The sequence below is a fragment of the Vicia villosa genome, linkage group LG4 (assembly GCF_029867415.1).
Source record: "Vicia villosa cultivar HV-30 ecotype Madison, WI linkage group LG4, Vvil1.0, whole genome shotgun sequence".
Lineage (NCBI taxonomy): Eukaryota > Viridiplantae > Streptophyta > Magnoliopsida > Fabales > Fabaceae > Vicia > Vicia villosa.
In genome coordinates, this window is record NC_081183.1 from 143543976 (window position 1) to 143616064 (window position 72089).

The window sequence follows — 72089 nt, forward strand, 5'->3', positions numbered from 1 at the left end:
TTAATTTTCTATATTTCAAGACAACTTGGCACATCACCAACATGAGTGATACATGGTATTGTGCATACATACATTAAAAAGGCAATTATGTATGCATAAGAAACTTATTTTCATATATTATTTGTCTTCTTCACCTGTAAAACATTGTTTAAAAGTCAACCTTATGTTATTTTCATTTATTATTTGTCTTCTTATTTTCATATATTATTTGTCTTCATCACTTGTTAAACATTATTTAAAAGTCAACATTATTTTATTTTCATTTATTATTTGTCTTCTTATTTTCATATATTATTTGTCTTCTTCACTTGTAAAACATTATTTAAAAGTCAGCATTATTAATTTGTCTTTTTTTCACTTGTAAGACATTATTTAAAAGTCAACATTATTTAAAGGTCAATTTGAAATGAGTAGTAAGTGAAGTATTCTTAGATTTTGAATAGCTCATGTTAAACATCTACAACACCTTCTCCATGTGACTGTTGAAACAACCACACTTCACATTTTTTTATCTTGTGGTTCTATGTGTTGTGTATATTAAAGCCTTATGTTGTTTTTTTTATTATGACAAAAGAACAAGACAAATAATTCATAAACATCATCAAACAGAAGCTAGGGAAATTGATCAAGTTCCTTTGTTGAAAGCAAAACAAGTCAAATCAAATTCAAAAATCAACATGGAAAGGAATTGAAAATGTAAGAACTTGCTTGATCCCACAATTGAGTGTTTTATTCTTTTTTATGTTTTATTATTTTTTATCATGATATAAAATAAACAAGAATAAATCTTGATGTACTAAGGCCGATACACAGACTGAAATGTATTCAAACTCTTCATATATATTTCAAAATTCTTCTTAAAATCAATCCTAGCAAATATTTAATTGATTAAAAAGCAATTATGATCAATTAAAAAAAAGCTAAACTCCATAGTTTTAGGGTTAAGTGAGGACAAAGACAAATATTACTAAAACAAAATTAGAAAACATATTCATATTTAAAAATGATAAATATAAGGTGACAATGGCCAATGATAATACATGGTCAGACTCATAGCCTTATATTGTTATATTTAAATTTAAAAAATTGATTCAATCAAACTTTAGAGCTAGGTAAACACAAATATTGTATAACAAAGATTTTATCCAAACATTAAGTCATATATTCCAAAACAAAACAAAAAAATAACATTAAAGAATAAAGATCCACTCATGCAAAAGCAAAGGCACAAAGGTTGGTCTCACAAATTTTGCTTTAATAAGACCCCACATATTTATGCTCTTTTTTATTTATGATTATGCCTCCAGTCCTTCACATGTTATAGAAATTGCACATGAAAAAAAAAAAAAAAACATCCATTTTTTAAAGAGTAAATAGTTATTTTGACCTAAATGAATAACTAAAAAGACACCTGGTGACATTTTGCAATTTTAATACATTCAAGGACTGTAATGACAGCATCTCTCACATTCAAAAATCAAAATGATTGTTATGAAAAACTCTATTTTTAGCATTGATGTCCCTTTACCTCATAACACGACCAGGTGACCTAAAAAAACTCGTGAGAAATTTAAAGTAATGAGACAGTATTCAACAGCAAAATGGAAGATATATCATTCCTTAAAGTCACCAAGTTTCTCCTCTGTTGCCATATATAAGATCCATTAAACCAATGTACATCCTAATTGCATGAGACTAAAAAGGAGAATGCATTATATTGTCTCAATTAAGCGTTCTGAATGAGCTACATTTGCCAGAGCAGTTACTTCTAGCTCTACGAGACAGTAAAACTGCAATCACATACATGTAAACGCCAATCAGTATTAAAGCCATACACAGGGAAGGTGCTGAGTCAAAGCTTAAACAAAAGAAAACTCACCAGTGAACCTTTTCATTATGAGGTTTTAGTTACATAGTCTGTTTAAACTTAGCAAGCTCACTCAACGATTCTTCGATAGGTAGGCTGTTAATGCCTCTCTTACCCTGAAATAGATAGATACTGTGAGATGGTAAGATCCTATTAGCATATTATTTTCTTTTTTATTAGGGTGTCTTCTTGACAAGAAGGATTTAAAAACCTCAGAAGATGTTTAAGCAAATAGAAAATCCAATAGGTCCTGTAATGACATTAAAATGGACACCGATCCAACTAAAGGATATAATTCAAGCTTTAATAATGAATCTAACTCATTCTTAGGAAACTGACCAATAAGGTGATAAAGATAAATGTCTCCACATTCTTAAAAGTCCTAACAACCCCACTTAACCCACAACTGAACATCTAGGGTGTGACAAGAGTGGTCTGACAATAGGTGGCCCTTCAGATATTACTCCATTTTGATACCATTTTAAAATGAGCTAGGCTTAACTCAACCTTACAAAATCGGCTTGTAAGGTGAGGAATTTCTCCCACTTAAGAACACATTTTCTTATCATATCTCATCAAATGTGAGTCTCTTAATAGATGCAATAGGCAACAAACTAGTTGGAGAAATTGTAATTTATTTGCCAATAAGGCCTTCAGTACCAAAAACCATGCAGCCACCGTTAATGATTTAAATGAAAGTAACACAAAATGCCTCGTGTCATCATACCTTAAGTGATGGGAGGAGAGCAAAAACTTCATCAGCGGTTTCTGGGTATGCATTAGAAATCACACATATCTGCAGGGGATAATGATATCAAGAAAGCAACATAATATGGTAAAAACAAAGGAAGTTAGAATAAGACTGATACCTCGCTCTCAGTGAGACCATGATTCAGTAGAGGCCTAATATTTGAGTCAAGAGAAGAACTTTATGGGGATTTAGAGAGAAGGGATATAAAAAACATAACAATATTGTAACTTATCCATGCAAACAAACCCACGCACCGACAGCACACGGATGTATAAAGTATAAACATTCAGCAAACAAAAAAATAAAGGATACTCAAGAGTGAGTCTAGCAAACTCAGGGTTTGAATGCTTGTTGCTGCTTTTGGCATAGTGTAGTCCCTTGTCAAATGATCTACAACGGAAAATAAAGAAGAAAGTTGGGATCAGAGAAATGAATCTTCAATGCTAATAACAAACCTTAAAAAAAGCATGCATTCTTTTCAATAGGAAAGAATCTTAGCGTCTCTCTTACGCAGGCATTTTCATAGCTGGATCTCTAGATAACGAAACCATACGATCTTGAATTCCTTGTAACAAAACTGCAGCCTCGCAGTCCATCAGGCATTTGATATTGTCAGGAAGTTCTGCAAATGTCATTCAGGGAGAATTAATGCTGTTGATATCACTAAGAAAATTTCAGGTTTAATATGAGATAAATTTAGGTTTCATGCAGTGTTGTAGATGAGGGGAGGCAGAAGGCCAAAAATCCACCATATAAACATGCCATTGCGGCATATGGTGCTGTCATGGCAGACAGCATTCCTTCACAAATTTCCTGAGGTTATGAAAAAACGCCATTTAAACATGCCATTATGGCCTATAGTGCATTCATGGCACGGCCATTTAACAACATTGATTTCATATAATGATGTAATGCAACCTAAATGGCTAAATCACAATGTGAACAAAAAGCTACAAATTAATAATATATTATATTCCCTCCATCCTATATTGTCCAAATTTGATTGTGGTTTTCCATCTCCAATGAAGTATTAAATAACTTTGTTCACATATACCCTTATCCTTATAATACCGCACTATTTTTTCTCTTAAGAGATAGCACCACTACCTTAAACATCATACAATATGGGATGGAGGGAGAACGATTTACATAAATTCATAGTAAAAGCAAACAAGAGATAATGTATGCAAGCACCAACCTTGATCAACTCTATGTTCAAATTGATGTGGGTCTTTTGCTGCAGAACTCTTTCCACCATTTGCAAACTTATCTCCTTTTCCTCTACCAAAATCAGCTAGAAAATAGGAAGAAAAAAAAAAAAGAAGAAGAAAAATCAGGAAAAAAGAATCATGATTCAGAAAGCTAGGGTAAAAAATGATCAATCAATTGAAAGACTAACGAATATGTGCCACATTACGGAGTCACTAAAATAATCAAGATAACAATAACTTCAGAAATTACAATCATACCTTTTCCACCAGATTTTTGACCGTTTAGTACAGATTCAAATGGACCTATATACAACCAAGCAATACTTTCAGGAAGAGATCACACAACTAGTTGTAAACACGATCAGTAACTCAAATCATCATTCTAAGCAGCTTGTATACTCCAGTTAGAAGAAGTACAAAGATAATAGAATAATAATGCTAACCTTCTTTGGCAAACTGAACCTTCCTTGCCTTTGCTGATTTTGTTGCACTATCGTCTTTCCCCTTTAGGGATCCTACCAAGAAAAAAACAACCAAATGCTCATTCTCCAAGATAGCTTATAGCTTATGAAAACAGCTGATAACTTATACAAAAACAATTTAACCCTAATAGAACAACCTAACAGAAAATTAAACCCTAACAAAGCAAATTGGAAAAAATACCCAAAACTCAAAAAGTGAAATGAATGTCCAATTTTGAGTACCTTTGCTTAAGAGAGAACCAGCCTTTCCTCCTTTGTCAGACATTGCGAAAACTTGCTTAGGACTGCAAAATTTCAAAGAGAGTGCAATGCAGGTAAAATCAAACAACACAAGTGATCTAAAAGGACTAGTAGTGTTGTTTGAGGGTTGAATATGGGAGTGGAAATTAATTTCGAATTCAGATTATGATTATTTGTTTCCCTTTTTGAAATTGAAATGGTTTTTGTTAGACATGCATGGATTTTGGGGAGAATTGGAAGATGAGTTACTCACCGAAGCGAAGTGAAGGTTGAGTTGGAGCAGAGGAAGTAAACGAGAGAGTCGATTCGACTGAGATGAAATGGCTCATTAGAATTTAGAACACCGGAATTATTCTTCGAGAATAGGGGTATTTTCGTCCTCTTCCATCTTGCTTTTTTTAATTATTAAATTAATTTTTATTTAATAAAATTAAACATAATTCTACTTTAGTCAACTAACTAATTAAAATTGGAAGATGTTTAAGCTAACCCAAATTTATCCTTTCATACAAATTAAATTATTAAAAATGTTCTTAGGTGTAGTTTACTACTTCATTCAAAATTGTCCAATCAACTAATATCTTTTAGACGTGTGCCAGAATTTTTTCATTTTTTCAATTGGAATTCATGTTTTACTCGGGTATTCTCCCTCTCTCTCTCTCTCTTCAAACCATCATCTTTCCCTTTCGTCACTTCTTTTCCTATCCTTTTTCAAACCAATCCTCACCCTTCTCTCTCGTCACATTTTTCAATGTGCTCGTCCGGGTCCGATGTGCCATCGTATGTACCCAGAGGAAGAGGCTTTTTTAATCCAACGGGAAGGGGTATGTCCAGCACTACTCGGGATAGAGGCCCTCGACGTTCTTCTTCCTCGTCGCCTGCGATGGGAGATGGGGAAGGGCTATAGCTCTGCCTTTGATGTCGATGATGATCCGTGGGGCGAGGGGAAGGTTGTAACAGCCCGATTTTATTAGATATTTTATTTATTAGCTTATTTGTGTGTTTTATTAATTATTTGTTTATTTAATTATTATGTGGTATTACTAATTAATTGAAATATCTAATTATATGCATATTTGTGTTTTATGGTTTAATTAGGTTATTAGTAGTATACTATGTATTGGGCCTAATTAATAATTGGAAGGGTGGGTAATAACATAACTAAGCCCATTAAGAAAAAAGATAGTAAGAAGAGGAAAAGTAGGGTTTTAGAGATAACACAATTTGGGGGAAAGGAAGAGAAAGAAGAGAATAGAGGAGAAAGAACATAGAAGAGAAGAAGAAGGAAATTGTAGATTTCTTGAAGAGGGTGGATTTAAGAGTTAGAGGTAAGGGTTTGAATACAAGTTCTTATAGACTATATGATTGGGTAATGTGTTTTGTTGTGATTATCTCTTCATCTTTGCAATTTCATGGAAACATAGAAAAGTTAGGGTTTATGAACAAATGTATGAATTGATGATTTGGAATGTGTTTTAATTGATGTTTGATGATATTATGATGTTAGAAGACCCACAATAGGTGTTATAATTGAGTCTATAACATGTATTCTACTGATATTTGTGATGCTTGGTGTTTTCCAACTTGATTGGGTTGAGTTTAGGGGTTTTGGGATGGGTTTCGTATGCTGTTTTCTGTGTTTTGGGGGGTTCCTGAAATCGCCAGTTCGCGCCGCGAACCTCTGTTGGCGCCGCGAACTGCTTGGCAGAAAGTTTGGAATTTTTGGATTCGCTCAGTTCGCGCCGCGAACCCTGTTGGCGCCGCGAACCCTGTTTTACAGAACTTTTTCCAAACTTTGAAAGGCCATAACTTTTGATCCGTAGCTCCGTTTTATGCGCCGTTCGAAGCGTTAGAAAGCTATCGTGATATTCTATATGATAGTATAGGATTTAATTGAACTTGATTGATTAATTGTGACGTTATTATATGGAATGTCATGTGATTGTCTTATGTGTGTTATGTTTGTATGTGATGTATAACAATTGTTGGAACACTTTGTGTAGATGTATTCATGATGTATGTGATTGGGTATATGATGGTTGTTATGCCTTGTTGCAATTGTTAATTGTGTGTGTGAATGTTGTGTACAATTGGCGGATAATTCATAGAGTTGGATTATGGTGATATGCGGTAAGTTAAGATTGATGAGATAATCTTAATTGCATAAATTGTTGGTATTTGTACATACATTCATAGCATGGTCGGCTTTATGGTGGAAGCGGTGAAACTTGGGTTCACATGGTAAGAGACGTTGATCCTTGAATGGAAATAGGCGTAGAAGACGTGATCCTTAATTGGAGATAGGCGTATTGGCTTTGATCTTGTCCGGATCGGAAGCGTGGCTTGGATTCTACACATTGAATCGGAAAGCGGTGAAACATTGGATTCACATTGGGTACCACATGCATTGAGTCACATTTGTTGCATTTCGAGTCACATTGTGTGTTATGTGATTGTCTTGTATACATATGATTTGTTTTGGAGTGATGATTGGTATATGATTTGTGAATTGCTTAATTGAGAAGTGTGATGAATAGTAAAATGTATGTTTGTTTATGTTTACATTTCCCATTATTATGTTTTCTATAAGAAGTTGAATTCTCACCCTTCTGTTTGAATGTTATCCTTCGTTGATAACGTGCAGGTTCCGACGAGTAGTAGCTTGTCCGAGGATTTAGCCGAGGAGCTCCTGAGTTTGTTATTGGATTAGGTAGCGAGTCATATGCTCTGATCATGTAACACTTGGGGGGAATTTTATGTAGACTTATGCTTATGTTTGGATATTGCTATTCTCTATGTTTTGTTGGATATTCGGATGTATTTGTTTGAGATCTCAGATATGTTGTTTAAGGCTATGTAGCCAAAATTGTGGATTTGATGTTAATTCGAATTTGGTAGATGAATATAGTATGGGATATATTCATTGAAATTTTAATAGCAATTAAATTGTTTTTCCGCAAGCGTTTATGCATATGTATGAAAGTATGAGATTTACATTGTGTTACAATTATGATCTTTGCATATTAAGAATGTTGGATGTTTTGTTTTAGGTTTCCATTGTGATGAAAATAACATGTGACGCCCTTTTCCTTTATGCATGCTTACTCTGTTTGATTGTATGATATATTTGGGGTTAGAAAAGGGGTGTTACAAAGGTGTTCTCACGCGTTTCTGTGTCTGAGGTGATGAAGTGCGCTGACGTGAACGGTACTCCTCTTTGCTTTTCTTGGCGATGAAGGAGTGGTGCTCGCGCCGGGGCGGAGAGTGGTGACGTTTCTTGGTTGCCAAGGTGTCCTGCTCGGGACGAGAATGTCTGCGAGGAGGAGTCCTAGCGCGGTGCTTCCGCTCCAATGCCCCAATCCGATCGTTCTACTGGCGGATCAAGGTATTAGCTTGGTTCAAGGCTGCGAATATGGCAGCCATGACGGTCAGTGTTGGATGGTGTTGTGATCAGATGAGTGTTCTCGGGGAGAGGAACTTGGTGATTATTGCTGATGGAATTCTCTTGGTGGAAAGTGGGAGTATTCCAGGCATCTTTCGAGGAGAGAGACACAGTGAGGCCATAACGGAGCTGAGAGACGTCATTGTTGGGGGGAGGCACAATTAGTGCAACATCGGCTTTACCCATTTGACTGAGTGCAGTGTCTGGGGCAGAAGGATTCTCGTTGTTGCCGGTCATGAAATATGAAAGGTGATTGCTTTTGTTTCTGGGTTCTTGGTCGTGCAAGAAAACGATCAAGAAGGTATAAAAAAGAGAAACGGGGAAGAAGAAATTCCCACAGACGGCGCCACTGTTTGGGATGAATCAGAACAAGTGGCTAGCAACGACGACTTGATCTCCGGTGATGGTTGAGGAAAAAAAGGTTGTACATGCAAGATACTCCGATGACAAAGTAAGAGAGAGAACAAAGGTACAACAGAAAGTATGAAGTTTTGGGCAAAGTTTGGATTATATTTCCCTCTCGGTGTAGAGGGCTATTTATTTTATTCTTATTGGTGTTGGACTAGGTCAACCTATATTCGTGGGCCTGGACATAATTCCAGGGCCTATAATATAGGAAACCGTTGAACAGATCTTGGTTATCCGAGCAAGAGGAACTAGCCGTTGGCGGGGACGGTGATCTAGCATGCTCGAATAACTCTATGTTGTGGGGGACCCACTGATTAGTCACACTTTGTTGAATGGGAGATTTGCCCCCTGCTTGCTCGATGGAGTGGGACTATGCTTATTGTGCCTCTTCACACTTATGAGTGGATTGGGCCAATTAAGATGATTAGGCTAGTCCATAACAGTAGCCCTAGAGAAAGCCTTTGTGTGTGCAAGTGAACTAACCACAAGATGGAGCAAGCATTTGACATGGGTCAAAATAAGCATTCCTTTCTCTTTGGAGTTTCGTCACAAGATAAGAAATAAGCCAGCAAGCAAAGCATATGATCAGATGAACCCTTAAGAAAGTAGATGAAAGCCAAGTATCAGATGAAGTTCAAGACCACAAGTGCATCAGATGAACATTAAGGTCACAAAACATCAGAGGAATCCTAAGTTCACAAATGAAGCCTCAAGTATCAAGATGAACCAAAGTCTTAGATGAATCTCCAAGCATAGGGAAAACATCCTAAGTTTAAGTCTAAAATTCAAACTCCATAAGCATGGGATAGTAACATCAACTCCACACAAAATTATTAAGATTTTTTTAGGGTTTTCTCATGTTTAAGTGTTTTGGTCTTTTGATGAAAAAGAAAATAAAAGTCTAAGGGCATAGAGAAAAAAGGCATAAAAGTAAAGAGCACGAAAGGTAAAATGCTATGAATGTAAATGACACAAAATAAATGATATTAAAGTAAAGGCATAAAAGTAAAGTTAGTACAATTAATGGTCAAGTTAGTGTTAATGATCAATTAACCAATTCGGGATAATCTAGCGCTACGTTAAGCAATCGTAAGTGTACTTATGTAGAAGTAACATCTATATGAGGTCGGTCAATAGCAATTTATGTGCCATAATTGTTAGAGAAATGATAGAAATCATTCTCCTAAAACAAGTAGCACAAGTGAAAACAAAATAAAAAAAAGAAGGAAATGAAGAAGAAGTGAAGAGAATAGACAATTGATCAAGCACTAAGGTAAAGAAGATGAGATTATTACTCCAATAAAACCTCTTCATGATACCCTAATACAAACTTATCCTCAATCCAAAGTACTAAAAATAATCAAATGATCATTTAATTGTATATTTGAAATGATGAATGTTCATCAAGCATCAATCCAAAGGCAATTGAACAAGACGACACTTCAATCAACCAAAATTGACCAAGTCAACCAAAAGTCAGAAGCAAACAACCAATTAAAATCAAAAGAAAAAGATTAAAAGATTTTTTTAAAAGATTTTTAAATGAATTAAAATAGAAATTAAAAGGATAATTCAAAACAAATATCAAATGGTCAAATAAATGACCAAGAAAATTATAAAAAATCAAGAAAATTAAACAAGATCTCAAAAGTTAGATTTCAAAATATTTAAAAATGATATAGAAATAATTTGTTGAAAATGAATTAAAGAGAAAATGATAGAAAAATAATAATAAAAATATTAAAAATCATTTATAAAATCTGAAGAAAAAAATATAAGGTACAAAATAATTTTTGTCAATTTAAAAAAAAAGGAATTAAAAAGGTTAAGATAGCTATTTTTAATCATTTTTTAAAATAAATAAAATAAAAGGAATTAAAATAGAAAAAGAAATAAAAATGCTACGGCTACTTGATGTTGCAGCGCGTGATTAGATAGATTTAAATTTTGGTACCAAAATGCATGCAGTGTTCATCTTCAACGTCTTGCCATTTGATTTTTGCAGAACATTGAACTAGTTGTTTTAAACTTAAAATCCACATGTTTTAGCTTCAACTAACATCATTTTTCATGTCTCTTCACTCATGAACAATTTATTTGTTATGAGTGAAGAGAATTTTGCAGAAAACGCAATAACCCTAAAAACTTCAAAGTAAAATTAAATGATGAACACAATGAGTAAAGTTTAGATAGGTTAGGGACTTTGATCAGTGGAACAAGACGAAAAGTGTGATATCTCGTTTGAATGAAATAGGAACTCGTATCTACCTTTCTCAAGTGAGCTTCAAGGTCTCAAAATTGTGGAATCGAGTTGAGCTTTACAAGAGGTTTCAAACTTTTGTAATGCTTCAGTTAGCTTCAGATGAAGATGATGAAGCTTTCTGAGCATAAATTTGAGGTTAAGATCAAGAGAAAATAGGAATACAAACTTCTGGTTTTTAAAGGTTTTATGAGCTATGGAGGCAGAGTTTTTATGACTTTCAAAGCTTGCTAATGAAGGGGAAATAATGCTCTATTTATAGAGAAATGAATGAGCTCATGTATGTGTGAATTCCAGAACCCAAACGTGTGAATCAAAGTTGAGAATTTTCTAGATCCAAGTGTGGGAAAAATGGAATGAAATGCGTGACTTGTTGCTCCTTTCAGGTCGTTTTGCTTTGTACCAAACACGTTTCATCATCACAACAAAGTTTTCACATATGCAAGTGGTCCCATTTGAGGTTTAGGTCATTTCCAATTACGGGTCATGTACAAAAATGCAGAGTTCAAATCACCACGTTCACCCTAGGTCCAAATAAAATCCACTCGTGCGCTTCTTGATTTTCTTTTGCCAAATGTTCCTTTCATGGAGTAGAACACAATGCAAAAAGAACCACTTCAACTAGATGCTTGATGTGAAAATGGAGAGCTTGTAAAGTTGATGTTTCACCACTGAAAAATAGGTCAGACATTAGGTCAAACATGTCATGACCTAGTTTTGTGCATAAATGGCCTTCAAGATTTGAGGTACCTAGAGCATGAATTGATGTTTGACCTTTGAATCAAAGTTGTAAAGGACATCAAGAGGGAAATTTGGCTCAAAAAAACACCCAAAAATATTAAGAATTGAAGAAGTTATGGTATTTGGACCAAAGGCATGCCACACTTGATTTTTAGGTTAAACCAATTTGTACCATCTTGTAACTTTTGACATTTTTCTTGCAATCCTAGGCATAATGATGATCATATGTACTTCAAATGAATGATCCTTGGTTGTTCTTTTATTAAACTTGACAAAATCTTGAGGAATTGATGAAGAAGGCATGGAAATAATCACATAAACCTATCTTGAAATGACTTAAAACCAAGCAACAAACTTGAACTATTTTTGATCAAATGATGCTTGACATGATTGTGACCTAATATTAGAGGCCATGCCTTGAAGTTAAAGCTCTTGAGAATCAATGGTTGACCATTCGTTGACTTGAGAGATCAAAACCCTAATTTAGAAACCACACTTGATATTTTGATTCAAAGCTCTACCTGGCAAAACAAGAAAAGGAAACCAAGCATATTTTTGTATTTTGAATAAGGGTTAATTATAATTGAAATAAAAATAAGTCTAAAAGAAAAATATACACAAAGGGTGCTAGGTGATCTCAAAGGCAGACCTAAAGACAAAGGGATAGGACGCTACCATACTTGTGACCTTATCTAAATATATGTGAATGATAGGTGGGATCTTAGGGATAAAAATTGGGATATGACAGGTGCGTCTAAGTTAGTAGATGGATCAACAAAGTAATTAGGTGGAAACGTTTCTAGAGGTAGAAGTTTGGACAAAGTGGTGGTGACAAGTTGAGCTAGAAGGATGTTGGATGGTTGTGATGTGGCAAAAACTATGATTGTGGTTATGGCGGGGTTGGTTTTTGAAAAGATATTGCATAAGGTTGAGGGAGAGAGATGGATAGTTGTTGAGAGTTAGGAATGATGAATTTATTTGGATTTTCTGAGTTGGGAGCTATCTTTGTTCCAAGTGTGGAAACAAGACGTGGTAAAGGTAAATGTGGAATAGAGATGTAAGTGGTGGATGAATTATCAAAAGCGAATTTGAGTAATGAGTTATCTAGAATAGACTTACTTGCAACAATGTTCTTGAGAGGAGAAATAGTCTCCACAACCTTATCAGAACCTTTAGGAGCAGAAGCTTTGACCTCAACTTCTTTTATTGGTTCTAGAGTCTTAATGGAAAACTAATATGCAATAAATAAAAATTTCATATAAAAATGACTCAGTGTAGACCGTATGCATTGTAACTAGGGGTGTGAATAGACTGAGTCGAGTTAGGCATTGCTAAGTCTAAGTCTGACCTGCTAAAAATTTCAAAGTCTAATCCTGGCATCTGTCCTATCATAAACTTATTTTTAAAACCTGAGTCTGGTCTTTTCAAACGCCTGGTTGACCTATTAACCTACATAAAAGCCTATTTATTTAAACATTTGTAAATTAGCAATTCAACTAATTAATGTTTAAATAGACTAACACACATTAAAAGATCAATGAGACTAAATACTTATTTGCATTGATTTATTCAAGTTTACCAAGTAACATAAGTTTTATTATACTATTTGTTTAAGAAAACTTATAAAAATAACTTATGACATTGTTCATAAGGTTTTTCAATTTATTTTCATAAGTTCTTCAAAATAAACAAACTTTATTTTTGTAGTTTAATTCAAAATACAAATATGATAATAACAATAAATTTATTCATATTTATTTAAATTGGTTGGTCTGATAGATTTAAAATGTTTATTTTATGGCCTTAAGCCTAATTTATTTAACTAAATAGACTTATAAATAAATAGATTTTTTCTATTAAAAAAGTATGGCCTGACCTTGTATAAGTTAAACTGTATGCCCCTTTAGTTGGTCTGACATATTCTCATCCTCGACTTGACATCAATCTATTGGCCAATTAAAATGACTTCTTTAAAATAGTTAGTTTTGTGACTTCTTCATGGAAGCTCAATTGAAAAAAAGTTTTATATTATAGGGAGCCTTATGCTTGAAAAAAAATATGGTAGAATATGAAAAACACATAAAAAAATCAATTGCTATTCTAATGACCAATTAAAATTACTTCTTCAAAATAGTCAATTTTGTGACTTCTTCATAGAAGCTTTAAAAAATGTCTTATATTATAGAATTCGAGTCTTATACTTGAAAAAAATATAATAGAATATAAAAAACACATTGAAAAAAAAGAAATTAGTCATCCATTCAAACTTTGATAGATGTTGTATTAACATCAAACAGTTTTGATTTAAAAATAGTAATTTTAAAACTATAAAATACAAATAAGTCTACTTTTACATAATCATGCGATCAAAATTTAACGACTAATAATATCGTGAATGCAGTTTTTTCAACAGGGAATTCAATTTCCATCAACAAAACCCACAACACTAATAATACGATTACCAAGAAAAGATGGCTTGAGTCATTCAAACCATAATGTCAAATAGATTTATATCCAAAAAAAAAACATGCATCCAATTCTGAAAAACCTGAATATTCTAGGTGGAAATTACTCAAATCCACTTGTTTAATTGACAAACCTTGCCTACCCATAAAAGGCAAAGAAAAATTCTGTCACATGACAATATAAACAAAGTTCATAACCATCTTAACCAAATCCTTTTTGCACAACTCAAACGCAGCCATGAAAATTCAATCTGGCATATATGATTCAGTTATTGCTTCAATTATCATCAACTGTAGAGTGAAATATGAAGCTCGGAAATGTAGTTGTGATTTCTCTGCAAGCAAAACAATTTGTAACATGTTAGATTCTAGAGCTTGACAACAAAATTCTAATCTATGTTCAACCAAACATGTTTCCATTTCCTTGAGATACATAATATAGATATATTCAAGATTCTAACTAGGACAAATTCAAAGTCATTGATAGTAAGTAAGTAACCATAATTCAAAATCTCTGGAGAGACACCTCTTAAAAAAGTGGACATGCCAGTGCCCGTATTCGAAATTTTTTAAAATTATTTCTAGTGTCGTGTTTCTGGTGTCTCTGCTTTGTTTCAAAATTAAAATGGAGTTAATAGAAATAAGAAGAAACTCACGTGAGATAGTGAAGAGTCATATTCTTGAGAAGGGATGGATGCTGCATCACAAGGCGGTGCCATTCTTCTTTGTCAATCTTCCCATCATCATTGGTGTCCACTTCATCAAATGTCTAAACATCATAGAAACTATTAGCAAAATAACTCTATAGAGAAGATTATGATAGTACAAACTAAAATGATTTTCACTTGCCATAATCATCAAGTTACCGAAGATTGACTGTTTAAATTTGTTTTGCTTAAGTATACGTGAAACTGATTGGAAGAGCTTATAGAAGTAGCTTATGACATGTATTGTTGTTTTCAACTTATTTTCATTAGATCTCCATGATAGCTTTTGTAAACAGCTTATAGTTTATATTAAAACAGTTTGAATTTATTTTATCTTTTGTTATGTAAATAGCTTATACACAAACACTTATATAATAGTGCTAATAACATAAACTCTGATAGAGGAAATGTTTGAATAAACAATTGATTTTGCAACTCGTAGCACATGTTTATCATATAAGTACTTACGAATAAACTATTTCTATAGAAATGAAATTCACTATAGTCAATTTTTGCCGCATTCACGCATTTGACAATTTTTTCGATCGTTAGATCAAGATCAAACACTTAAAATTTAAATATTATTTTTAATTTATATTAAATAAAAATATTTAATTTAAAATTTTAACCATCTGATTTTAATCCAACGATCAAAAAAATGTTAGTTGCGTGATTGCATCAAATTGACGATTGCAGGAATAGTAGTCCATTTCTATAACACAAGATAAACTAAAATCTATATGTTTTCGTGTAATCTATAAGTTCTTTTCATAAGCTATTCTAAAAAAAAAACTAATGGAAATAAGTTGAAAATAGTGTCACAAGTGTTTATGATAATAAGTCAATTCAAACACACTCATAATCATCAAGTAAACGTCTAATTTTCAAGGTGTGCATGCAATGCAATGAATAGAACTTGCATGCTTATTAAGGTTTACTTTACTTTTAATAGATTATCAAGAAGAGTGAAAAGGAAAATAGATTTTTTTAGATTAGGCTAACATAAAGAAACGCAACTCATTAATGAGAAAACAAATATACACCTATAGATTTGACATTAATACAATGTTATAAGATAAATAAATAAATCACCTTGTCAATGATACTATTAATCATAGCATCTGAAAGATTCATGCCAGATTCTGTTAAAGTAGCTACCACCATTTGTCTCAACTAAACCAAAAAAAAAAATCATCACTATCATATTATCTATTCCTTCAATATCATATAAAATGGAATTAAATTACCTCTTGCCTCTCAATGTGTCCTTGCTGTTTCAGATCATACAATCTGAATAAAACTGCAAGAAATGAAAATTAGAAATCCACAAACCCTAAGGGCTACGCGTTCACCCCTCTATGTGAATTAGTCGATCTGACTGGTTGGATACCAGATATATTAAAAAAAAATAAAAAATGCTAAAGTCTTTTTGTTACACTTACATTCAATCTTATCATCCATTGATGCAATTGGATGAAAAACAGACAAAGCAGATGCAAACTCTTTGAAATCAAGTACTCCATGATGGTTTGTGTCAAACAAGTCAAACACCTACATAGTTTCAAAATAATATAAAATTTATGAACACCAGCAAACACTCTTTTTTTTAACAAATGTTCATAATCAGAGTCCGTCTCAAATTTTTAGAGATCCTGTATGAATAAAATCTTCTACTTTACGTACCCTCTCTGCAAATAAACTCCGTTTGTTGCTTGTGTTGAACAAGGACAACTGAAATTCTTCCTTAGTAATGAGTCCATCATCATCAACTGCACTGCTAATCTTCTTAAATAGTTCATACAACGCTTCAATCTCACTTACACTAACTGCATTAACACTAAAACAAGTTAATGATAATCAAGGCCTAATTAACAAGAAGCTTATAGTTTGTAATTGAAATTGGAAATGATAACTTACACAGTGTTTCATTAGCAATTAGTTCTGGATTTTTTAAACCTTTAGGCTGCTGTTTCAAGAATGACAATTCAGTATTGCACCAATTTGCCACAGCAGTAAAGAATCCTTTCAATCCGTCTAAGCAATGAGCCATGACGAAATTCACACACTAACCCCAAAAATATTTATCAGAGCCTGAAACACCAGACACAAGAGACACAAGCAATGAATCATCAATAGTCGCTCACAAGACCAGATATCAAAATTAAAAAAAAAATTATTACTAGCATTGAAAAATTTAATATTCTACATACAATATTCATATAATATAGGACAAGTAATACATAATATTATAAAATAAGTTCATGAAAATTCTTGAGGGAAAATGCCCTAAATGTCGGCAACCTAGATAGATCTATGGACCTTGATTATGCCTATACAGTTTTTGAAGAAAAAAAAAGAATTAGAGGTAATCAAATTAATTATTGAGAAAAAAAATTATTTACAAAGTCCTATAATGATATTCACAGTTCCAATAGCACAAGAACAAATTCAAGCATCCAGACACAATGCCACAGAAAGATGTTATTTTTACATCAACTTTGTGACACTTAGTTGAATCTTAAAAGAAAAAAAAGGCAAGACCATATACAATATTAATCTGATTTATGTTCTTTGATGATTATCAATTAAGCACAGCAAAATATCACGGAAAAAAAAAGAATTTTCAAAGAACTTTGATTTGCTGCACTTTGATTGAAACCACGAAGTTGCTCAATTTACAATTAAATCTACAAATTAATAAAGAAGAAAAAAAAAAAAGAATTTGCAAAGAATTTTCATGGTAGCAGCGTATAAATGAATTATTTGAAAGTGGAGAGGAGTGAAGTTTACCATTCAGAAAAGCTGAGAAAAGCTGGAGTGGCCATTTTTTTTCTATAGGTAATTTAGCGAATAATGAAACAAATGAATGAAAATTTTGATTTATATATGCATATAGAATATATTTAATTAAATTATATATTTTGAAAAAATAGGTTTTTTGTGATGTCTTTTTTAAGTAATTGATTAATTGTAAACTTTGAATATCACAAAAAAGTAAATAAAAAAGATTTTTAAAAAATTGAAAAACGAGTGAAATGAAATAATGGAAAGAAGATAAAGATGGAATAATATTAAAATAATATACAAAAAGAAAAATAAATACCTTTAGAGAGAATTTGGGAAAGACTAAATTGAAATCGTGAAAAAATGTCAAAATAAGACAAAAAAATTATTTCACAATTTCCAAGTAACAGTGGGTCTCAGTTTTTTAAGGTGACTGACTGCACTCAAATTCTGTGTAATTAGAGATGATATCCATTCATGGAATGGAATTTTTTATTTTAATCTATCATTTAAAAAAAATTTATGAAAATTTTACCCCTGCGGTTCCAAAGTGTAGTTTTGAAACACACTTTATTTTTTTGAAAAAAATTTCGATTAATTCCAAAGATGTATTTATGAGAGGGAACTGAAAATATATATTTGAAATTTATGCAGACAGTAGTAGAAAATAATTTTCATTATTTCAAATGTTGGAAACTATAAAATGAATATAATACTATATGCATGACATGAATACAAAGACATATATATACATAAAGTAGTTAACACTACAAAATGTATCCAAAGTCAATAAAGTCGCTAACTAAAATATAATCCAAATATAATCCAAAGTCGATATCCAAAGTCAATAAAGTCGCTAACTAAAATATAATCCAAATATAATCCAAAGTCGATAAACAAAATATTACCAAACCAAAATACAATACAAGATATACAAATGTGAAGACTACTGTGTATGATGGACTCTGAGTCGGCCCGTCACCCTCACGACGTTCCTCCTCTGCCTCATGTACTGTAGAGCCTCCCGAGCCTCCGCCATGATGGCATCTAGAACACCTCTAACCTCTGAGCCATCAGGAAACAGTCCTCCATCAATACCTGCCTGTCTAATCTCCACGATACGACGACACCTAGGCAATACATCATGAGCAGGGGCGGACACATGTAAGGGCTTGGTGTGGCTAAAGCCCCACCAGAATTTTTAAATTTTTTTTTAATATATATTTATAGAGAATAAGAGGCATAAGAAGAAATAAAATTAAAACTAATACATCTCCCTCACAATAAACAATAAGCTACCTACCTACATTATAGGCTATATTATAGATGGTGGTGGAGTACACTTACTTTGCGTAACTTACACATTAAAATTAAAACCAGAATTTTTTCTTTCTTTTATATTATATATATAATATATATTATAGAGAGGAGAGAGATTAAAGTGTAAAAGTTTAAAAAAAATATATTAATTCTCTCTTACAGTCTAACATAAGAAGAAGTTACAAAGTTAAGCAACAATTTTATTCTCCATCTCAAATATGTTCCACTCTCCTTCTCATTGTAAATCTTTCATTTTCTCCTCTAATTTTTCTATTTGGCTTGGATAGATTTGTTTATGGGTGATTGAAAATCTAAGGTAAAGTGAGTATTTTAATTTTTCTCTTATTTTTTCTTCTTTATTGGTTGAACCCTAAAACCCCAATTTGTTAAAAAAATTGAATTTTCTCAATTTATCATAATAGTTTCTTTCATAATCAATTAGTTTTAATGTTATATTTATAATATTAGTATGAATAACTATTTTACATGGTTTCATTGATGTCTTTACAGGATGAAGAAATTTTTTCCGGTACTTTCTAGAGACAAAGCTACTTCTTCGGCTAACTTAGAAGCATCGGAAACTCAACATCCAAATGAGAGTATCAAAGTTGTTGATTATGAATTGTTGGAAACGGATCCAGGAATTAGACTTCCAATTTCAAGTTATCATCCTGACATCCAAAATGAGGTAAGAAAAGCTTATTTAAAAATAGGTCGTCATCAACCTCCTCACAATTTCGTGTACCCTTGGTCTGTTCAAGGTAAACAAAGACGTCGATTTTGCAAAAATTGGTTTGATTTGTATGACTGGATTGATTATAGTGAACCTAAGGATCTAGCATTTTGTTTGCCATGTTTTTTGTTTAAAAATGTCTCTAAATATGGGGGGGATCACTTCGTGGGAGACGGTTTTGGTGATTGGAAGCATGCTCAAAGATTGGAAGCATGCATGCTACTTCTTCTAATAGTCATGTTGATTGTGTGCATATGGGTTATGCTCTCATGAACCCAAACCAAAGTATTAAAGCCGCGTTTGTTAATCAAACTAAGCAAATGAATGTTGAATATCGTGTTCGTGTAAACACATCCCTTATAGCTACTAAGTTTCTCTTGAGATGTGGCATGCCATTTAGAGGGAGTGACGAGTCCCTTAACTCTTTATTTAAGGGGGCATTTCTTGAGTTGGTGGATACATTAAAGGAAATTAACCCAGAGATAGCTAGTGTAATAGATTGTGCTCCGGGAAATAACCTTATGACTGCCCCTAAGATTCAAAAGGATCTTGCTGCTGCTTGTGCATGTGAAATAACTCAACAAATTATATGTGATATTGCAGATGATGTGTTTTGTGTTTTAATTGATGAATCTGGTGATGTTGCTGGTAAAGAACAAATGGTTGTTGTTATTCGCTATGTTAGTAGTGAAGGTTTGGTAAAAGAAAGGTTTCTTGGCATTGTAAGTGTTAAAGAAACAAGTGCTAAGTCACTTAAGGAGGCACTTGAGAAGTTGTTGTCTATTAATGGCTTGAGTTTATCTAGCATTAGGGGGCAAGGGTATGACGGAGCTAGCAATATGAGAGGTAAGTTTGGTGGTTTGAGAACTTTAATCCAAAATGAGAATTCATCTGCTTATTATGTGCATTGTTTCGCCCATCAACTTCAATTGGCACTTGTTGCATGTGCTAAGACTCACAAAGATGTTAGTGGTTTTTTCGGTAAGGTCAATATGCTTGTTAATTTCATACGATCTTCTAACAAGAGACAGGAATTGCTACGGGACAAACAAGTAACTCAATTTGCTAAATTGATTGAAGAGGGTCAGATAGAGACAGGTAGTGGATTAAATCAAGAATCATCTATTGCTAGAGCAGGTGACACTCGTTGGGGTTCCCACTTTAGGACTCTCACTAGTTTGATGACTTTGTATGGTGCCATTATTGGGGTACTTGAAGAAGTTGGGAATGATACGTCATTTGAAAAATATGGTGAAACTATGCTTTTGTTAGATGTGCTTCAATCCTTTGATTTTATCTTCATGTTATATATGATGGTTGAGATTTTAGGATTTACAAATGATTTTAGTGTAGCGTTACAAAAGCGTGATCAAGATCTTTTGAATGCTTTGTCACTTGTCAATGCTACCAAACAAGAATTACAAGAAATGAGGAATGATGGATGGGAAGAACTTATATCTAAGGTTATGGAAATTTGCAATAAGCATGATATTGATGTACCTGATATGGATGCACCGTATGTGCAAGGGAAGAAACCTAGGCGACATGCTACAACTTCTAGTGTTTCTAATTTGCATCATTATAAGCATGATTGTCTGTTTAATGTTTTAGATTTGCAGTTGTATGAGCTCAATGCTAGGTTTGATGAAGAGAATACTGAACTTTTACAATGTGTTTCATGTTTGAGTCCTTCATCATCATTTGCAGCTTTTGATGTGAAAAAACTACTAAGGATGGTTGAACTTTATCCAAATGATTTTGTAGATGTGCCGGAAGTGGTGGTACGGCATCAACTTCAAAATTATGTTAGAAATGTTAGATGTGACCCAAATTTTGCAAAGTTAAAAGGACTTTCAGATCTTTGTGCAAAACTTGTGGAAACAAATAAGTGCAAAACATTTGATATGGTCTATAAGCTTTTGAAGTTAGCTTTAGTCTTGCCGGTAGCAACTGCAAGCGTGGAGCGTGTTTTTTCAGCTATGAAGTTTGTGAAGAGTCAATTATGTAACAAAATGAGTGATCAATGGTTAAATGACCGTCTTGTAACTTTTATAGAAAGAGATGTTCTTGGAACAATTAACAATGATGTTATTTTAGCTCATTTTCAAGAAATGGATAGTAGAAGATTTTCATTGTAATTTATTGTATTAAACAATATTACTTTTTATTTTTAATATGATTTAGTTTGTAGTTTCTTTTATGTTTAGCCCCACCAATATATATTGTCTGGATCCGCCCCTGATCATGAGCATGATCGATCATAGCCTGCTCCTCCTCTAGAATCTCCTGATGAACTGACCTAGGTGGGTTTCTTGGAGCATCCTGTACCAGATATGAATGTGACACCCTGAAGAATCATATGATATAACCGTCCACGTAGCTCCAATCGTCTGGTGCTAAGGTATTCTGGGCCTCATCTGGCATCAGATGATTAACATAATCATCCATCCAACAAGGCATTCATATCCTTGCATTTTACCAGGGGGAGCAGACACATTAGGATCCCGAGGAATATACTGCATGTACCCGAACTGACGTATGACGCGCTCAGGCAAATGAGAAGTCGTCTTGCACGACCCGCAAGGGAACCATCCCGAGTACAACACAACATCGTCAAATGGAATCATCACACGGTGGTCGACATATTCATGGAAGTGTATATCATCAAACACCAACCATTCAATATATACCCAGAACGACTCTGTCGCATGGTTCCCTCGGAGCAGGTCGAATGTAGCGAGACACGACTTCTCTTCAGTAAAAGTTGGATCAAGTGACCAACCAAATATGCGAGGGAAATGTTGTAGGATCCAGGCATGAAAAAACAAGAACCATTAGTTATTAATGACGTCGAAATAATTTTCAAAATGGCACACATACAATATAAGACCAAGAAATGTTACCTTCAGGAGTGTGACGCTGCTGGTCACGTGCTTCGTCTTCCACTTACAACCTTTAGACAACTTATGGTAAAAGTACACCAAACAAGAGGCCCCCCAGTTCCACTCATGGATCTGCTTAAAGTCATCAAAGTACCGCGGTTACATGACATCAGTGTAAGTTGTACTCGTGTCAAAAAAATGGCAGTGCCAACCAGATACAACATGTATGCTCTCACAACACACGCTTTGTGTTGAGCCACCTGTTCGGGATCACCATCAGCTTGTTGTGCACGCAATAGCTCTTCCAAGAAAACCTTCTGCAAATAACTAAATCTGACATGAGCACCACAGGTGGAGTCTATCTCCTCAATTTCTAGGTGATGAAGCTCAAAAATAACTTACAATTTTTTATTTTTGTTAGTTGATGAAGCTTGAACAATGATGTTTGTCTGTTGCTTGTTGATTTCTGATGAGATTTTTGCACAATGAGATGATTTTCTCATAATGGGGGTTTGAGAAGGTTTTTTGTTTGGGTTTTGTCCTTCGAGTTCAAAAACACTTCTTGAAATGGGGAAGGGGAAGAGACATAGCGCATATTTGTGTTAACACGAAACAGAAATGTACTTACGGGCCTCCGTAAGTGCATTTCCGATTTATTTATGTATGGCATCTGAGATTTCTTAGGCTAAACTATGGTCTGTAGTTGAGATGCTTCCGAAAATACAACTACGGGTCACTCCCGTAAATGTATTTCCGATTAATTTCTGTCTCTTTTATAGAGTCTCGCCCATCAAAGACCTGGCTAAAAATACTTCCAAAAATACATTTCTGATGCACTAGAAAAACATAGGGTTTGTTAAGAAATTCCCTTCGCATAATCATGTTTTGATTTTGGGTTGGCTTTTAAATTTGATTTATCAAATATAAAATTAAATTTAACTCTTTATTAATTTAATATTAATTTTTTTAAAAGGTAAAGTTCAATATTCCTTCATTTGCTTCTTTACTTCAGCTTTTTCACTTTTTATTTTGTTATTAAAATAATTTTGTAACTATTTAAATCAATACAAATTATAAACTATTTTTATAAAAATATTCAAAATAAAAAACAAAAGAATATTTTTATAATTAAAAGTATAAAATGTAAAATGACAATAAAAGCACACTTCGTTTTTAAAAAAATATTTTATTAATAAAAATAATATTAATAGTCATTTTAAATCCATTCTTAAAAATATTTGAACTCTAATTTAAAACTTTTACCTTTGAATTAACCTTTCAAATTTACTTTAGAAGTACGTTGAATCAAACTAAAAGCACTTTGTGTATAAAAATAAATTTGCACTAATTTTCTTTCTAATTAATTTATTATTAATATCAAATAAATTATTTATAAGATTGTTGAAATATTTACTATTTTTAGTATTTAATTAATTAAAATTTTGTAATATAATTTATTAAAATAATATTAATTTAAAGCCGTTAACATTATATATGCAGAAAATTAGAGAATCTCTCATCCAAGCCCTTAGGGTTTCTCACGCATCATGTGCGTTTCCAAAAATACCCCTTATTTTCAGAGGTGTATCTCAGGAATTTTTTTTTTAATTTAATGTTGATTTGTTCCGTAGGTGCATCTATAAAATCTTTTTTTAACGTTATTTAAACGGTTTCGTAGATGTACCTACGGAATAATTCAACGTAAGATAAAAAAAATGCTTCCGTAGATGGGCAAATATGAAATTTCACCGGGTGCCCAAGAGTATTATGGTGTGGATTGAAATATTATCGAAAATTATTATACTACTTTTAAATATTTAAAATAGTATACATTAAAATAATCATATTCGTATGAAGATACAACATTTTAAAGTTATAATAAGAGAAAATGGGTGATGCACTGACAGTGTAAAATAATTTTACACAGTCAACCAATTACCACCCATGAATCTAATTAAACCATTTTTTTATTTAAAAAAAAACTTAATAACATGGCACATTTATGATTTTCTATTGGATGACAGTGTAAAATTATTTTACACTGTCAGTGCACTACCTTTTAACTCTTATAATAAACATAGTCAAAAGAAAAATTCATATAAAATATTTAATTTAATTTAAATACTAATTGTTTCAGATTGGTCAAAAACTGCTCATTAGGACCGACCAAATTAATAGGTCGAATCCAAAAAAAAAGGTGTTTCGCTCCCTAACACTTGGGTGGAACTTCATTTTTAAACACTGCATAGGAACACGACTCCTCCTTCATCTCAACTGATCACATCTAAGGGTTGCAATATCCTCCATGTTGAACAAATTAAGAATGGTTTTAAGTGTCTTCTCTATATAAATGTGACACTGAGTCATGCCCATGTATTCTTTTAGACACGTGCATATTTGTACTTCATTTAAATAATGACTCGGAGTGTTGAAGTGTTAACCTTTTACACAAATCCCTTTTGTTCACTAGGAAACCATAATTACTATACCAAAATCTTTTACACGACTACACATGATGATGAGGCGGAGACGAATTTTACCTTCCCCATATCCAAACTTAAACTGGCCATAAGTACACTTATGAGTGGTATCGCTATAAGGGTAAGAGATACTCAGAGATCTTAGTAGGTTTATAACAGCTTAGGATTGTTAGGGCTTGTCCTCGGCGATGAAAGACCATGTATGGTGGTGTTCCACTATTTGTGGTAGTTTCATTGAATCAACTCTTGTGAGGTGAGAGGCTTTGTATGTAAGCGTTGTGCTTAGGATATGAATAATATGTCATTCTCCCGTTAGATGAGAGGTATTTATAGAGGCCTTTGGACCTAGAGCTTTCTTGGGAAGGATCATCGTCCACTCAATTAATGGTAGACCATTGAATCCATATTTCTTAGAGAGATGTGAATTAGCTACTGACCACGACTCTCTCTAACTAAGAAATGTCATTTCCCACGTTTCTCATGATTGGATAAATGAAAGGTATTTGGGGCAAGGCGATATCTCCTAGAGGGCAACATATGGTTGTTGCCTCTCCCGAGGGATGCAAAGCTCTCATCTTTTTTAGGTTTTTTTTTACAAATATAACACTACACATTTGAAGTTCCCACAAATGATTCCAAGAATTCTCATATGTTCAAATGATTATACCCATCAAAATCAAAGTCCAAGAATGGCTCAAATCAAAATCAACAACTTTCAAATTCATCTAGTGCACAAATTTGGGTTTTGACCTAATTCATCTGGAGAGTTGACTTTTTATTAGAACATGGCTCCATGGCTCAAATTATGATTCAATGATCTTCACTTCAACATTATAATCCATTCACATCCTTCATTTGAAGAGGAGAGCTTGATTCACTTGGAATCCACAAAATTGCAAATCATTTGAAAAAACTCAACTATGTGGGTCAACCTTTGACATTTGAGAAAATTGGTTAACCATGAACTTTTGAGGATCAAAATCATCAACATATGGTTAATGAAGTCATTTGACCAAATAAAATCAAGAAAATTCATCAAGAATAAAAAATTCAACAAAAGTCAAAATTAGGATTTTTTAAGTGATTTTGACCACATTTTGGGAACTTCAAATTTCACCTACAAACTTAAAAATCTCCCAAAATGAAAGTTGTAGATCTTGATCAAACAAAAAACTTTGTCACTAATCAAGTTTCATTAAAACATTATTAATTTGAGAGATATGTAATTAAGAAGTTTATGTTAAAAAAAACAGAGAAATTGTTTAAGTGTTTTCACTTGAATTGCTTCCAACTTTCTGGCCATTTTTCACCATGATCCAAAAGTATTTTGAGAAAACTTTTAACAAGTGGATTGAAGTATGTAGCAAGGTCTTTCCAAAGAGACCATTAGCATGGAATTTTATCACTTGAGCTATGAGATATGATTTTGCCAAGAAGGCACCATGATACTTGAATTCAAGTATGAACATGAAGAAGTTATGAACCAAAACCATTTAAAATGCAAAGATTCCTTTCTTGCAGCCCATGTAACTTGTTCCAAACACTAAACTCAAATGATTTCACTTTCTTTTGAGCTATAATCCAAGTTTTTCAAGCATTATCCAATTGATCATACCATTTATGTCCAAAAGTGGTGACTTCCATTCTTGTAAAGCCAATTTAATCACAAAGTCCACTCTCCTTGAGCTTCAAACTTGTTCTTGCTGCATACACTCAAACTAAAACTCATACCAAACATGTTTAAAGCAACCAACAACTCCAAGCATGCTTGTACCTTCTCTTGGAACCATGGATTTCTAATTTCTTCACGAGTAAGCAAAATGGTACAACTATCACATGTGAACTTCTTTTGATATGATTCCTTCACCCACAAACCCTAATTTATGCCTATAAATAGAGAGCAAGACTCATGGAATCAAACACACAATAATTCGCAATCTCACCCTCTCACTTGAAATTCCAAATTTTAGTCATTTTGCATAAGCTAAGCAATTTTGAGTTCCAAACATTTGTTGTGTCAAACCACCTTCCAAGTAGTTTCCATACATCATATAGAAGTTGTACATCACCTTCTTACACCTCAAAAACCACTCAAACCAAGAATCACCATTAAACTCCATTTTTCACTTTAACAAGGTTGCGTAAACTGACTCCCAAGAGATTTGCCAATCATTTATTTTGATATCATGTTTGTGCTCCTTCTATCATTTTGAATATATAAACCATTGTGTTTTGATAAGTGATTCATCTACAGTATAATGATTTTGTTTTCAAAATTTTCTTGAGCATTGCATTAAAATTACCATTTTTGAAATGAACATTTTATTTGCGAGTAAGCACTCATTTTCAAGGAAATTTAAAATAAGCGAGAAACTTGATTAGTGATTATATCAGGGGCACGTTACTTCAAGGTCCTTTTGTTCAAAGATTGTTCAACTCAAGATTTGTTGATAAGAAGATCCCTTCAAGAATCATACTGGGGCAAGCTTTCCCGCAATCATTTCAAGAACTGAAGCCATGATCAGCTTATCCCCATCAACAGTCAAACTGAGGCCATGATCAGTTAGCCTACAACAATCAGTCAATCAGGGGCAATCTTCTTCAGTAATCCCCAAGCATAGTTTATTGGTTCTTCTCAGAAGATTATCAGTTTGATAGAGTTACCAGTGTGACAGAGATATGTTCAAGAATTTGCCATAGCAGAGTTGGCAAAGTTCTCCGTGTTGAGAAATCAGTGTTCCAATCTTCAAAAGAGTCTACCTCAGGTGTCACAAACAATTTCATTACATCAATCATTCATCATGCATGGAAAAATTCAATATCATGCATAGAAATAAATTTCATGCATATTTATATTCTTTCAAGGTCCTGTTGCTATCAACATCTTACTTTGGGATCTAAGTCCAACTTATTTGGCACCTGCCAAAACAGATGTCTGTCTGTATTTTCATTATTTATCCAGTGCTATTCCTGGATGTTCAATTTCTCTCTTGCATCCAATTCTATTCTTGGATGTCTTATCTCTTATATCCAGTGCCATTCCTGGATGTCATTTCTAACTTCATTCAATGTCATTCTTGGATGTTGTGACCCTCACTCTATTCAATGCTATTCTTGGATATCATGATTCCTTTTATCCAGTGCAATTCCTGGATTTCATTTATCACTTCATTCAATGCCATTCTTGGGTGTTGTGATCCTCACTTTATTCAATGCTATTATTGGATATCGTGATCCAGTGCCATTCCTGGATTTCATTTATCACTTTATTCAATGCCATTCTTGGGTGTTGTGATCCTCACTTTATTCAATGCTTTTCTTGGATATCGTGATTCCTTTTCTCTAGTGCCATTCCTGGATTTCATTTCTCAGTTCATTCAATGCCATTTTTGGGTGTTGTAATCCTCACTTTATTCAATGCTTTTCTTAGATATCGTGATTCCTTTTCTCCAGTGCCATTCCTGGATTTCATTTCTCACTTCATTCAATGCCATTCTTGGGTGTTGTAATCCTCACTTTATTCAATGCTATTCTTGGATATCATGATTTCATTTCTCTAGTGTCATTCCTGGATTTCATTCCTCACTTTATTCAATTCCATTCTTGGGTGTTGTGATCCTCATTTTATTTAATGCTATTCTTGGATATCATGTATCCTTTTATCCAGTGTCATTCCTGGATTTCATTTCTCACTTCATTCAATGCCATTCTTGGGTGTTGTGATCCTCACTTTATTCAATGTTATTCTTAGATATCGTGATTTCTTTTATCCAATGCCATTCTTGGATTTCATTTATCACTTCATTCAATGCCATTCTTGGGTGTTGTGATCCTCACTTTGTTCAACGCTATTCCTGAATATCGTGATTTCTTTTATCCAGTGCCATTCTTGGATTTTATTTCTCACTTCATTCAATGTCATTCTTGGGTGTTGTGATCCTCACTTTATTCAATGCTATTCTTGGATATTGTGATTTCTTTTATCCAGTGCCATTCCTGGATTTCATTTCTCACTTCATTCAATATCATTCTTGGGTGTTGTGATCCTCACTTTATTCAATGCTATTTTTGGATATCGTGATTTCTTTTATCCAGTTCCATTTCTGGATTTCATTTCCCACTTCATTTAATGTCATTCTTGGGTGTTGCGATCCTCACTTTATTCAATGCTTTTCTTGGATATCGTGATTCCTTTTATCCAGTTCCATTCCTGGATTTCTTTTCTCACTTTATTCAATGCCATTCTTGGATGTTATGATCCTCACTTTATTCAATGATATTCTTGGATATTGTGATTACTTTTCTCCAGTGCCATTTTGGGATGCCATTTTTCACTTCATTCAATGCCGTTCTTGGATGTTGTGATGCTCACTCTATTTAATGCTATTCTTGGATATCTTGATTCCTTTTATCCAGTGCCGTTCCTGGATTTCATTTCTCACTTCATTCAATGCCATTCTTGGATGTTATGATCCTCACTTTATTCACTGCTATTCTTGGATATCGTGATTGCTTTTCTCCAGTGCCATTTCGGGATGCCATTTCTCACTTCATTCAATGGCGTTCTTGGATGTTGTGATCCTCACTTTATTCAAATGTTATTCTTGGATGTCATGATTCTTTTTCCTTTCATTCAAAGCCAGTAATTGGATGTCATATTCCTCAAAGAATTCAGATTCTCTCATATTATATACCAGTAAAAAAAGGTCCATGCATTGCATTTCAGTTGCATAGGAAGGACAAAAATTTGGATCTTTTTGTATTTAATTACCTTCCACCATTGATACCATGAAGCCTAAAGTCTTTCATGTTATATGGCTCGAGATAATTAAATAGGGGCAGCTGTCATACCCCAATTTTTGACCATTGAGTAGGATCATCATCATTATCATCATCATCATGCATACATAACTTGCTAACCAAGAAAACAAAAAATATTGTTACTTGTTGCTTGTGTTCCAAGGCAGGAGACTGGTCAAAAGGAGACTGAGCAAATTAGGGTTTTGAAACCTACAAAGTTGTCTAAGCATTCTCATATGTTCAAATGATTATCCCCATCAAAATCAAAGTCCATGAATGGCTCAAATCAAAATCAATAACTTTCAAATTCATTTGGTGCACAGATTAGGGTTTTGACCTAATTCATCTAGAGAGTTGACTTTTTATCAGGACATGGCTCCATGGCTCAAATTATGATTCAATGATCTTAAATTCAACATTATAATCCATTCACATCATTCATTTGAAGATGAGAGCTTGATTCATGTGGAATCCACAAAATTGCAAATCATTGGAAAAAGTCAACTGTGTGGGTCAACCTTTGACTTTTGAGAAAATTGGTCAACCATGAACTTTTGAGGATCAAAATCATCAACATATGGTTAATGAAGTCATTTGACCATAGAAAATCAAGAAAATTCATCAAGAATCAAAAAGTCAACAAAAGTCAAAATTAGGGTTTTTTAAGTGATTCTGACCTCATTTTAGGAACTTCAAATTTCACCTACAAACTCAAAAATCTCCTAACATGAAAGTTGTAGATCTTGATCAAACAAACAACTTTGACACTTATCAAGTTTCATCAAAAAATGATTAATTTGAGAGATATGGAATTAAGAAGTTTATTATAAAAAAAACAGAGAAATTTTTTAAGTGTTTTCACTTGAATTTCTTCCAACTTTTTGGATATTTTTCACCATGATCCAAAAGGAGTTTGAGAAAACTTTTAACAAGTGGATTGAAGTATGTAGCAAGGGCTTTCCAAAGAGACCATTAGCATGGAATTTCATCACTTGAGCTATGAGATATGATTTTGCAAAGAAGGCATCATGACACTTGAATTCAAGTATGAACATGAAGAAGTTATGAACCAAAAGCATTTCAAATGCACAAATTCCTTTCTTGCAGCCCATGTAACTTGTTCCTAACACTAAAATCAGATGATTTCACTTGCTTTTGAGTTATAATCCAAGTGTTTCAAGCATTATCCAATTGATCATACCATTTATGTCCAAAAGTGGTGACTTCCATTCTTGTAAAGCCACTTTAATCACAAAGTCTACTCTCCTTGAGCTTAAAACTTGTTCTTGATGCATACACTCAACCTAAAACTCATACCAAACATGTTTAAAGCAACCAACAACTCCAAGCATGCTTGTACCTTCTCTTGGAACCATGGATTTCTCATTTCTTCACGAATAAGCAAAATGGTACAACTATCACATGTGAACTTCTTTTGATATGATTCCTTCACCCACAAACCCTAATTTATGCCTATAAATAGAGAGCAAGACTCATGGCATCAAACACACAAAAATTCACAATCTCACCCTCTCACTTGAAATTCCAAATTTTAGTCATTTTGCATAAGCTAAGCAATTTTGAGTTCCAAACATTTGTTGTGTCAAACTACCTTCCAAGTAGCTTCCATACATCATATAGAAGTTGTCCATCACCTCTTTACACCTCAAAAACCACTCAAATCAAAAATCACCATTAAACTCCATTTTTTCACTTCAGTAAGGTTGCGTAAACTGACTCCCAAGAGATTTGCCAATCATTTGTTTTGATATCATGTTTGTGCTCCTTCTTTCATTTTGAATATATAAACCATTGTGTTTTGACAAGTGATTCATCTATTGTATAATGATTTTGTTTTCAAAATTTTCTTGAGCATTGCATTAAAATTACCATTTTTGAAATGAACATTTTATTTGCGAGTAAACACTCATTTTCAAGGAAATTTAAAACAGTCGAGAAACTTGATTAGTGATCATATCAGGGGCACATTACTTCAAGGTCCTTTTATTCAAAGATTGTTCAAATCAAGATTTGTTGATCAGAAGATCCCCTAAAGAATCATTGTAACACGGTGGGAGAGACTTGACTTTGAAATGTGCGGATAGCAAGAGTTGCCACCGTCTTTTATTTTATCCAATTTTAGGAAAGGTAAAAAGAACAGGAAAAAACTTTTAAAAAGACTTGAGTTCGGGGGGTAGGTTATATAAAGGGAAGGTATAAGCATCCTTTATATCCATGGTTATCTATGGGCTCTTAATTGTTTAGATCATTTGTTTTGTTTGAAATGTTTGATTTGTGTGTGTGTGTGTGTTTGAAAAGGAGGTGCCAAAAGGCAAAGCTTCGTAATTATCCTTGTGTCAATCCTCAAGAATATTTACGAAGTATTTTTGAAGTTTGATTTGAACTTGTGGTGTGAAAAGCATTTTTTATTTTTGAGCAAGCAATTAAAATCAATCTACCCTAAAGTTTGGGTCTTTCTTGTTCTCTTCCTTTCGTTTAAGAGAAAGAGACTAGCCATACCAATTGTTGGGTGGGTAGTCCTTTCATTGGATTTAATCGGGTCATCGAAGGGTCATAGCATGGTCATTGAAAGCAACTCGTAGGGATATCTTAGGGACAATCACCATCTGATAGAGGGACGAGATCATTTAAACCGAAAGCGACATCAAAGGGACTATGATCTTTAAATCGGAGGGTGTCGCCCTCGGTTTTTTATATCTCGTGAGAGATACGAACTGACTCTTCTTTTATTTTTGAGTTTTGAAAATCAGAGAGTCGCCACCGACTTTTATTTTATCAAATTAAGGAAAGGTTTATAAAAGAAACAGAAAAAGACCTTTAAGAGATTTTGGGTTCGGGGGTAGGTTATACAAAGGGAAGGTATTAGCACCCCTTTGTATCCATGGTTATCCATGGGTGTCGCACGCTCGCGAAAAATGAACAGAGTCGCCACCAATATATTTATCCCATAAGGGAAAGGAATATCAGAAAACCTAACAAAGGAAGGAACAAGGTCTTGCGACCAGAGAATCTAGGTGCGGGAGTCGGTTACGCAAGGGGAAGGTATTAGCACCCCTCGCGCCCATCGTACTCGATGGTATCCACCTATGTTTGTTTCTATCTAAAGGGTGTGTACTATGTCTATGTCTACATGCGAATGAATGCAAAAGAAATACGGGGAAAAGAAGGAATATTTACAAATGTGCTCGTTCAAGCCCCGCGACTTGATGCCTACGTATCCTTTTCAGGAATCAGAGCGCCGTAGTTCGGCTCAAGATTTTCTGTTTGTTTTTGTGTTTTTTAGTTGGGCGGAGTTAACGCTCGCGCTCTTGCATAAGGGATCGACCTAGGATGCAATAGAGCGGAGATAACAATGCCCTTAAGAAAGGAGAGAAGAGAGAGAGTTTGAGTGTTTCGAGGAAGTCCCTAAAGCAAGGGAAACTCGAGTTACTCTATGGTTTGTGTTTTTTAGAATTTGGGAACTTACGCCCGAATGGAACCCTAAAGCAAGGGAAATCCAGGCACTCGAATGATTCCCTAAAGCAAGGGAGATCCAAGCTTCCATTCCCTTTTTAATGATTTTCACTTTGATTATTAGTGTTTTAAGTATTTTCTTTGTATTTTTTATGGGATTTTATTTGAGTATTTATTAAGTGTTTTAGGTTGTAAAAGAAAAAGAATGAAAGTGGGGAACTATTCCTAATTTCTAAATCTATGTTATGAATTCCTAAAAGGAAAAGGTACGAAATATTAAAATATTCACAAAAGGAAGAAAATTAAAATGTAATACTATTTATGAAAATATATTCACAAACATGAAGGAAATTGATCACACAACAAATTTCAATTTTGGATTATCAAGAAAACTATCTATTTTTTGTGGTTTACTATGCAAAAAATCTGTTAAGACTAAAGGGGATCAATTAAAAACAATTAATAAAATAAAAATGCAATTTCTAAAAATCTAATTGGTGGGGAAATTTTTATGGTTGTTTTTACTTTAAAAAAAAATCAATTATTAAACAAAAAGAATAAAAGGTAAAAACTATTTCATTTGGTTTTTATTAGCAGCAGGGGGTGTATAAGTAAACAAAATATGAACAGAATTCCAGTTAAAGGTGTGCTGGGCCTGATATCAGGGGGTGCGAAAGGGAAAAAAAAAGCGCTATGCCCAAACGAGACGTGGCCCAGCGTCACACATTTTCATTCCAAATTATTATCCTTTTTTGTTCATTTCAAAACACTCAGCATGGTATTTATCATATAGTCTACATAAAACCTGTGTAACGATTACTGCAGCATAAAAATCAATTGGTCAACTAATTTTAATACACTACAGGACAAAACACAGTCTGAGCCAATAGTAGCTTGCCAACACATCACCCCAGTGATTGAGATAAGACAAAGTAGAATAAAAGCTGGGAGAACGGACCAATCATCCATCGCCACGTATGCAAACGGAACTAAACAAAAATGACATAACAGAGACGCCGGAGCAGCCTCCGGTCATCTTCTCCGGTGGCCTCACCGCGCCGGAGTTCCCTAATTCGCCCAGAATTTTACGAACCACCTACAGTTCCGCTCGATTTCTCGCACACAATCCGAATCCGAGCTTAGTTTTGCAAGATAAAACCTCTGTCACCAAGAACAAAAGACATCTCTGAAACCCTAACTTGCTCAAACTTTACCACAACGAGGCCTAAACATATCAACAGGTTCGCACACATTCATAGAACTCTAGTATAAGATCTAAACATCTAAGTAACACATTTTTCAGGCTAACAGAATCAAATATAAGAATCGGAAAATTGAACATAAGAGCATGATCAGACATTTACAGATGCATTTCATCCTATCTTTTATCACTATGATGCTAAGAGATGCACGAAGACTCACCTGTTACGCGTCTTGAGTGAAAGTAGAAGGAAGTTCCACGAGCTGTCTTCTTCCTTTGAGTGACGGCGAAGATGACGGTGGAGTAACTTCAAGAACGGGCGTGAAAACGCTGAGGAGTAAGCTCAGATCCGAAACGTAGTGTGTTCCTCCATAGATTCTTGGCAAGTGCAACGTGAAGCTCAAAGCAAAGATGATGATTCAGTTAGCGATTTGCAGCAAGTTCATGGTGGATGAAGGTGAAAGAAAGGGACGGAGATAGTGGTTGTTATTTGATGATGAAGAGTTGGTTATGGAGGTTGCGTGGTGGTGATAGTGGCTGAAGAAGTTTGTTGTGGTGGTTGGAGAAGTGGTTACGGTGGAGAGAGAGAGGGGAAGGGAGAGAGGACTATGAGAGATGGAAGAGTGAAGAGAAGGTTTGTGGTGAGACTGAGAGATGAATCACGTGGAAAAAGAATGAGTTAGAATGTGAATGTGTGAAATGAGGGTGTAAAAAGTGGGTGAAAGAGAGAGAATGAATAGTCCCCTGAAGTGAGGGCTATGCAGCTCTATTTATATTGCTAATGATTGGTTCCTGATGAGGGTCTCTTGGATATGGGACTCTAGGAATGTAACTTGCAGCAACTTTTCCATTTTTCCAATGTGGGACTTGAAATGTGTTGTATGTGTTGCAATGGTTGTGTGGCTTTGTGAGTAATCTTGCAACATGCATGGCTTCATGCAAACCTTAATGGAATAGTGCTTGCATGGTAAGTAATGGCATATAGAGATAATATGTTGAACAATTCATGCATGACGCTGCAGCAAATGCACTTTCTTTGACATGCCCAAAGTAGCCACTTTATGCCCTCATATCTCATGCCATGGGTGACAAAATGATGCAATATTACTGTCATAGCAAAGAGGGCATGGGATAGAACAAGATTGGTGTTGAAAATATCTCAAGATAAGGCTTAGAAGTATGAGAAAAATAGCCTTGAACTCATGCAATTACCACTGCACGCGCCCAGCAGGATGCTGTCCCATGCGTATGGTCAGAACGTGACTCTGCGAGGGTGGTACTTTGAGCCTCTCTATCTCGATCAATACATGTCCAAAATTACTGATACTGGTCTCAATGGATAGAGGACATGGCAAAAAATATTTTAGAACTGGGCTTGTTTAAGATAGTGACTTGTGGAGGAAGAAATAGGCCTTGACATTTGGCCCACCATGTGTTTGCTGAAATGCGTTGCGTGCCCAGCATTCTGTGCCTTGGCTGCCTGCAGAGTTTGGTCAGGGTTGGGGCATCACTTTGAAGGCTTGTATCTCACTCAATGTTTATCCAATCATACCAATTCTCGTTTCAATGGATAGAAGAGATGGCAAAGAAGAGATTGATACCAAGTTTGCACCCATGGCACCTCTGTAGAGCTCTAAAAATAGCTGGAGATTTGGCATGCCAGGTGTTTGTGAAAATGCCAGGTCATGACCTGACTTGTGACCTGGAATAGGACTTGGTTCAAATGAGTTTCCAGCAACTTCCCAACACTTTAACTCTTCATACAAGCTTCAAATGAAAAAGTGTCCAACTGCAAAGTTGTTCTCCTCCATGAGAGGAACAACTTTGATGTTGGAAGTTCCTCCAAAGAATGCCTTTTGCCATGTGTAATCCAGTGCTGAAGTGGACTGCTCATCCTGATTAAGCATCAAAAATTTTCTAAGTGTTGGAAACTTGTCTTTTTGCTATTTTGGCAACTTTTTGTCGAACTCCCGATTTTATCCATTCTTTGACTTTTCTTGATTAATTTTCCACCAAAAGTCAATATTTGAATAATTCTTCTGATTTTGACCCAAAAGTCAACTGTTCTAATTTTTTCGACTATTGATGAAATTCCCGATTAAATCTCTTCTAGCCAGATCCAGTCAAACAAACACATCCACCTAGTCGGTATGAGAACTTTTTCACACATAGAAGCCATTCCTGATTGAATGTTGACCAGAAAGTCAACTGGTTGACTTTGGTCAAGGGAACCCTGATTAAGAGGACCAGATGGCTTCTGGACTTGTACATCTCCACCAATGCCTTGAGCTGAGCATGAGAAACCCTAATCCAGGAAAACTTCAATGAAAACAAAGCCACATGATTACACCTCAGACCCTTATTTTCTGATCAAAACTTCTTTGCCATAAGAGCTATTTCTTGCTAGTCTTTGATTGATACCAATGATATGCATGCATGGGTATGGATTATGACCTAAGTGATGTATGTACATGAATGCAAAGCCTAAGCCAGTTAGAAGTTAAAGGGTAGGACAAATTTGGGGTATGACAGCTGCCCCTATTTAATCATCTTAAACCTGAAGGTGAGATTGGCGCTAGCCTTTCGAACATTCGAGGTAGAAGAAGATTAAATACCAAAACCAGAAATTTGTCCTGAAAAGATGGTGTGAATGTTATCCTTATTTTTCATTTTGTTTTGATATCTGCTGGGGAAAGAGATTTTTTGTTTTTCTGATGGAAATATTTGCAGTGAGTAATGGTTGAACGGTGATAGCTTGTAACGTGGTAACGGTGCCAATACAGGGTTTTCAAAGAGAATGGTTGTATGAAACAATGACTGAAAAGATAAGATCTCGTACGATCTATGACTCAACATCGACTCGACACCGGGAGAAGACCTAAGCATGATCTTCAGGACTGAAAGAATAAGATCTCTTACGATCTATGACTCAACATCGACTCGACACCAGGAGAAGACCTAAGCATGATCTTCAGGACTGAAAGAATAAGATCTCTTACGATCTATGACTCAACATCGACTCGACACCAGGAGAAGACCTAAGCATGATCTTCAGGACTGAAAGGATAAGATCTCTTACGATCTATGATTCAACATCGACTCGACACCAGGAGAAGACCTAAGCATGATCTTCAGGACTGACAGAATAAGATCTCTTACGATCTATGACTCAACATCGACTCGACACCAGGAGAAGACCTAAGCATGATCTTCAGGACTGAAAGGATAAGATCTCTTACGATCTATGACTCAACATCGACTCGACACCAGGAGAAGACCTAAGCATGATCTTCAGGACTGACAGAATAAGATCTCTTACAATCTATGACTCAACATCGACTCGACACCAGGAGAAAACACAAGCAGAGGGTCATTGTGTCAGACACTCATCGGGGATTGAGGATACCTCGTATCGGCACCGTGGCTTGAGGAGATTTGTGATGTAGTAGCAGATATCAATCGGAGTTTGTAAGGACAACTTTTTATGCGGGGAAGTATCGTCGTCTTGATTGAGTACTGATTTGTATTATCTGGCTTATGCTTTGTATGCATGTTTGAATTTTCTGTGGCGTAATGCTCCATTTTGATGGATATGCTACGCTTTTGAGGATGCAGTGTTTTATGCAGTGAACGCTATATGCAGAGTGCCAAATAAAGGCATTGAAGAGGTAGCGGAGCGGGATCATTGGGGTCCGTTGCTTATTCTCTTGAGACGCCATTGTGGATGGGCGTTGGAAACCTCATAGTGCCAAAGATTATTGGCAACTGTGTGGAGGGTTAGAAAATAGCTCTGCTGGGGAGGAAGTGACTTTGCTCGACTTTCCTTACATGCCATACTGCTTGGGGAAACGTGAGTTTTGAGGGACCCTTCTTTGTCTGCCATATGGAGGAGGGACATGGATCTCTTTAGGTGCCCCGTGCTTACCAGTACTGATGAATTACACGCTTGAACTTTCACGCGGGATGATGACGACCTTTGTGGCATATCATAAGCCAAGATGATGGCTAGAACCTGCAACCTGCACAAAAAACAACGTTTGGGTGCAAATGGTGCCCCTTAGAGCACTTTTATGTTTATGTAACATCATGTTTCGTTTTGATTTATGATTACTACCCCCATGCTTTCAATGCAATGTTTAATAACAAATTAAATCACACCTCGCATGCGAAAAATGAAAAGAAAAAAAAGGAAAGCTTTTGTCACAAGATCATTTTATTGATGGAGTGCCTATGAATAGGCTTCTGTACAAGGAAGCAACTCCTAAATGAGGTAGTTGCGAAAAAGAAAATAAAATGCAAAGAAGCAAAATGGCAAAGAGAAATGCTCGGATTTCCATTAAAACTGATATTGCTACAGTTCCCATATCCTCGATCCTCTCAATGCTTTGCTTCAGAAGGGTAATGGTTGGATTGATCTGTCCGTTCTGCCAAGGGCGTATAGTGGTCTTTGTGAAAGATATTCAGACTGCAGCCTCTCGCTTTTGATCCCTAACTTTTGCCTGGATCGCCCTTTCGGGTTTTCAATCTAGCGGGATACCCCTTTTTGCCTAAGTCGCCCTTTCGGGTTTTCGACTTAGCGGGTTATTCTTTTTTTTTGTTTTATCCCTAATTTTTGCCCAAACCCTTTTGGTTTGCCAGGATGCCCTTATTTTTGCCTAGGTACGTCGACCTAGCGGGTCTTTTATGCGTAGTATTTTTTGACTGAGTCTGAATTGACTGGAAGCGGAACGTCTTCCCCATCCATCTTTGTCAGGATTAAAGCACCACCTGAAAATGCTTTCTTCACAATGTATGGTCCCTCATAGTTGGGAGTCCATTTGCCCCTTGGATCGGTGTGAATTGGCAAGATCTTCCTTACGACTAGGTCACCTATGTGGAACTCTCGAGGCCGAATTTTCTTGTCATACGCTTTCTTGATCCTCTTTTGGTACAACTGGCCATGGCAGATGGCGGATAAGCATTTCTCCTCAATTAGATTGAGATGGTCAAGCCTCGTTTGAACCCATTCTGTTTCATCGAGTTTGGCATCCATCAAGACTCTCAACGACGGAATTTCCACTTCGACAGGTAGTACGGCCTCCATACCGTAAACAAGAGAGAAGGGGGTTGCCCCAGTTGAAGTACGAACCGAAGTTCTATAACCATGCAAAGCAAACGGTAACATTTCATGCCAGTCTTTATACGTTCTGACCATCTTCTGGACGATCTTCTTTATATTCTTGTTAGCAGCTTCGACCGCGCCATTCATCTTTGGCCGATAGGGTGATGAATTGTGATGTTCAATCTTGAACTCTTCACACAACTCTGCCATCATCTTGTTATTAAGATTGGACCCATTATCCGTGATGATCTTGTTTGGAACCCCATATCGGCATATGATCTCTTTCTTGATGAAGCGAGTAACGACTTGCTTGGTTACGTTCTTGTAAGAAGCAGCTTCAACCCATTTGGTGAAGTAGTCGATAGCAACAAGAATAAATCTGTGTCCATTTGAAGCTTGTGGCTCTATCCGTCCGATCATGTCTATGCCCCACATAGCAAAGGGCCAAGGCGACGTCAGGACATTCAGAGGAGTTGGAGGAACATGAATTCTGTCAGCATACACTTGGCATTTGTGACATTTCTTCACGTATACATAACAATCACTTTCAATGGTCATCCAATAATATCCTGCTCGCAAGATCTTTTTGGCCATAGAATGTCCACTGGAATGAGTTCCAAAAGATCCTTCATGAATTTCCCGCATGATCAATTCTGCTTCGTGTCTATCCACGCATTTGAGCAAAACTGAATCATAGTTTCTTTTGTACAGGACGTCTCCTGACAAGAAGAATTTGGATGCTAACCTTCGAAGCGTTCGCTTATCACCAATCGTAGCATCTTCGGGATACTCTTGCTTCTCGACATATCTTTTGATGTCATAATACCATGGCTTTTCGTCATACAACCCTTCAGTAGTAAGACAATGAGCAGGAAATACATGTGCAGGTTCTTTGTAACGGAGGATCCTTATGTCTGGCACTTCTTTAGGGGAGCTAACTCTGAACATAGCCGCCAAAGTAGCCAAAGCATCTGCCAATTGATTTTCCTCTCGGGGGATGTGACTGAAAGTGATTTCCTCGAAAGCGGGCAGCAACTCCAAGATATAGTCCTTATAAGGAACTAAATTGGGGTGTCTTGTCTCCCAATCACCTCTCACTTGATGTATAACCAAGGCAGAATCCCCATAAACCTCAAGGATCTTGATTCTCATATCAATGGCTGCTTCGAGACCCATTATGCAAGCTTCGTATTCTGCGACATTGTTTGTGCAATCAAAGCATATTCTAGCTGTGAAAGGGATGTGAGTTTGACGAGGAGAAGTCAAAATTGCCCCAATACCATGGCCCATAGCATTTGATGCACCATCGAACGTGAGAGTCCATCGCTCTCCTGGTTCGGGTCCTTCATTATCATCCAGTTTCATGATATCTTCATCAGGAAAGTCAAACTTCATTGACTGATACTCTTCTAATGGCTGATGAGCAAGATGATCTGCAAGGACACTTCCTTTGATGGCCTTCTGTGTGACATACTGGATGTCGTATTCTGATAAAAGCATTTGCCACCGGGCTAGTCTTCCTGTAAGGGCCGGTTTTTCAAAGATGTACTTTATTGGGTCCATTTTGGAGATCAATAGAGTGGTGTGAGTCAACATGTACTGCCTTAGTCGGCGAGCAGCCCATACCAAAGCACAGCAAGTTTTCTCGAGTAGTGAGTAACGGGATTCACAATCGGTAAACTTTTTGCTCAGGTAATAAATGGCGCACTCTTTTCGACCAGACTCGTCATGCTGGCCCAACACACACCCCATAGATCCTTCAAGCACAGTTAAGTACATAAGAAGCGGTCTTCCAGGAACCGGAGGCATGAGAATTGGTGGTTCTTGGAGATATTGCTTGATCTTTTCAAATGCTTCTTGACAATTATCATCCCAACGAATATCTTGATTCTTGCGCAGCAACTTAAAGATGGGTTCACAGGTGTCAGTGAGATGAGAAATGAACCTGGCTATGTAATTCAATCTCCCAAGGAACCCTCGGACCTCTTTTTCATTCTTTGGTGCTGGCATATTTTGTATCGCTCTTACTTTATCAGGGTCGACCTCAATCCCTCGTTGACTCACAATGAATCCAAGTAACTTTCCTGATCGCACTCCAAAAGTGCACTTGTTTGGATTAAGCCTCAACTTGAATTTTCGCAAACGAGCAAACAATTTCTCAAGATATACCAAATGTTCCTCCTCAGTTTGGGATTTTGCAATCATATCATCGACATACACCTCAATCTCTTTATGGATCATGTCATGGAAGAGAGTCACCATAGCTCGTTGATATGTTGCACCAGCATTCTTAAGACCAAAAGGCATCACCTTATAACAATACGTACCCACGGAGTGGTAAAAGTAGTCTTGGTCATATCTTCAGGAGCCATCTTTATTTGATTATAGCCAGAAAAACCATCCATGAAGGAGAACACCGAATACTGAGCAGTGTTGTCGACTAGCACATCAATATGAGGCAGAGGGAAATCATCCTTCGGACTTGCCCTATTCAAATCTCGGTAGTCAACACACATGCGTACCTTTCCGTCCTTCTTAGGAACAGGTACTATGTTTGCGATCCAAGGAGGATACTCACACACAGATAAGAAACCAGCCTTCAACTGTTTTTCAACTTCTTCCTTGATTTTCAAAGCCATATCAGGTCGAGTTCTTCGTGGTTTTTGCTTTACAGGCGAACATTCTGGTTTGAGAGGTAGCCTGTGCATAACTATATCCGTGTCTAAACCAGGCATGTCTTCATATGACCAGGCGAAGATATCAACATACTCTCGAAGCAACTCAATCAACCTTCTCTTTACATCACTTTGCAAAGCGGCACCTATCTTGACCTCTCTTTTTGCTTCTTCTGTACCGAGGTTGATGATTTCTATGGCTTCTTAATGTGGCTGAATAGATTTCTCTTCTTGTCTCAAAAGTCTTGCCAATTCCTCTGGGACTTCACAATCTTCCCCACTATCCTCATCAGCTTGGTCAATTGGATTCTCAAGGATATTAGGACGTGGAACTGTAACATTATCATTTTTGATGGAATTCGAGCCAGATCTGCACGATGGATGATTTATGCCTTAGAATGCAACACATAAAAAAGGAAAAAAGGAAAGCTTTGCCATTTTTGAAAAAGTTTTTAAAGTAAAAACAAAAATGAAAGAAATGGAACAGTAATTGCATGCGAAGATATGATTTTCATTCAATATTAAACAAATTGAAACAACATGGGGGCCTTTCTTTATACAAGTGGTCAAAATGCTTGGGGCGAAGCATATGACTTATCGAAACAAGAAAATTACATCTCCATAAAAGTGACTCTGGGGATGTCCAAGATAGTCCAATTGTTGAGTTCCTGTCCAGGCGCAGCATGGCAAATGAATCTGGAGAGATCTTCTTCATCATCATCATCCACGGCGAGAACCTGACTTCCAGAACTGGTGCTTGCACTGACGAACACTTGAGAAATGGGGGGAATCACCTTCTTTCCAGGAATTATGCTGAGTTGAGTAGAAGAAGATGGTTGATACCCAAGGCCATACTTGTCTCGCTTCTCATGAACATCAATCAGCTTGCCCCAGGCACTATGGGGAGTACCAGCTTCTAAGAAGGCCTTAGCATCATTTAAAGACGAGAGGGGTGCTCCGAGTTCCTTCTTATTCTCAACCACGGGGAGTGTATCAACTGACACAATCTCTAAGGCTTGAAAAGGTGTCTCTTGTATCTCTCCCTCCACTTCAACATAACGGTATGATGCCAGATTATTGACTATCAGATCCTCTTCACCAGTGATCACAACAATCTTGTCATTCACAACAAATTTCAAACACTGATGGAGGGTAGATGTCACAGCCCCAGCAGCATGGATCCAAGGACGACCCAAGAGGCAAGTGTATGAAGGACGTATATCCATAACATAGAAGGCAATATAGAACATGTGAGGGCCAATCAAGACAGGCAGATCAATTTCCCCTTCTACGGACCTTCTAGAACCATCAAACGCTCTAACACTCATAGTACAAGGCCCCATCATAACCCCATCCATACTCAGCTTGAATAAAGTAGTCTTTGGCATCACGTTAAGAGAAGAGCCCATATCAATTAGAACTCGAGACAACACAGCATCCAGACACGTGACGGAGATATGCAACGCTTTGTTGTGTGCTCTACCCTCAGGTGGGAGTTCATCATCAGAAAAACCCAAACAATTACCGGCAGCAATATTGGTCACAACCCCTTCAAACTGAGGCACGGTAATGTCTTGAGTCACGTGAGCGGAAGCCAGAACTTTCATTAGAGCATCACGGTGAGCTTTTGAATGCACCAAGAGGGACAAGATGGAGATCTTGGCTTGGGTTTGATCAAGTTGATCAATCACTTTGTAATCACTTTTCTTAATGATCCTCAAGAGTTGCTCAGCATCTTGTGCATTACGTGTTACAGGAGGGTCGACAGCAACTTGTTTTCCCTTTGCTTGTGCATTAGCGTCCTTATTGGTCTCTTTAGGAAGCGGAGGAGGGGCAGCAAAGATCCGACCACTACGGGTAATGCCACTAGTGCCAGTAATATTAGTGATGCTCGAATTACCCACTGGAGGACAATCATATTTCTTCCCTCGAATATACACAGCATTATAACTCCAAGGAACAGCCTTGGAATTGCTCACAGAAAAGGGAACGAGAGATGAGGTTGAAGGGGTCAAAGAGGCGTCTGGAACCTGAATGACCAACGGAGTTCTCGGAGCTTGAATAACCAAAGGAGTACTCGGAGCATGAATGACCAAAGAAGTGTCCTGAGTCTTTGACACTTCAGCAGGATAGTAAGGGATCTCTAAAGTGGCCACATCTTCACCAGAAACAACCCTTTCCACTCTAAGAACGCCTTCATCCATCAGCTTTTGAATCTCCTCTCTTAATCTAGCACATCCCTCCGGATTAGAAGAACATTGTAAACAAAAGTCATGTAGCTCACATAAAATCTTTTGTTGCACGAGGTGTTCTTTGACAATCGCAAGTGGCATCTTAACCTCATTAACATCGGTTACCAGGATTTGGTCGTCATATAACTCAACAGCATTGGTCGCACCTGTGTGAGGAGGCATAGGATTATTCTGCACATTAGGACCAGTAGGAGTGAATGAGATAAGCTTGTCGTCAAGGAGATCCTGAACCTTCAACTTGAATGCTCTACACTTTTCAATTGTATGGCCTGGAGCCCCTGAATGAAATTCACAACGAGCATTAACATCATAACCGGGAGGAAGAGGACTAGGCGGAGGACCAAGTTCACGTAGTTGTATCAACTGACCAGCGAGTAACTGAGGAAGAAATTGAGCATACGGCATTGGAACCGGATCTATACGCCTATCTTGGTACCTTGCCCTTTGTGGGCCCCTTTGACCTTGAGGCCTAGGATTCTGTTGGCGATTCTGAGGAGCAGCAACTTGTTGTTGTGGTATGAAAGGCTGTTGGGGTGCCATCCATGGTTGTGGAAGAGCAGCAGCATATGCCTGAGGGACATATGGACCAGGAATAGCATAAGGCATCGGATAATAAGGAGGTGGAACAACAGAATATGCAGGAGCTCGGCCTTGGTCAACAGAGGCGGTGCTAGTCTCACCTTCTTTCTTCTTCACAAACCCAGAGTACGGCTTTTTACCATTACCACTTGAGTTGCTAGGACTAGTAACACCTTGAATAGTACCAGCTTTTACACAGTTCTCAACCCGTTCACCAATGATGACCACATCTGAGAAGGACGGAGAGGTATTACTAACCATGTGCTGAAGGTACGGTCCTTTCAGAGTACCCATAAACAGATCAATCAATTCTCGGTCAAGAAGAGGAGGTTGAACTCGAGCAGCAAGTTCACGCCACCTCTGGGCGTATTCTTTGAAAGATTCTTCAGATTTCTGTGACATATTTTGCAGCTGGGCACGGCTAGGAGCCATAGCAGTATTGTAGTGGTATTGTTATAAGAAGGCGTCGACGAGTTCTCCCCAAGTACTGACATTAGACCTCTCAAGTTTCATATACCACTCCAACGGGGCTCCGGTGAGACTATCCTGAAAGAAATGCATCAGTAGTGGTTCATTCTCAGCATGAGCGGCCATCTTACGACAGTAGGAACGAAGATGAGTCTCTGGGCAGGTGACTCCCTTATACTTATCAAAGTCTGGCACCTTGAACTTCGGGGGGATCACAATCCCAGGTACCAAGCATAGAGCAGCAGTGTTGAAACTCGAAGTTTTAGCAACCTCAACGGCCTTAAGGCGTTCTTCGAGAGCTTGGTACATCTTAGCAGTTTCGGTCAACTCAGCAGTAAGATCATGTTCAAGATCAATAACCTCATGGTGGTCATCCACTACTTTTGGTATCCCCTCAACAGGAATCTCCTTAGTCTTTACTCCCCCATCAGCAGAGTTGGTAGGAGTATCCTTGACCATCCCAGCGACGCTCTTTCTGAGCTCTTCTTGTCCTTGGACAACAACATGGAGAGTCTCCATAAGTTGAGTCATTCTTTCCCCCATAACATCCATATCCCTACGGAGGGCAGCTTGATTCTGTTCAAATTGGTCCATGATTCTCTTCTCGTTGTTTCTGGTGCGGTAAGGATGTAAGAAAGTCAGCTTCGTCGCCGGGAAAGAAATCTGTTGTTGGAAGGGACCCCAATTAGAATCTGATAAAAACCTGTAAATGCAATATGATATGAGTGCATGGGTGCATGTGTGCATGTTTTATTATTTTCAAGACTTTTTAGCTTTGTCTCAAACCAACAACACAAGATAACGGAGAAGATAGTGAAGCATAACCAAGATAAACACAACCAGGATAAGCAAACATAATCGATTAATTTTGCAACCAAGTTCTTGAAGTACAAAATATTCTGCTCCCATGAGCCAACAAATAAAAATAAAATCAGGAATCCCATCCAACAGGTCTGGTGGTGATTCTACAACAATATCAGCATTAAGCAGGGTCCTCCATATTCACATGACGGAGGGGGCTCTCTTTGATGTTCTTATCACTCCAAGTCTTCATTTCTTCAAAGAGCTTCTTGGTCTCAACATGGGTAGGCCTCTTAATGATCTCTTGAATCAGCAGGTCTTTTCGGAAATGCATTGTTTCCATGTGGCGATTCTTCACCTCCCAATACCTAGCTTCCTCTTGAACTTGGGCATTACTCTGGTCTTTTTCTCTTATCTGTCCCTTCAGCTTTCGGATCTCTTCATAACACTTCTCTATGGTACTCTGGCGATCCAACAAGAGTTTGTCTGCTTTCTTGCGACGAGATTTCTCTGAATTGGCATTTTCAGTCTGAATCTGGAGCTTTTTAGTCAACTCTGCCAACTGAGCCTCGTAATGTTCTTTTATTTTCTTCTCTTCGGTTTCAGTAGATTTAGAACCCACAGTCACTCTTGGCCTCTTCTGAGAAGTGCTCCCTCTAGCATATAATTCTTCAAGCTCTATTTCCCTTAATTTCAACTTATGAAGAGCAGAAAGCTTCTCTTGTCTAGCAGTATTCATCTCAACATGCATCGTTTCCACTTGTTCAGTCAATTTTCGATTCTCTTCCACAGTTTGGTTGTAACGGGGCATGGAAACAATGTTGGGTTGTTTACCAGCAGGGGGTACAAAGGGTCTTGAGGGGAGAAAGGCATCCCTTGATAGAAGCGGGCGAAGATAGAAATGCAAATGTGAATGTATGAAAATGCAAATGCACGCGTAATCGAGAGACTCCTTGTATTGTGATTCCGTGTATGCAATGCAGATGTGTAACATGTGATCCTAGGGATATCCTTAGAGGCGACATTAGACCCTCTTGGAATCTTTGCAGGATAAATGTTATGACACGCTAAGGGAAATCCCTTGGATTCGAGAGTAGGCAGAAGATTGCGGCTAGTGACCGTTCAAGACAGTCACTAAATTCATGGCCATCGAGAGGCCAATCAACGTGTACCAATGAATTTGTCCCTCGTGGGGAGGTTCTCTATGCGGAACACAACCCATCTAAGGACGATATGGACGAAGAGAAATCCCTACATGCTAGGGATGTGATGTGTAAATGGAGATCCAAACCCTACAAGTTGGAGGGTGCGCGGGAATAAGCAAGGAGTGACCGTTCAGGACAGTCACTAGATCGCATGGCCATCGAGAGGCCAATTGACGTGCGTTAATGGAAATGTCCTTCGTGGGAAGGACGCGTAGTCGTAGATACAAGGATATAAAAGTAAAATCCCTACAGGTTAGGGAGTGCGTAGATGCGGGCGCGGAGTGACTGTTCATGACAGTCACTTAGTCTCGTGGCTATCGAGAAGCCAATCGACGTGCGTAAGCGAAGATGTCCTTTGTGGGAGGGACACGTATTTGCAAGAATACAAGGGTATGAAAATAAGATCCCTACAGGTTAAGGGATGCATAGATGGTGATGTCCTTCGTGGGAAAGACACGATCTTTAGAAATTAGAATCCCTACATGCTAGGGACCACGTAGGGAAACCTGCAAAATCGAAACGCATAGATATTCGAAGTATATAAATTGCAAACACATAATAAGCACATAAGCACAAAAGTCCTAAGTTCATAGGTCCGACGTAGCGGCTCTTGGGAGCCAACCTTTATATAGGGGGTTCTAAAAGGTCTCATGGGGTCGTTCGTAGCCTCCGAGACTTTTCCGTCTCTTCGGATTTTGGAACAACTCATTTTATCCATGAGGTTCGAATTTTTGGGGTAGGTTCCCGGAGAGATCAGCTGAGTATCCAGTCCAGCCCTCCACAAAGTCAAGCTTCGTTTCGGACCTTTCCAAATACCCAACCCACTCCGAGTGGAGTTATCAATGAGACTCGTAGGCGATTCATACTCCCCTAGTGGTCTCAAAGTTAACTCCCACACTTAGGTTTAACAACAATTTATATTATCCAGAAGATGCAATAAGAATAGCAAATATTCACATAAATAAATATTTAATTAATTTGAGGGGAGAAAGGCATCCCTTGATAGAAGCGGGCGAAGATAGAAATGCAAATGTGAATGTATGAAAATGCAAATGCACGCGTAAGCGAGAGACTCCTTGTATTGTGATTCCGTGTATGCAATGCAGATGTGTAACATGTGATCCTAGCTTGGGCGGCTTCTGCCATTTGCCCACTGTCAGTGGCTGAATGATAGAAAATATTCTCAGCAATCTCTGTTTGTTCAGGAGGACTTACAAAAGCGTATCCAAACGTTCTCCTAGCCAGGACGGGATTATAGTTGATTCCACCTCTAAGGCCCATAAGAGGTACGTTCTTGAACTTTCCGCAACTAATAACAACTTCCATGTCTTCTAAAGCTTTATTATACCAGACAATATCTTTAGCCCTCAGCCCCATAATCCTCTCAGCCCACTTAGATGTGTGCCTATTATCAACGAAAGTGCCACGCTCAGGCAGATGTGACCTGAACCATCGGTATAACAACGGAGCACAGAATCTAACCAGACCTCCCTTCTGACTACTCTTATGATGAATGGAGTGATAAACATCCCCCAAAAGTGTAGGAACCGGATTCTGCAAGATGAATATATGAATTGCATTCATATATACTTAGAGCCAAGATAGCCATAAATGTGTCCCATTCTTTTGCTTCAGCAGCATCACAACCCCTTTTGACCAGAAACTCCATGCAAAAACCAAGACCTCCTCCCTTCTTAGTGAGATTTGCTTCCACGACCGACTTGCTCAAATAAAGAGCCTTAGCAATTTCAATGGAATCAGGGGCCTTCATGGTGCCATAGTATGGTACTTCCTTCTTTATAGGAACGCCAAGAAATAAGGAATACTCTTCTAATGTCGGAACCAAGAGGTAGTCGGTGAACGTGAAGCAGCGAAGGGAAGGGTTATAGAACTGAAGCAAAGTATGAACTCCCTCTTGCTCGTACTTGGTGAACGGCATCTTGAGAAGACTCAGAATGTACCCATATTTTTCTCGGAAATTGGTTGACTCATCTGGCGTAATCTTCTTTGCTAAACACCCAAGGGAATCCAGATTCGGATCCAGGAAAGAATAAGAGGGATTGCGTCTACCAGTCTTCATTGGTGGGGCCATGTGTTGGTCGGGGACAAAGCCAAAAATTCCTGAAAATAAATGAACATGCATGTTAAATGATATGGTGGAATGCATTTCATCGGGAGAATCCTAAAGTCTTTTCATTATTTCTTTTGTTTTTTTTCTTTCTTTTCTTTTTTCTTTTTTTTTCTTTTGCAAAAAGTGTACATTTTGTCACTATTTTTTTTGAAATAGACTTTAGGATTCTCCACGAACGAAGTGAGGTGGATGCAATAACATGATGTGTCATGTGTGTGATGTAGTGAGAGACTGAATGTCCCTCGCAGCTCTGAATAACTGGGTAACACTGACTATAGCAGGTTCAAAATTCCGGCTTCAGATTGCAAAATGGAAATCAGGGTATGATGAAGGCTAGTATCCTGTCCCACCCCAAACTCATAGGTATGAATTCTAGACACGGACAGGTGGTCCCTAATGGTCACTAGGGTCTACAGTTCCCATGGGGTACAAAGTGTTTGAGGCAGCAAGCGTGCCAGACACAGTGTTCCATGAAAGAACCTCGCCCAGTTGTGGTACCCCATGTTGAACTCGATCGTAGCAAGAGCCACGGGAGTCAACATGAGCATCCACGCTAATCCTATGTGTCACTGGCCTGGGTAGTGGGCCTTTTACCTCGCACAAACCCCGCACCTGCAAAACAAAGCAGAAAAATATGTGGCCCCCACGGGGACCCATAATATAGTCCAGATGCATGATGTGCAAGCAGAAATAAACATGATATGCAAGCAGAAAATAAACATGCAAACATATATACAAGATATAGACATAAAACAAATAAACACCCAATAAAACAAAACAAACAAAGGCTAGGATCGACTTGCTTAGGTAATCCCCAGCAGAGTCGCCAGCTGTCGCACGCTCGCGAAAAATGAACAGAGTCGCCACCAATATATTTATCCCATAAGGGAAAGGAATATCAGAAAACCTAACAAAGGAAGGAACAAGGTCTTGCGACCAGAGAATCTAGGTGCGGGAGTCGGTTACGCAAGGGGAAGGTATTAGCACCCCTCGCGCCCATCGTACTCGATGGTATCCACCTATGTTTGTTTCTATCTAAAGGGTGTGTACTATGTCTATGTCTACATGCGAATGAATGCAAAAGAAATACGGGGAAAAGAAGGAATATTTACAAATGTGCTCGTTCAAGCCCCGCGACTTGATGCCTACGTATCCTTTTCAGGAATCAGAGCGCCGTAGTTCGGCTCAAGATTTTCTGTTTGTTTTTGTGTTTTTTAGTTGGGCGGAGTTAACGCTCGCGCTCTTGCATAAGGGATCGACCTAGGATGCAATAGAGCGGAGATAACAATGCCCTTAAGAAAGGAGAGAAGAGAGAGAGTTTGAGTGTTTCGAGGAAGTCCCTAAAGCAAGGGAAACTCGAGTTACTCTATGGTTTGTGTTTTTTAGAATTTGGGAACTTACGCCCGAATGGAACCCTAAAGCAAGGGAAATCCAGGCACTCGAATGATTCCCTAAAGCAAGGGAGATCCAAGCTTCCATTCCCTTTTTAATGATTTTCACTTTGATTATTAGTGTTTTAAGTATTTTCTTTGTATTTTTTATGGGATTTTATTTGAGTATTTATTAAGTGTTTTAGGTTGTAAAAGAAAAAGAATGAAAGTGGGGAACTATTCCTAATTTCTAAATCTATGTTATGAATTCCTAAAAGGAAAAGGTACGAAATATTAAAATATTCACAAAAGGAAGAAAATTAAAATGTAATACTATTTATGAAAATATATTCACAAACATGAAGGAAATTGATCACACAACAAATTTCAATTTTGGATTATCAAGAAAACTATCTATTTTTTGTGGTTTACTATGCAAAAAATCTGTTAAGACTAAAGGGGATCAATTAAAAACAATTAATAAAATAAAAATGCAATTTCTAAAAATCTAATTGGTGGGGAAATTTTTATGGTTGTTTTTACTTTAAAAAAAATCAATTATTAAACAAAAAGAATAAAAGGTAAAAACTATTTCATTTGGTTTTTATTAGCAGCAGGGGGTGTATAAGTAAACAAAATATGAACAGAATTCCAGTTAAAGGTGTGCTGGGCCTGATATCAGGGGGTGCGAAAGGGAAAAAAAAGCGCTATGCCCAAACGAGACGTGGCCCAGCGTCACACATTTTCATTCCAAATTATTATCCTTTTTTGTTCATTTCAAAACACTCAGCATGGTATTTATCATATAGTCTACATAAAACCTGTGTAACGATTACTGCAGCATAAAAATCAATTGGTCAACTAATTTTAATACACTACAGGACAAAACACAGTCTGAGCCAATAGTAGCTTGCCAACACATCACCCCAGTGATTGAGATAAGACAAAGTAGAATAAAAGCTGGGAGAACGGACCAATCATCCATCGCCACGTATGCAAACGGAACTAAACAAAAATGACATAACAGAGACGCCGGAGCAGCCTCCGGTCATCTTCTCCGGCGGCCTCACCGCGCCGGAGTTCCCTAATTCGCCCAGAATTTTACGAACCACCTACAGTTTCGCTCGATTTCTCGCACACAATCCGAATCTGAGCTTAGTTTTGCAAGATAAAACCTCCGTCACCAAGAACAAAAGACATCTCTGAAACCCTAACTTGCTCAAACTTTACCACAACGAGGCCTAAACATATCAACAGGTTCGCACACATTCATAGAACTCTAGTATAAGATCTAAACATCTAAGTAACACATTTTTCAAGCTAACAGAATCAAATATAAGAATCGGAAAATTGAACATAAGAGCACGATCAGACATTTACAGATGCATTTCATCCTATCTTTTATCACTATGATGCTAAGAGATGCACGAAGACTCACCTGTTACGCGTCTTGAGTGAAAGTAGAAGGAAGTTCCACGAGCTGTCTTCTTCCTTTGAGTGACGGCGAAGATGACGGTGGAGTAACTTCAAGAACGGGTGTGAAAACGCTGAGGAGTAAGCTCAGATCCGAAACGTAGTGTGTTCCTCCATAGATTCTTGGCAAGTGCAACGTGAAGCTCAAAGCAAAGATGATGATTCAGTTAGCAATTTGCAGCAAGTTCATGGTGGATGAAGGTGAAAGAAAGGGACGGAGATAATGGTTGTTATTTGATGATGAAGAGTTGGTTATGGAGGTTGCGTGGTGGTGATAGTGGCTGAAGAAGTTTGTTGTGGTGGTTGGAGAAGTGGTTACGGTGGAGAGAGAGAGGGGAAGGGAGAGAGGACTATGAGAGATGGAAGAGTGGAGAGAAGGTTTGTGGTGAGACTGAGAGATGAATCACGTGGAAAAAGAATGAGTTAGAATGTGAATGTGTGAAATGAGGGTGTAAAACGTGGGTGAAAGAGAGAGAATGAATAGTCCCCTGAAGTGAGGGCTATGCAGCTCTATTTATATTGCTAATGATTGGTTCCTGATGAGGGTCTCTTGGATATGGGACTCTAGGAATGTAACTTGCAGCAACTTTTCCATTTTTCCAATGTGGGACTTGAAATGTGTTGTATGTGTTGCAATGGTTGTGTGGCTTTGTGAGTAATCTTGCAACATGCATGGCTTCATGCAAACCTTAATGGAATAGTGCTTGCATGGTAAGTAATGGCATATAGAGATAATATGTTGAACAATTCATGCATGACGCTGCAGCAAATGCACTTTCTTTGACATGCCCAAAGTAGCCACTTTATGCCCTCATATCTCATGCCATGGGTGACAAAATGATGCAATATTACTGTCATAGCAAAGAGGGCATGGGATAGAACAAGATTGGTGTTGAAAATATCTCAAGATAAGGCTTAGAAGTATGAGAAAAATAGCCTTGAACTCATGCAATTACCACTGCACGCGCCCAGCAGGATGCTGTCCCATGCGTATGGTCAGAACGTGACTCTGCGAGGGTGGTACTTTGAGCCTCTCTATCTCGATCAATACATGTCCAAAATTACTGATACTGGTCTCAATGGATAGAGGACATGGCAAAAAATATTTTAGAACTGGGCTTGTTTAAGATAGTGACTTGTGGAGGAAGAAATAGGCCTTGACATTTGGCCCACCATGTGTTTGCTGAAATGCGTTGCGTGCCCAGCATTCTGTGCCTTGGCTGCCTGCAGAGTTTGGTCAGGGTTGGGGCATCACTTTGAAGGCTTGTATCTCACTCAATGTTTATCCAATCATACCAATTCTCGTTTCAATGGATAGAAGAGATGGCAAAGAAGAGATTGATACCAAGTTTGCACCCATGGCACCTCTGTAGAGCTCTAAAAATAGCTGGAGATTTGGCATGCCAGGTGTTTGTGAAAATGCCAGGTCATGACCTGACTTGTGACCTGGAATAGGAGTTGGTTCAAATGAGTTTTCAGCAACTTCCCAACACTTTAACTCTTCATACAAGCTTCAAATGAAAAAGTGTCCAACTGCAAAGTTGTTCTCCTCCATGAGAGGAACAACTTTGATGTTGGAAGTTCCTCCAAAGAATGCCTTTTGCCATGTGTAATCCAGTGCTGAAGTGGACTGCTCATCCTGATTTAAAGCATCAAAAATTTTCTAAGTGTTGGAAACTTGTCTTTTTGCTATTTTGGCAACTTTTTGTCGAACTCCCGATTTTATCCATTCTTTGACTTTTCTTGATTAATTTTCCACCAAAAGTCAATATTTGAATAATTCTTCTGATTTTGACCCAAAAGTCAACTGTTCTAATTTTTTCGACTATTGATGAAATTCCCGATTAAATCTCTTCTAGCCAGATCCAGTCAAACAAACACATCCACCTAGTCGGTATGAGAACTTTTTCACACATAGAAGCCATTCCTGATTGAATGTTGACCAGAAAGTCAACTGGTTGACTTTGGTCAAGGGAACCCTGATTAAGAGGACCAGATGGCTTCTGGACTTGTACATCTCCACCAATGCCTTGAGCTGAGCATGAGAAAACCCTAATCCAGGAAAACTTCAATGAAAACAAAGCCACATGATTACACCTCAGACCCTTATTTTCTGATCAAAACTTCTTTGCCATAAGAGCTATTTCTTGCTAGTCTTTGATTGATACCAATGATATGCATGCATGGGTATGGATTATGACCTAAGTGATGTATGTACATGAATGCAAAGCCTAAGCCAGTTAGAAGTTAAAGGGTAGGACAAATTTGGGGTATGACAATGGGCTCTTAATTGCTTAGCTCACTTGTTTGAATCATTTGTCTTGCCTTGAAATGCTTGTATGTGGTTTTAAAATACCTTTGTAAATTAACTTTGTAATGATCCTTGTGTGGATGTATACAAAGTGTTTTATCTCTCGAAAAGATGTTTTGAAAAAAAAGATCTTTAATTTCGTAATGATCCTTGTTTGGATATACACAAAATGTTGTCTTTTTTGAAAGTTTTGTTTTGAAAAACAATGAATATGTGAGACATTTGTTGTTTTGATTTGAGCAAGCAATTAGGAGATCTACCCTAAGTTTATAAGGTCCTTTCCCATTTCTTTTAGAAAATTCTCTTTTGACCGGATGTAAAAAAAATTTGGATTTGCATTTGAAACAGTAGAATTGATTTTGAAAAGAGTAACAGAGGGGTTACCCTAAGAGGTGCAAGTATGATTGTGTTTTGATTCAGATATTTTTGTCTTTGAAGTTTAGTGATCTAACGCTTCAGTTTTTATCTTTGACATACACGCAGTTTTTATATGAACAGAATTTAAAGTGCGGGAATGTAAAATGCGGAAAGTAAATCTACGCTATTACATCGATTGTGCGAGAAATGTAAACTACGCTATTTACATGATTTTGACAACCTATACACTTTATCTAGGAATTTAAATTGCAATAAGATAAAAGGAAGTATTTTTGGATTTTTTAGATGGTTGATTTTAATTAGAATTAATGCATAATTAATTTAATTAAATGAGAAAAAAGGTAGAAATAAAATTTAAACCTAAAAATTAAGTCTAAGATATGTTCATATTTCTTATTAATTAATTTTAAAATAAAAACTAATTTTTTGGATTTTTTGAAGTTGTTTTGGAAATTTATTAAGCTAATTAACATATAATTATATAAACAATTATACAAATAATTAAAACTTAAAGAGAAAAATATTCTAAATATGTACAAAATTAGTCTATAATATATAAACCTAATTTAATAAAAAGAACATACTTTTTCTGATTTTTTTGATAGGTTGAAATAATTAAAAAGCAAATATATAAATATATACTAATTAATTAAACAAAATATTTTAATTATTAATAAAAATAAAATATTTTTGTGTCAAAAAATAATAGATTATTTTATAAACCTAAAAATATTTTTATTATATTTTTTGATTTTTTAAAACTATTTTAAATAATTTTGCAAGTTATATTAAATAAAATAGAAAAATAAAATAAAACTGTGATCCTGTGTGGTAGAGGACTGAGTGTCCATGGTGAACCTGCATGTTTGAGAGCGTTGGATGAAGCAATAGTGTGATCTGATGGCTGTAATAAAGAGGGAGCATGATATGATGGTGGATGGTGTGCACCGAATTCAAGGAGAATTCATTATTCTGGCTGGGTCCCACGCGCGCAAGGTGGACCAATGGAAAAGCAAAGACTGGCCACGCAGGCAGTCAACTTTTCAAACTTACTATTCATCTTCTTCTTCATATTACCTGCGGATTTTGCTGCAGATTTACCTGCGGATTTTCCTGCGGATTTTTCCTTCAAATTTTCAATCTTTTGAACGACCTACAAAATGAAAATAAAAAAGAACAAGGGCCACCCAGATCACCTAATTTGACCCTTCTAAACATGATAGCGGTGTTAGTTTTGTCATTTGGAGCTTGCATCATGGAGAACGAAAGCTTCACATGTTTGAAGCTCAAAAATGGTGGAGCTTCAAAACCACGTTAGAGCTTGCATGTAATCACTCAAATCTACTTTATATCATGCCATGAGTCCATTCAAATGATTAGTTTGTATTATAGTTAAGTACACATAGGAAAACGAAAGCTACATGGTTATAAGTAGGAAGATGATTATGCATGTGTTTGAGGTTGTTTCTATCACATGCTATAGTTCAAACCTTACCTATGATGTTATACAAGAGTGATAGAATGATTATTTTGTATTGATAGTGGCTGGAAATATGAAAACGAAAATTACATATATTTGATATTTTTTTGACAATTTTTTGGATTTCTTTGCTATTCTCTTGATATAATTTCGTGTGTGTTGTGTTGATGAAGTATCCTACTTCATTTATAAGCAAAGAAGTGCTGCAAATTGAAGCTAAGAAGCATTGATTGCTTGTTTGAACTTTTGATTTTTTTATATTAAAAATCTTTGAATTTTTGACCATGGCTTGATCTTCTTGGTCTCTCTTGCTCTAGGCCTGCTTTGTACCTTCATGCTGCAGAGTATTGATCAACTTTGGTGGCATTAGCTTAAGAATGAAGCATGGTATCATTATCCTTCACCATTTCTTCTTTAATTTAACTTTAAATGTAATAAAATTAAACCAAAAAAGAAATAAAAATGTCATGGGCCTTAGGTTGGTCGTGGGAGGCCCTTAACATTGTTAGAATCATGTTTGTATCATGAAAAGTTGGCCCTTTTTGAAAAAAAAACATTTTTGATCAATGTTGGTTTCATGCATTTTCCCAAAATATAGCCAACTTCAACAAGGCATAAATCCCTCAATTTTTACCATATGAAGGAGTTCTTGTACTTTTTAGAAACCTCAAGATGTCCTCTACAAACTACTTTGGAAACTTTTTTTCATTTGGAGAAGTTATCTTGATGTTATGGCCTTTGACAAAAAACCACTTTTTGTTGACTTTGAAAATGACCTGTAATGTCTGAGCTCATATTTTTCAAATGGTGAATCCAATGACCATGGGATCAATTGCATTTGAAAGATAATTGAATTTCCTTCAAAACAAGCTTTGGTTGGAATTTTTTGAATGAACGAGGAGAGAGTTATGGCCGGTCAAAGTTCAGTTGACTTTTTAGGAGAAAACCCTAATTTTGAAACTTAGGGTTTTGTTGATTTTTAATCTTTCCTTGATGAATTATGATCAACCAATGATCAAATGATGAATCTTTTGACAAAATATGGATGTTGACAAAAAATTTCATTTTTGACTATCTGTTGACTTTTCGGTCAAACTGGTCGTCTGTTGACTGTTTGAGCTGCTGACTGTGCGTCTGAGCGAATTGAAGTTTGAAAATTTGTATGGTGGTACTTTGAGATATATGGAGGTCCATGAAATCCATTTGAGGTCTCAAAAAACTTGTTCTCCTGAAAAAAAAAACAAAAACCCTAGTTAGGGACTGTTTGTGTAGGAGACAGTTAAGCGTACCTGATTTTTGTGCAGTGCTGAGTCTCTGCTGATCATGTGATTATCAGAAGACTTCTAGAACAAAAATCTTGGAATTTTGAAATGTAAAAGATTGATTTGATTGATGGTACAAAACACGGAGAATTGCACTGTCAGCGGGTTTGACTGTCAACTGGCTGTTCAGGCATTAACGTAACAGTTAAAGTGAAAATTCAACAGTTAAAGTTAATTTTTTCTTTTCGTTTTTTGTTGTGTTAATGGTGAAAATTTATTTACATGAGTTGTTAGAAAAACACAAAACATAATAAATAAATAAAATACACTGTACGCGAACGAAATTACCGATAATAACCTTGAAAAATATTTAATGCGCAGAAAAATAAATATTTAATTAGCAGAAAACACACATAATATTATCTGGATAATTAAACTACAGTACGACAAATAGTACGACATTTAATACTGACAGTACAAATATTACATAATATATGAACAGTACGACAAATAAACGGTACATTATTTGAAAATGAAAGATACGACAAACTTTAAAAATGACGATTAAAAACCCATGCTATAAATAACAACATATAGATGATCAGGAGTGTAAACAACCCAGGTCCGCATTTTTCAGGGCTATGCAGACAGAAAAAGGACATGATCACCACCAAGACGGTGATGACCATAAGAAAACACGTATCCATCCACTTCGCCATTTTTGCCGGGGAAGAAGAGAAAATAAATATGAGGTAGAAATTTGAGAGATGAGTTGAAATTTGATGTGAGAATTTATGAAAAAAATGAGAGGTATTTATAGAGTGAAAAGAAGGATAGAGACGTTGGGGAATGAAGTGATTCCGTACAAAAAAGGAAAATTTGAGTGGTAGTAGGATTTGAAAGAAAGTGTATGGTAGGGTTTGAAAAGAGAGATGTATAGAATAAAGTTAGGATTTGATTTTGAAAGAAAGAGATTTGAAAAGAAAGGAAAAGATTTTGAAAATAATAGAATATAGTACAAAAATTAGTGGGAAACAAAAACTAATAATTATTTACTCGTTACCAGTACAGTCTGAATCCCCGGACTCTGCGCCTGCAAAATTTAATTCTGTACCAATTGCGTCAGTACTATTTATCTGTAAATAAATCTCAAATAAACAGCGTGTGTGAAGTGATAAACAATAATTGGCGTTTGTGTAAGAATAAATTCAACAGCGAACCAAAATACCGTATAAGAAAAATTCTAAAAACCGAGTATTCATAAAAATCGGGATATTTGTGAAATAAAATCCAAGATTATATGAAACTCCCAATTTTTAGACAGAAGTCTGTTGCCTTCTTTCTGAAAAAGATGCGGGCAAATTTTGGGGTATAACAGAGGGACATGGTGATTTTATTCGTAGGCAACTTGTTAGAGGTACCCCCACGTTCGAGGGACATGACCATATAATCGAAAGACAACGAAGAGAGGGTTACCCTAAAGATGAGTGTGTGAAGAGAGGTGTGTTTTAAATCAAATATTTATCTTGGAAATTAGGGTCTTTCTATGTTCAGTTTTATCTTACCATACAATCCTATTATCATACATCTAAGCAATTATAGCAGTTTATAGGTGCGAAAAGTAAAAGCGGAAAAATAAAAGAGTCCTAAGCTATTACATGGCTTTGGGAGAAATACATTATAAGGAGGTGCGGAAAATAAAAGTCCTAGTTAAAACTATTACAACCCTTAGCAGTTACATAATATTGAAAAATTGCGAGGAAATAAAGTGCGGAAATTAAAAGGTCCTAATTAAAATTATTACACCCTGTGAGCAGATACAATTATAATAAAACATAACCGTGTGCAATAAGAAAATAAAGAGAATTCGTATAATCGAGAAAGAGGGAGGAGAAGAAGAATTAAAGCTAAAAAAATAAAAATAGGAGTTAAAACTAATTTTTATCTAACTATTACCTAATTACTAGATAAAAGTTAATTTTAAACCTAAATTATATTAATTTGGTAAATTAAGAAAAAGAATTCAAATTAAACAAATAAAGATTAACTAACCTAATTACTTAACCTAAACCAAAAAATTAAACCTAATTTATTTACTAAATTATTAACCTAAAAAAACTAATTTTATTAGCAAAAAAAACTAATTTTATTAATAAAAAAAACTAATTTAATTAATAAAAAAAACTTTGTTGATTTTATGATAAAAAAGGAGTTATAAAAGTCTTGTATTATAAGCCTAAAAAAATACTGATTTAATAAAAAAGAAAAGAAAAAGATTGTATAAATAAAAATAAAAGGAAAAACTTAGAAAACCTGGCGCGTGATCCTATACGGCGAGGGTTTGAAGGACCACTGTGGAGCTGCATCCTTGCGTGCGTTGGATCTGGTGGTGACATGATCCTACGATCGGCATATGGGGGCACACGGTAATCGCGCCTGAGGTGAGAATACAAGATTCGGGAACAAACCACAAACGTGCACGCCTTTTTACATTTGAATTGGACCACTGACGTCACGTCGTCATCTTCTTCCTTCATCCTTTGCCATAGCTTTTACCTATGCACAACACCGTCACTACACCCTTTGGCTACGAATTTTTGTGTAGCTATAGACCCTGCAAAACTCAAAACGCAAAATACCAACAATAAATTCAATCCAGGGACACATATCGATTGTAAATTGACCCCTGAGTCCAATGGTGTCCTTAATTTTGTCCAATATTGTCTCTAACCAGAACCCCTAATCCGAAGCTTTAGAACCCTAGCCATGGTGAAATCTTCATCGTGCACTCAAACTTCAATCAAACTATCCAGAAAGCATCAAAACACTATTATAAACATAAATATATAATCAAATCATATGCAAAATGCGTGTATGTATGGAATCGAATTTAAAAATATATTGCTCATCCATGAGCGTGAGTTTACGTTTCTGGGAGCTTTGATCGATGATGAAGGTTGGTTTATGTTCGGAAAGCGCCAAGGAACTGATTGGGGTACTTTATTTGATCTGAATCAAGCTGCAACTCGGTCTCCTATTTCCTCCTTGGTCACAATTTTTTTGCTTTGGAATAGGGTTCTGCCTCTCAAATTTCATCCCCTTAGCATCTGGAATGGTTATACTTATATAATAGAACAATCTAGGTCACCAAAAACTGAATGAATCTTATTGAATCAAAGATTTGCATTTGATGGAAATTCAATTTGTAGATATTTCTAAATTGGTCCAATTTAAATCTCTTCTCACCAATCTTATTTTTGCACGAATTTGGATGGAAAATATGGATCCAGTGCTATTCCTGGATGTTCAATTTCTCTCTTGCATCCAATGCTATTCTTGGATGTCTTATCTCTTTTATCCAGTTCCATTTTTGGATGTCATTTCTCACTTCATTCAATGTCATTCTTGGATGTTGTGATCCTCACTCTATTCATTGCTATTCTTGGATATCGTGATTCCTTTTATCCAGTATCATTCATGGATTTCATTTATCACTTCATTCAATGTCATTTTTGGGTGTTGTGATCCTCACTTTATTCAATGCTATTCTTGGATATTGTGATCGAGTGCCATTCCTAGATTTCATTTATCATTTCATTCAATGTCATTCTTGGGTGTTGTGATCCTCACTTTACTCAATGTTATTCTTGGATATCGTGATTCCTTTTCTCAAGTGTCAATCCTTGATTTCATTTCTCACTTCATTCAATGTCATTCTTGGGTGTTGTAATCCCCTCACTTTATTTAATGTAATATGACTGAAAAATAGTGACCAAAGAAAATGTGAGAATTGTCTCAATGCATTACAGTGCCATATCAAAACAATTAATAATATGAAAAAATGATCATATGTTTTTTTTTCCAATAAGCTATGATATATTAAAAAGAGAACCAAAGTTCTCATCCACACTTACAAAGGGAAACAAGGATGAAACTTCAAAAGAAAAATTACACGCCACACCAATTGAAACTTAAGACGGAAACAACAAAGGATTTTTTCTGAAACCATAAAAGTTACAATTAGGTTAAAAGTCTAATAAACAAAATCAAATAAGTGATGAAAATAATGGTTTTCGTAGTGTATTTGATAAAACTATATTTTAAAAAATAAATAGTATAAATTTTTATTATTGTTAATTCTACACATAAAAATAGGCTACCGATTAAAGTAATCAATAGTTGATTACATAAAAAAGGTTTTAGCCTAAACTAAACCCTAATTTCAAATGAGAATCAAACACAAAATTCTACATTATGAAAATGAAGAGAAATTGTGTCAAAGTTTCACAAGAATCGTTTTCTCAAACTAATTCGTATTTACTTGATGAGTGTTGGGAACTTATCTTTAAATTTCTCAACTGCGATGACGAGTATTTGAAGTGTCTCTCACTGGTCTCAAAACAATTCCTCTCCATCACCAGCGGTTTTCGATTCTCTCTCACGGTCTATCAACGTACTCTACCTTTCCTCCCTCGCCTCGTTCAAAGGTTTACCAATGCAACACGTTGATCATTACCGAATTTGAAGGATCACTCAGGTTAGGACTTGGTGATAAATGAACGAACCTAAGAAAATGAAAAATTGTAAATTAGCATCCAACACCCCTTTTTAATTTGTTTGAAATATCCTTGAATTGTTGAAGCTTCTTAATGAATACTTGTTTGTTGAGAACATCTTTTGTTTGTTTTGTCATCTTGAATTATTCCAAATAGATTTCCTTCTTTTGAACGATATCGTGAATGTAATTAAGTGCAAGATGCGGTGTGGGGTAGTATTCTTAGAAGTAGATATGGGAATCCGGTGACTAAAGTTCTCATTGGTGACAAGAGTGTGTTGAAAAATCGGGATTCCATATGGTGGAGAGATCTTTTGTTATCCGATTTTTCTGTCAATTTGTTGGTTAACCGTTTTGCAGGGGCTGTCAAATGCAAAGGTTGGGAACGGACTGGGAACACCATTTTGGTATTCCTTATGGCATGGTGTTCAACCGTTGAAGGATGCTTTTCCCGAAATATTTGCTCAAGTTGTTGATGAACACACATGTGTTACGGCCGTGGGAAGCTGGACAGGGACTGTTTGAAGGTGGAACCTCACAGCCCTTATCGCTAACAGTAGCAGCATTCTACTCTGCATATGCCAGGAGTTTGCGGAAACAGTTCAGGATTTGGCGTTGGACGAAAATGCGTCAGACACTTTTGAGTGGTTGAAAGAAATCGATGGGGAGTTCTCGGTAAGGTCTTGTTTCGAGCTTTTTAGCGAGAATTTAATTGTTTCTCCTCTTACCGCGGATGTGGTGAACGCTATTAATCACTTATGGAAGGTTATGATTCTGTCTAAAGTGAAAATCTTTGGATGGAGGATTCTTCTCAATAGGATTCCGACTAAGGACCAATTGTGTAAGAGGGGAATTTTGTCGAAAAGTAGAGACTTAACTTGTGTGTTTTGTTTGCGGAGGAGGAAAGTCTAGCGCATCTCATGGGGCTTTGTTAGTTAGTGGCAAGAATTTGGAGGAAGGTTTATGTGTGGATTGGAACCATTGAGGAGCTAATCTTGGGGGAGTTTGTAGGTTTTTTTTGCCTATTGTGATAAGGTGAAAAGTATATCTAAGAGGACTATTATTGCAGTAAATTGGCTAGCAACAGCTTGGAGTATTTGGCTGAAGCGTAATGTAATCATCTTTAAACAGTCTTCGATTCTCTCTCTCTACTATCCATTCCTCCCTAGACTATTCCAAAGATTCACTCATCTATTATCCCTCAACCTTACCTGCTTCGACGGTGATCTCAACATGTTTCTCTCTCAAATCTCTTGTTTTCAGTTCAACCTTACATCACTCAATCTATCCAATAAACCTACAATTCCCGCCAAAAGATTGAGAATTTTCTCCAAAAATATTACGACCTTGACATCTCTCACTTGTTCCAACCTATATTCTATCAAGACCACTGACCTCTTACTCATTGCCGATTGTTTTCCTTTACTGGAAGAACTCGACCTCAGTAATCCCACAAAACGTCGCGGTAAATACCTCAAAAAGCTAGAAGCTTTTTCAGGTGCACTTTTCAGACTCCGGAAGGTTAACCTCTCTCTTCATAGTTATATCAATGATAAAATGATTCTCCATTTGTTTAAGAATTGCAAGCATCTAGAAGAGACCATCCTGTGTGGCTGTTATAAAATAACCATTGCAGGCATTTCCTTAGTTCTCCTTTTCCATATTTGAAACTACCATTACTTCACCATTCATTGACTCTTTGGTGCATTTGAAGAGTTTGACTTGTCTTGATTTGTTGTTTCTTAATATCTCTGATGATCTGCTATCCAATATTGCAAGGGAAGGTCTGCCTTTGAGGAGAATTGTCCTCTAACATTGCACCGGCTATAGTTATGTTACAATCTTTAATTTATTATCCAAGTGTCAACATATACAACATTTGGATCTTCAAAATTCTGGTTTTCTTAATGATCAACATGTGGTGGAACTGTCATTGTTTCTTAGTGATTTGGTGTCTATAAATCTTAGCCAATGTAAGATGCTCACACAATCAACATTGTTTGCACTTGTTAGAAACTGTCCTAAACTTGTGGAGGTCAAAATGAAAGCTATTAGAGAGGAGAGTATACATAATACTAATTCTTCGATAGACTCGGGTGTATACCCTCAATTAAAATATCTCTATTTGGCTTATAATTCATGGTTAAGTGACGAAAGCATTATAATGTTTGCTTCTATTTTCCCTAACTTGCAGATCTTGGATTTGAATGATTGTCCCAACATTTCTGAAGAAGGTATTGGTCAAGTTTTAAGGAGATGCTTTAAGATTAAACAACTAAACTTAGCCTATTGTTCAAATGTGAAAACACTTGGAATAAATTTTGGAGTTTCTAAATTAGAGGTGTTAAACTTGTCATTTACTATCATTAATGATGAAGCACTCTATGTGATCTCAAAATGTTGTTGTAAACTTTTGAAACTGAACCTTGAATGTTGTGTTTATGTCACCGAGAAAGAAGTGAGAATTGTGATAGATAATTGCAAACACCTGAGAGAGATCAACTTGAGGAATTGTTATAAAGTGCATTATAATTTTGTTGCTTCAATGGCGGTATTAAAACCATCATTGAGAAAGATAACAACTCCACCTCATTGTTATTTGAACAAGAAAGAGAGAAAACTCTTCTTGTATCATGGATGCCTTGTTTGCCAACCTTAGGGGAGTGCCATGCTGAAGCTAGAAAATGTAAAAGAAATTACTTTTTTCTTTAGATAGTTAATGTGTATACAATTGCTTAATGTGAATAGGAATTAGTTTAAATGTAATTATTTAGTGTAATTATCGATATAGCCCTGTAACTTTTATATATACGAGAAATAATATTGAGAAAAGTATCAAGCCAAGAATTATTGACATGGTATCAGTAGGTTTTCGATCAAACCTGTGAGTTTTAGGTTAATCTTGGCTTTATTCAGCGACACCCCACTGGGTCGCTCTTGAAATCGTCTCGATAGATCTCGTTTCTCGGTAATTGAAATCATCTCGGTTCTCAGTAATCTCTTCCAAGATTGCGATTCTAATCTCGGGTGCTTACAATCGTGTTTCTGGTAGTGCTCATAAGTTACAATTTTGTTATTCCTCCTTGTTTGCAAATCTTGTTTGCTTTGATCGTGTTATCGTATCGGTGTCGGCAAGTATTCTGAATTAGGGTTTTGATTTGGTGTCGGCGATTTTCCAGAATTGGGGTGTTGATTTGGTGTCGGCAAGTATTTTCTTCAATGTTCTGTTGGTGTTTCTTGTTTCACGTTAACAAAATTGTTCTCAAGTCATCTATGATATTATGGCTTCCGAAGAAGAGATAGATCATATTTGTGTTCGTTTTACCGGAAAGAATTATCTTGTTTGGGAATTTCAATTTCGGATGTATGTCAAAGGGAAAGGATTATGGAGTCACTTGGACAATGTCTCTTTGGCACCGTTAGAGACAACTGACTTAGATGCATGGGAAATAGAAGATGCCCAAATTATCACTTGGATTCTCGGTACTATTGATCATCACATGATTAATAATTTGCGATCTTTTTTCACTGCCCAAGAAATGTGGAACTACTTGAAGCGTATCTATAACCTAGACAATGCGACCAAACGTTTTCAGTTGGAGCTAGACATTGCCAATTACAAACAAGGCAATCTGTCTGTTCAAGAATATTATTCTGGTTTTTTGAATTTGTGGACAGAACACTCTATGATTATACATGTTGAGGTTCCCAAGAGTTCTCTCGCGGATGTCCAAGAGGTCTACAATACTAGTAGGCGAGATCAATTTCTCATGAAGCTTCGTGCATAATTTGAGGTTGTCATAGGTGCTTTGCCGAATAGGAATCCTGTTCATTCTTTAGATACATGTGTTGGTGAACTTCTCAGAGAGGATTAACGTCTTGCTACTCAAGGATCCATGTCTCATGATGTTGTCATTTCTGATTCTGCTATGTTTGCATATGCTCCTCAGAATAGATGTAAAGGTCGTGATATTCGACATGTCCAATGTTTCTCTTGCAAACAATTTGGACATTTTGCTCAGAGTTGCAGTAAGAAGTTTTGTAACTATTGCAAGCAGCGGGGCCATATTATCTCTGATTATCCCACCCGTCCTCCACGATCAGCACAACGTTTGGTGCAAGCATTTCCTGCTAGTACAAGCTCTGCAGTTGGTCCTTCCATCACCAATCCATCTAATGGTGGTGCTCTCCAACTTGAAATAATCCAACAGATGGTACTTTTCGCTCTTTCAACCTTGGGAATTCAGGGTAAGTCTTCGAATGTTTCCTGCCCGTGGTTTCTTGATTCTGGTGCATCCAATCACATGACAGCCTCTTCTGAATACTTGCACAATTTACATTCTTACCATGGTAATCAGAAAATTCAAATTGCGGATGGTAATGCTCTCTCTATCACTAATGTTGGTGACCTCAACTCTGATTTTCGGGATGTGATTGTATCACCTGGACTTGCTTCCAATTTATTATCTGTTGGTCAATTGGTTGATAATTGTAATGTAAATTTTTCTCGTGATGGTTGTGAAGGATAGAAAAACACTTAGAAAGGGGGGGTTTGAATAAGTGTAGTCTAAAAACTTGAATGATAAAAATAATATGCACAGTTATTTTTATCCTGGTTCGTTGTTAACTAAACTACTCCAGTCCACCCCCACGGAGTGATTTACCTCACCTGAGGATTTAATCCACTAATCGCAACAGATTACAATGGTTTTCCACTTAGTCCGCGACTAAGTCTTCTAGAGTATCCTGATCACAACCTGATCACTCCAGGAACAAATGCTTAGACACAAGCTAAGACTTTCTTAGAGTATCCTGACCACCACGTGATCACTCTAATTACAACTGCTTAGACACAAGCTAAGACTTCCTAGAGTATCCTGATCAACACTTGATCACTCTAGTTACTTACAAATTAATGTAATCAATTCTAAGAGTATTACAAATGCTTCTGAAAAGCTATAATCACACCAGTGATATTTCTCTTAACGTTTAAGCTTAATCTCACTAATATATTACAACAGCAATGTAGTGAGCTTTGATGAAGATGAAGTTTTCTGAGCTTTGAATTTGAACAGCGTTTCAGCAAGTTAATTGTTAGCAAATCGTCAACATTGCTTCACATCAGAACTTCATATTTATAGGCGTTTGAGAAGATGACCGTTGGGCGCATTTAATGCTTTGCGTATTCCGTACAGCATTGCATTTAATGTTTCACGCTTTTGTCAACTACCTCGAGCCTTGTTCACGCTGTGTCTACTGACGTTGCCTTTAATAGCTTCCAACGTTCCTTTTGTCAGTCAGCGTAGCCTGCCACCTGTACTTTCTTCTGATCTGATGTTTGTGAATAAAATATTTGAATATCATTAGAGTCAAACAGCTTGGTGCATAGCATCTTCTTGTCTTCTGACCTTGAAGTGCTTCTGAGCGTGATACCATGAGAACTTCAGTGCTTCTGCTTCTGACCTCAAGTTCTTCTGATGCTTCCATAGACCCATGTTCTGATTCTGCCTTGACCATCTTCTGATGTCTTGCCAGACCATGTTCTGATGTTGCATGCTGAACCTTCTGAGACAAAGCTTCTGAGCGCTGATTTGTGCATACTCTTTATATATTTCCTGAAAGGGAAATTGCAATGTATTAGAGTACCACATTATCTCACACAAAATTCATATCCTTGTTATCATCAAAACTAAGAATATTGATCAGAACAAATCTTGTTCTAACAATCTCCCTCTTTTTGATGATGACAAAAACATATATAAATGATATGAATTTGCGATCAAAAAGAGCAGACGGCTAAAGACAAATTACACAGCTATAGCATAAGCATGTGAATATGTCTCCCCCTGAGATTAACAATCTCCCCCTGAGATGAATAATCTCCCCCTGAAATAAATACTCGAAGAACTTTAATAATAAAAGACTTCCCTGATTATTTCGGTAGAGACGATCACATAAGCTTCTGTCTTCTGATAATTCATAGCTTCTGACTTCTGCTTCCATTGGACAGCTTCAGAACTTGAATTTCTTTAGATCCCTAGAACACTCACAGCTTCTGATTCCTGCTTCCATTTAGGACAGCTTCAGAACTTGAATTTCTTTGATCTTCAGAACATTCACAGCTTCTGATTCATGCTTCCATTTAGGACAGCTTCAGAACTTGAATTTCTTTGATCTTCAGAACATTCACAGCTTCTGATTCATGCTTCCATTTAGGACAGCTTCAGAACTTGAGTATTCTGGATCTTTAGAATATTCACAGCTTCTGATTTCTGCTTCCCTCGGATAGCTTCAGAGCTTTGAATTTCTTCTTACATCACTTCATGCTAGATTGTATCAGAACATTGTTGAATGTACCAGAGCATCATCAGAGCATCTCTACATCCTGAAATGTTACAGAACAAAACTAAACGACAAAAGTCAGCATGAATGAGTTAGAACATAAAATGTGTATCAGAACACAAAATATGTATCAGAACCATATAAGCCATATAGAATATATCAGATCCAATAGACAATGTATCAGAGCAAATAGACAATGATTTGGATCATATTCTATTATCAGAATTTCTGATCATTCTTCCTTCTTGCTTCTGATTCTGAAGTTTCCTAGCACTCAGCTTGCTTCAAGAATCCAGGAGCTTGATTTATCTTGTTGCTTCTTATGTTGATCTTGAATCTTTGATTCCTGCAACAACACAGCTTAAACACATAGAACTTTGCAAGTTCTGTTAGTAAATGTGGAGCCTTTTTACTCGGTAACTGATAATATTAATCAGATCATTTATCATATTTTCTCCCCCTTTTTGTCATAACATCAAAAAGCATAAAAGATTCAGATGTAAAGCAAGAGACAAAAGGAAAGAAACATAAATAACTTTTCATTGATTTCAACAAGAAGGATTACAAAAGATGTATGCAGAAAACAGATGCAACAAGGAAAGAAAACTACAAAGACCAAAGGACTAAGACCCTAGCCTACGCAAAATCCGCGCCAGCACATCATGAATCCCGTCAGTGCTTGTAGCTTGCCTTGCCATGAAAGAGCGAAACTCAGCATTGGCTGCTTCTTGCGCGTCCAAACGAGAAGCCAGCATAGCTTGATTCTGATGAAGAGCTTCCAAGGTCTCCATCAGAGCTGAGGTTTCACCAGAAGAAGAGGCACCAGAGTTTCTGCCAAAAGGGACAACAATCTCAGCAGGGCAATCTTCTGGAAGGTCTTCAGCTTGTGCATCTTCCATCTCCACATCTGAGTCTGACTCAGAAGTAGCCTCAGCATATTCTAGTTCAGGCAGCTCAGAAGTTCCAACTTCCAACGCTTGAAGAATAGCTGCTAGGTTTGTTGGAGGAGTAGGACCAGCAACTTCAGCAGGATAAACCACTACTGGAAAGACCATGTGAGGTGCTTTTTCAGAAGGGTTCATTCTGAACCAGTTAAACAGCCACTGAAAATCCCCAGTCAGCACAGGATACCATGGTCTCCACACTACGATGTCTCTGCAGGGATTTTCTTCTTCCAACTCATCTGCAGGTATCCTCTCTTCAAGAACTCTTCTATTCCTGATGAGATGGTGATAGCTGCTTTCACCAACTTCCAACCGAAGACCACGAACACCAGGTGCTTCAGACATGATCCTTCTCTGAATGTCTGTAGCCCTAACCGGAAAATCCTGACGAAAGGTATCCCAAAGGTTGCATGTAGCATACTCATCCAGATGGTTAAGGTGAGCAGCACCCAGAATCTCCAACCAGCTATTTACATCAGAATGTAAAAGCTCCAGAAATGATTGAGTGGTAGGGGTTGGAGGGTTGACAGTGAACCTGGAGTCGGGAAAAACAACACTGTAGGGGTTAGGTGTTCTGGTGGGAAAAGGGTGTGAGAGAGATGAAGAAATATCTGAGGGATGGGTTGAAGGAGAGGAGATATCAGATGGTGAAGAAGGTGGTTCCGAAAGGATGAATGAGGAGGAAGAGGTGGTGGAAGAATGTGAAGAGGGTGGTGATTCAGGGATACTATCAAGGGGTTGATACAGACGTCTAGAATAGTTACCAGACATCATGGCTTCAAAGGGATTCACCTTGAGAGGGTCATAGTAGATTTTAACTCTTTTTGGTTTGATTTCTGGTTCATCAGTTGCCTTTCTCTTTTGTTTTCAATCAGTTTCTTGATTTCCAGAGCTTGACGATGGATTCATGATGAAGTTGCAGATATTGAAAACTGCTAGGGTTTATGATATGAATGCAAAGAGAGAAAACGAAAAAAGAAACTGAATGCAAAGTGAGAGAAATATAAGAGGGAAAAGAAACGTTTGAAGAGTATAAAAAGAAAACTGAAAAAGAGTAAATGATGGATAGCATTTAATGTTACGTGACGTGAGGAGAGATAATAATGACAAAAGACGAGATTTGCACAGTTACCTAAGTAGACGTCCCCTCAACTGCACGCACGCTTGTCCAGAAATAGTGAACACGTGTTTACCATCTGGATAGCCAGTTACAGCTGTTTTGCTTTTAAAGAGATTCTGAATCAACTTAGACAATGAAACGTTAGTAATAACTGAATCACAATTTCTAATTGATTTCAATCAGAACTTCTAAAAAAAAATCCAATTTCATTTCAGAAGATACTCATACAAGATCTTCTCATCTTCTCATTCTGGGCATAAATCCATACTGATATTCTTCAGAATGAACTTAAACCTATCTTCAGCAAGGGGTTTTGTAAAGATATCAACCCATTGATGGTCTGTATCCACAAAGTTTAAAGATATAACACCCTTCTGAACATAGTCCCTTATGAAATGATGTTTAATCTCAATATGTTTAGCTTTTGAATGTAAAATAGGATTCTTAGATAAACATATAGCAGAAGTATTATCACAGAAAATAGGAATGTTACTCTCATATATCTGATAATCTTCCAGCTGACTTCTCATCCAGAGCATTTGTGTGCTACAACCAGCAGCAGCAACATATTCTGCTTCTGTTGTTGAGAGGGCAATAGTAGCTTGCTTCTTGCTGTACCATGAGATCAGATGACTTCCAAGAAATTGACAACTTCCAGAAGTGCTCTTTCTTTCTATTCTATCTCCAGCATAGTCAGCATCACAGAATCCTACTAAGTTGTAATCTTTAGATCTTCTGTAAACTAAACCAACATTAGTAGTACCTTTCAGATACCTTAGAATTCTCTTAACCGCTGTTAAATGAGATTCTCTTGGATCTGATTGGAATCGAGCACACAAACAAACACTAAAGAGAATGTCAGGTCTAGAAGCAGTTAGATATAGAAGAGATCCAATCATACCTCTGTACAACTTCTGATCTACCTTCTTACTTACCTCATCCTTACCCAGTACACATGTTGGATGCATAGGAGTTTTGGCTTCTTTGCTTTCAAAAAGATTAAACTTCTTCAGAAGTTCTTTCACATACTTCGTTTGATGAACATAGGTTCCATCGGAAGTTTGGTTGATTTGAATCCCAAGGAAATACTTGAGTTCTCCCATCATGCTCATTTCAAATTCAGCCTGCATAGACTCAGCAAACTCCTTTCCAAGTGTAGCATTAGATGTTCCAAAGATAATATCATCAACATATATTTGACAAATTAAAATATCCTTTTTAAATGTTTTACAAAAGAGAGTAGTGTCCACTTTTCCTCTAGTGAAATCATTTTCCAGAAGGAAAGAACTCAAACGTTCATACCAAGCTCTGGGAGCTTGTTTCAATCCATATAATGATTTCTTTAATTTGAAAACATGATTTGGAGACATGGAGTCTTCAAAACCAGGAGGTTG

At 36.5% G+C, this 72089-nt stretch overlaps 2 protein-coding genes and 2 pseudogenes across 2 annotated transcripts; 2 read left to right on the plus strand and 2 right to left on the minus strand.

The window, feature by feature from the left end:
• Positions 1–1420: 1420 nt before the first annotated feature.
• LOC131599829 (DNA-directed RNA polymerases IV and V subunit 4-like) lies at positions 1421–4889 on the minus strand. The gene is made up of 11 exons (XM_058872086.1): positions 4805–4889; positions 4534–4595; positions 4273–4344; positions 4088–4132; positions 3817–3912; positions 3129–3240; positions 2931–3008; positions 2737–2770; positions 2595–2663; positions 1880–1983; positions 1421–1790 (listed from the first exon to the last, which is right to left on the minus strand). The coding sequence occupies exons 2-10, from the start codon at positions 4574–4576 to the stop codon at positions 1909–1911; spliced, it is 624 nt and encodes a 207-aa protein (XP_058728069.1). The 5' UTR covers positions 4577–4595; positions 4805–4889; the 3' UTR covers positions 1421–1790; positions 1880–1908.
• Positions 4890–13941: 9052 nt separating this feature from the next.
• Positions 13942–16624, minus strand: LOC131599832 (calcineurin B-like protein 2). Its single transcript, XM_058872087.1, has 7 exons — positions 16492–16624; positions 16258–16400; positions 16017–16125; positions 15822–15874; positions 15667–15747; positions 14524–14636; positions 13942–14202 (listed from the first exon to the last, which is right to left on the minus strand). Exons 1-7 carry the CDS (start codon positions 16622–16624, stop codon positions 14145–14147), a joined length of 690 nt encoding a protein of 229 aa, XP_058728070.1. The 3' UTR covers positions 13942–14144.
• A 2565-nt stretch (positions 16625–19189) lies between these two features.
• On the plus strand, positions 19190–21614 carry LOC131599830 (uncharacterized; annotated as a pseudogene).
• Positions 21615–61994: 40380 nt separating this feature from the next.
• LOC131597998 (SCF E3 ubiquitin ligase complex F-box protein grrA-like) lies at positions 61995–64948 on the plus strand (annotated as a pseudogene).
• The last annotated feature ends 7141 nt before the right edge of the window (positions 64949–72089 follow it).

Coding starts and splice junctions, on each gene's coding strand:
- LOC131599829 (XM_058872086.1), bottom strand. CDS start 4,576: ATGTCTGACAAAGGAGGAAAGGCTGGTTCTCTCTTAAGCAAAG. Junction 4,345..4,533: donor TGGTTCTCTCTTAAGCAAAG/GTACTCAAAATT, acceptor TTTTCTTGGTAG/GATCCCTAAAGGGGAAAGAC. Junction 3,241..3,816: donor TGAACATAGAGTTGATCAAG/GTTGGTGCTTGC, acceptor TGACATTTGCAG/AACTTCCTGACAATATCAAA.
- LOC131599832 (XM_058872087.1), bottom strand. CDS start 16,624: ATGGCTCATTGCTTAGACGGATTGAAAGGATTCTTTACTGCTGTGGCA. Junction 16,126..16,257: donor GGAGTTTATTTGCAGAGAGG/GTACGTAAAGTA, acceptor GAAACTATGTAG/GTGTTTGACTTGTTTGACAC. Junction 14,637..15,666: donor TTAATAGTATCATTGACAAG/GTGATTTATTTA, acceptor TATGATGTTTAG/ACATTTGATGAAGTGGACAC.